The sequence below is a fragment of the Epinephelus lanceolatus genome, chromosome 5 (genome assembly GCF_041903045.1).
Source record: "Epinephelus lanceolatus isolate andai-2023 chromosome 5, ASM4190304v1, whole genome shotgun sequence".
NCBI lineage: Eukaryota > Metazoa > Chordata > Actinopteri > Perciformes > Serranidae > Epinephelus > Epinephelus lanceolatus.
In genome coordinates this window covers 45,655,689-45,727,777 of record NC_135738.1, presented here as the reverse complement: position 1 = coordinate 45,727,777, position 72,089 = coordinate 45,655,689, and positions in this window count along the sequence as shown.

Genomic DNA, 72,089 nt, shown 5'->3' with positions numbered 1-72,089 from the left:
TTGTAGGCTGAAACCAAGATGATCACATTAACCAGTGCGCAATCATCAGACTTGACAATTATCACGGGAAAACAATCTTTGTTATATTGAGATAACGAGATAATTAATTCGTTATCACGAGAAAACAATCTTTGTTATATCGAGATAGCGAAATAATAAGTCGTTAGTGCACAAAAAAAATAAATAAAAAATACATGGCCGTTCTCATATTCTGTACTGGACAGCTGTCTATGTAGGCCTAATAATCGACAGGTTATGCCCAGGTATTGAATCAAATGTGTTTTAAGACATTTTTGCTTAGTTCACCTTATTTTCTATTTGTCTCATCGTGTTTCATGGACACGGCGATGTGAATAGTGCTGTTTCAGATCATTTCTGCTGACTTTTGAGGACCGGGTCTGTTTTCCTCTGCTGAATGAAACCATGGCGACACGAAATGCGGGTACCTTACTGGTGTAGCGCGATCACGTGACGGCCGTGCCACCACTCGCGTACCAAATCTCATTACGCTCAGGCGGAACAGATCATTACGCTCAGATGGAACAAGTGCCGAATTACGACCCCGATCACAGGACTCTTGCGGGGTTATGAGCTATGAACTCCCGCTGATTAGCTGAACATGTATCGATCTTTTTTATGAAGTAAAGATCATGTAGTCCCCAGATGTCGGAACAAGATGAAACGATAACTGCATTCACCTTATGGCCTATATTTGCAGGATGCTGGTTCAGCCAGTGCCCATTCTTCTTCATCTTTTCTCGATGTTTACTGATGGTTTTTTTTCGAAAACCTCAACCTGGCTAGCCAGCAGCTAGCTAGTAGACGTTGGCAGGAGGAGAGTTTACAGACTGCTTAGCTGATTTTCTCATCTTAAAGAGTGACCTGCAGCCACACTCCACCACTGCCCTACACCAACCACAAAAACACCAACAAGCCTTAAGAGCCTATATTTAGCACAAATTAAGCGGAGCTTACAGGAGGTGACTGGAAGCATCTGCACCTACATCACTGATAACATTATTAGATTTTATCCTAAGCAGCTTACAAGGAGTGCAACCTCCGTAACAAGAGCTTTATTTCTTTAAAAGTTTGAAGTGCATGTCCTCCCAACAAAGTAAGGGCCGAATTCACAAAGAATGAACTGCGGCCGCTGATAGCACCTTGAATTGCACTTTTGCACTTGCACCCGCAGTTTGCACCATCTTAACGTCCTATTCACAAAGGATATTGCGCTAATGATATACCAGCGCAAACACGCCCACAAAGTTTGGCAGCTGAGTGCAGTTTGCCCCTGATTTGCCCCTGATTGCAAATAGCCACATGGCAAAGTATAAATGCTGACTTTGCGCCAAGAACACCATGGCAGAACAATGGCAGACTTTGTTTGGCAAAGTACTGAATACTGTATACCCTCATGTAGTGATGTCTGCTGGTGAGTCAGTCTAACAGTGTCGGATGGGTTGAGGCTGTGGATTTGACCAAGTTTGACCACTTTATCACTATTCCCTCTCACTTGCACTGTTGCCAACTCCTAAGAAAAGTAGCTATTGGCTGTCCTAAAAGTCGCTAGAAGACGCTAAATGACGTCATTGCCTAATTTGCATAATTGTCCATATGCATGTAATTGTAATGGCTGCTGTAGGAGAGAGGAATAATGTCGTGGGAGAGACAAAAACTGAGTAAAAAAACACCCTGAATATGTTTAGAACTACAAATGAACCTTCTTTCAGTGATTTATATTAGACAAAGAAAATTTTACATTTACATCCCACCCTGACTGTAAACCAGGTTGGGATCAGCCAGCGGCGGTTCCACGCATGCGCGATTCACTTGCAGTCTGGACGTGGAGGGGTTAACATCTCCTGCTCCGACTGCAGCTGGGAGGGAGGACTGGGCCGTCTGTGAGTGCTTTGGGGCGAGAGAGGAGCCCACGGCAGCATCCGCTGATCGTTGAGAAGAATAAGAATGATACATGCTCTCACAACAGAGTCTCCAGAAGTTTTCACTAACATCAGAAAAAGTCGCTAGATTTGTCGCCAGTCGCTTTTTTGAAAAAGAGTCGCTAGAGGGGTCTGAAGAGTCGCTAAATATAGCGACAAAGTCACTAAGTTGGCAACACTGCTCACTTGTAGCTGTTATTTCGTTATCTTTTGAATTTAATATGAATTATGGAACCGTTTCCTAAAATAAATTATTGAAAGTTGCTTTTGAAGTGCGTGACAGAAGTGCGTTTTGAGAACGACCGCAGACTGTCACCTGTTCAATGCATCAGTATCTTCAGATGCCATTAAAGTAATAATGATTATAATAATAATGTCAAAATATTATTTACAGACTGATTTAACAGACGATCACTGCTGCCACGATCACTGGAAAGTCTGGACGAGAGGCTTCCACAGAGGAGCGCCCACTTTGCACCAGCTTTCTAAAGACGTTATTTACTTCAATCAAACTGCGTGTGGCTATTAGCGCTGGTGTTAGTGAATTAGACCTTGTTTATCAATGAGGCTCATTTGCATAGAAAGGGGCAATTTTTGCGCCAAATATATGCATATTACCTCATTTACCACAGTTAGTGGAGCATTTCACCCTCTGCGCGTGCTTTGTGAATTAGACGGTATCTGTTTGCTCCATTTTTACCGGTTTAGCAGCTGCAAAAGCCACGCAATCCTTTTGTGAATTCGGCCCTAAGAGCGTTAAATGTGATCAAACACTCCAGAAAAGCTACTAAATAGACCTTGAGGTGAGATTTTTTTTGTCTAGAATGAAGGTTCGACCTCAATTTTTAAGCCCACACAGTCGAGATGTCCTGAAAGTGATCTTTCAGGACAAAAACTGGGTTTTGCAACATCAGCTAAATATTAAATAAAATGGTTTACATCATCTTTCACTGTTCACAAACATACCTTATCCAACATCCAATCATTTTCAGTTTAGATAAGTTGACAGAAAGACTTCTGCGTAAATCAAGCAAACCATTCACTACTTGTTACAGCATTCTGTTTGCAACTTGATGATTTTTACAGTGTATCCTGTCTCTCTCTTTCAAAGCCCAATCTTTCTCTATCCTGCAATTAGAGCCCTTAGATCACTTTTTGTCCCGAACCCCCAACCTCTCCTCTTCCTCTTATCCTTTCTCACTCTGACCGCCTGCAAATAGACCTATTTAGTCCTCTCTCTCTCTCTCTGTCTCAGTTTCTGTCTCTCCATCTTGGTCTGTGTTTCTGGTTGGGTGGCTGACAGTGGTGTAAGGTTGATAAAGGGGGTGGAGGTGTTGATGGATGAGCTGAATAACTGTTAGAATAATAACTGTAAAATGGTGGCATTGCCCTTAAATAGTCCCTGGACGGATGGGGTGAATTTAGTGCATTCACGAAGTATTAAGACCCCGTCACTTTTTTTACATTTTGTTATGTTACAGCATTATGCCCAAAATTGGTGAAATTTAAGAGGAATGTAAATTTTTATTTCTCAAAATTTATTAAAAAGAAAAAACTGAAATATTACTTTGACGTATGTATTCAGACTTTAGTTTCTGCACCTTAATTCAAGTCCACCTGTGGTAAATTCAGTTGACTGGACATGACTTGGAGAAGTGCACACCTGTCTCTGTAAGGTCTGGCAGCTCTGTGTCTTGAAATAGCACAGGAACGTACTGTATACTCAGACCATTCTCATGCAGTCATCAAATACCGCTGCTTTGTCAGTGATTCCGCCGACACAAAAAGGCACCTTTTGTGACCCTGGAGGGTGGGTGGGAGTAGGGCTAGATTGAGGATTGATTGTGGATCCAAGAGACTTGGACTTTCACCTGGAAGCCTGCTGTTCACTTCTCATGTGAATGTTGAGCCAAACCATGATGCTTATTCCTAAATCAAACCACATGCTTTTGTTGCACAAGGAAATAAACGTAAATATAGTGGGTCTCATTCATAAAACATGAGCAGAATGAATTTGTGTGTAAACTGTTCTTAAGACATTTACGTGTATTTTGGCATTCATCAATTTGTCAGTAGCTTCGATCTTTTCACAGGTACTAAGAGAATCCACATCTGCTCCTGATTGCTTGTAATGCTTGTGTAAATAAGGATTGCACATAAATATTACTTGTCATTATTAGAAATTACTATTTTAATTCACATTGTGCTCTGTTATGTTCACAATATGCACACTACCTTTGAAACATGTAAGTTAAACATGACAAAAGATTAGAATTTTAAAACATTTAGCTAAGTTATTTGGCAATTAGCAGATTAAAGCTTCAGATTAGGTTTCTTAAAAATGTGAATGGGTTATTTAAATCGACGTTATCAGGGGTGAAAGTAAGCTGGTACGGTCCAGTACTGCGTACCACTTAAAGATTCAGGGGGGTTACGCAGTACCAGGAAGAGGAGAGAGCGGCTGCCTGCTAAAGCCAACATTCAGAACCAGTCACGGCCACACTTTAGGCCAGAAAATAGATATGCTAGCAATATATGCAGTTTTAAACACCACTTTGTCTGTTTATTAATTGCTTTTAACTCGTTCCGAATTGCTTCTGAACTGTCCGTGCTGTGTTTTGGTCCATGCTGGACGGAGCCTTGGCCGGACATCTCCCTCTCTCCCCCAGCCCCAACCCTGGGAAAGAGTCCAGTGGTCTCCTATGAGCCCAGCCTTCGAGACGTGCAACACTCCGTTAAATGTCATTCAGCTCATCAAAACATATTCCAATTAAAATCAGTAGCATGATAAGCAGATATGTTCCCTGTTATTTTGTTTAATTTCAACAACACAGAGAACAGCTTGAACAAGCTGCAGGTGAGCTAACGATCAGGGATTTCAATCTCAGCAGTATGTGACTGCGCATGCGTGTCTACTTCCGAAACACAGTGGTTGGGATGTGTTTGATTTATTGTACTGGGACATTTGATTTTTCCACAACTGGACCACGGACGTCAAAAAACGCCGTTTGCACCAGGACAGGACACAGAGCCACACCTTCTGGCCAACCTGGTAGTCAGGGGCTGGAGAACGTCGCCAGTTGGCTGAGGCGTTGTAGCGCCCCACAGAGCGATGGAGGGCAGAACGAGCTCGGTCCCAGGTTCAACAACAGTGGCAGATGCAGGCTTGGGCAGCCAGACAGGCAACCTCTCTCTCCAAGGTCGCAAAAAGTGGAGACTGGTAACCGCAAGCACACTGGAATGGAGAGAGGGCTGTGGCAGAACTGGTGATGGAGTTGTGGGCATATTCCACCCACAGGAGCTGCAGGGACCAGGAGGATGGGTTCTGGGATGCCAGACAGTGCAAGGCCGTCTCCATTTCTTGGTTCTTGCACTCAGTCTGCCCATTGGACTGGGGGTGGTACCCGGAGGAAAGGCTGACAGTGGCTCCCATCAGGCTGCAGAAGTCTCTCTAGAAGACTGAGGCAAACTGGGGACCGGTCAGACACCACATCCACCGGGAGACCATGCAGACGGAAGACGTGGAGCAAGACTAATTGGGCAGTCTCCTTGGCTGACAGCAGTTTGGGCAGGGGCACGAAGTGGGCCATCTTGCTGAAGGTCGACGACAGTGAGGATGACCGTGTTGCCTTCAGAGGAAGGAGGGCCCGTGACAAAGTCCAGGGAGATGTGGGAAAAGGGTCTATGTGGAATCGGGAGTGGCTGAAGGAGTCTTGCAGGTGCCTGATGGGAGGTCTTGTTCTGGTTGCAGATGGAGCAAGCCTTGACGAAGTCACGGGTGTCGTCCTCCAAGGTGGGCCACCAGAAGCGCTAGAGGAGGAAATCTCATGTGTGTTGGGAACCTGGGTGACAGGTGAACTTGGAGGAGTGGGACCACTGCAGAACTTCCGACCTCAGTGCTTCTGGAACATAGAGGCAGTTGGTTGGACAGGCGCTGGGACCTGGCTGGCCCTCAGTGGCAGTTTTCACCCTTTCCTTGATGTCCCAGGTCAGGGTGGCGACAGCACAAGAAGGGGGAAGAATGGTGTCTCTTGGCGGTGCAGAGATATTCAAGGTTTTTGTGGTCGGTCCAAACCAAGAACGGCTCCTTGGTGCCCTCCAACCAGTGCCGCCACTCCTCCAAAGCCAACTTCACCGCCAGCAGCTCTCTGTTGCCAGTATTATAATTTCTGTCAATCGGAGACAGACGCCGAGAGAAAACGGCGCAGGGGTGGAGCTTCTGATCCACTGCAGACCTTTGGAGGATGCGTGCAGAGGTGAACCTGGACTTGAGGGTCTTGAAGGCCTTGTCGGCAGCAGGGTTTCAATGGAAGGATATCTTGGAGCTGTTGAGGGCGGTGAGAGGAGCGGTCACAGAGCTGTAATTGCGAATAAAATGACGGTAGAAGTTGGCAAACCCCAAGAAATGTTGCAGCTGTTTGCGGGAGTCAGGAACAGACCAGGAGGTAACAGCTGACAGGTCCATCTGGGGGCTGCCCTTGGCCACGATGTACCCCAGAAATGAGACAGACGGGGAGTGGAACTCACACTTCTCAGCTTTGACATACAGGGAGTTCTCGAGGAGACACTGGAGCACAAACCAGACATGGCGAACATGCTCATCCCGGGTCTTGGAGAAGATTAAGATGTCATCGAAGTAGACAAAGACATAGCGGTTGAGCATGTCCCGGAGTACATCATTGACCAGAGCTTGGAAGACGGCAGGAGCATTGGAAAGGCTGAAGGGCATTACCAGGTACTCATAGTGTCCAGATGGTGTGTTGAAGGCCGTCTTCCAATCGTCCCCCTCTCTAATGCAGACCAGATGGTAGGCATTGCGAAGGTCCAGCTTAGTGAAGATGGTGGCCCCCTGGAGCAGCTCAAAGGCAGTAGAGATGAGGGGCAAAGGATCAGTTGTTTATGGTGATGTCGTTCAGGCCGCGGTAGTCGATGCAGGGTCTCGACGTTTTATCCTTCTTCTCCACGAAGAAGAAGCCTGCTCTGGCAGGTGAGGAAGAGGGGAGAATGATTGCTGCTGCCAGGGAGTCGTTGATGTAGGTCTCCATGGTTTTTCTTTCAGGAGCAGACAAGGAGTACAGGCGACCCTTGGGCGGAGAAGTGCCAGGCAGGAGGTAGGTAGGTACTTTATTAATCCCCTTGAGGAAAAATTTCAGTGCCACAGCAGCCAAAAGAAACAATACAAGGTCGATGGCACAGTCATACGGCTGATGAGGGGGGAGGGGTGTGGCTTTGGCCTTACTGAAGACTTGGCGTAGGTAATGGTATTCCGGGGGCACCTCCGGGATGTCAGGCGGAGGACTGGAAGGGGGCGAGTGGAGCGACGGAAGTCTATGGAGTAATCACTCACAGTGCGCTTCCCCTGCCGCAATCCAATGAGTTCCCGAGCAGTCCCGGGTCTGGAGGACCCCAAGCCAAAAACCTTGCGCAGCTCCTCGGCAAACATCTGGAAAAAGGAGCAGGCTGGAGACTGCCTCTCCCACTCTGCAATTCCCCGCAGGTGAGCTCTGCCTGTGAGATGGTTGATGGTGGTGAAGGTACGAGGCTGAAGGGAGAACAGTAAGGAAAAATTTGTCAGAAAGGGGCCACAAGTCTCTGGGTCGCCATCATAGCATTCAGGGGTTCCCACCCGGGGCTCCGGGGCATCGCTAGACTGAGGAGCAGCCAGATCCGGTGCTGGAGAGGCTGACACAGGCGCTTCATTGTGTCATGATGTTGAAGGACACTCTATCTGCTCCAGTCGGCTCAGAGGTGATGGATTGTGTTCTGGGTCCATAATTGGCCAGATTGTACTGTCGCGGATTGAGGCAGGACCCAAGAGCAGCACAAAACACCAGCAGTGTAATTGCAATAATTTTAATTCAAAGTCTTAGCAGATAAGACAGCAGCAAAACATAAACAGTTTGTGCAAAAGTTCTTGCAGTCTTGAAAACCATGTCATAGCTGGGAAGCGAACCCGGGTCTCACACGTGACAGGCAACAATAATTCCATACAACCAACAGGGCAGGCTGGGTGCAAGGCAAGCAAGAGCGGGGTCTTTTAACAGGAAGACAAGCGAGCCAGAAGCACTTAAACAGAGGGGATGTGTTGCAGGCTGGTGGCTTAGACGGTGACAGAAGAGATTTCTCCCAGGAAAGCTGGAGCGGTAATGCCAAACAGCCACAGGCAGACGAGAACCAGGAACACACAGGCTGAACTTGTAGTCAAGGGCAGAAGGCAGTTAGGTTTACCGGGGCAGAGACAAGGAGACAAGCAAGCAGAGTCGAAACCGAGAGATCAAACCGAGGAAGAGTGCTGGAGAGTATTGCGTGCTGTGAAGACAATCTGACAATGAGTGGGAGGAACTGTGCTGCTAAAATACTGGCTGGCTGATGAGTGGTGATGAGCAGCAGCTGAGGAGAGGTGCACAGGTGGAGGAGATTGGCGCTAATGAGGGGGTAAGACAGGAGGTGAGTGAGCCAGGGCAGAGTGTGACATATATACGTAACACTGTTCAGTATTACCAGCTCTGCTTTTCCTATACAGCACATAATAGCAGTGTGTAAGATGCAGGCGGGGGAAGAGCGTACATTGAACACCATAACCAAGTGGCTGGCATAATGTAAAGGAACATCTGCACTGAGTAAAGGGGATATATATATATATATATATATATATATATATATATATATATATATATATAACAAAAAACACACCAGGCACTGCTCATCATTTTATTTTCACTTATTTTATATTTGGCAAATCTTTTCTATATTAAAGGCTCTGTATGCAACATTCAGAGCATTAACATAGCATAGAATTCACACTCGTTCTGTTTGTGTTGTAATCTGAGCTTCTCTGTTGTTTGTTGGGGTAATACGGTACCCCAGCACCTGTATGTTAGTGCATGCGTGTATCCCACTAGCTAGCTCATCACAGCCATTTTGCAGTGTGCTTATATAGCGCTTACCACTTTCATCAGGACAGCGTCGCCGTAGAAGCGTATTTCCCTCCAGATCCCCCCTCCATGTTGAGAACTGTGTCCAGACAACTCATACACTCTGAGTTTCGCATAGAGCCCCTTTAAAGAGATATTTAGCTGATTTTCAAGCAGGTCTGTGTGACCACGGTGTGTGGAGTATATGCAGATGAATGATATTAAGGCGCCCCATGTGTCATCAGCTGCCAGAGCTCCCCGTTCGTACAGCAGTCAAAATCTGCCAATGGTGCTCAACTAGACCATTTAACCCTTTATAGGGCACTTATTGAAATACTTTGAAATTCAAAATTTCAACCCTAGAGTGTTATTGGAGGACATAACAAGACTTTTTTACTTTTTTGACATTTTTCAAAATTTTTCATTTTCAAAATGAAGGTACAAAATCAAGGTCAATGAGGTTACTACATTTGGTTCCTTGCACGTAAGTGGTTAAAAATTCCAAGAAGTGTATGTATAAAAAATAGAAAAATATATATAAGGTAAAATGAACATGTATTTTAGAACAACAGAGCATCACTTTTAGAACATTACAACATAAGTGCTGATACAGGCACCTGTCAACATACACATTATCACTTTAGACAACATTAGGCCACTTCTTAATAGTACCTAATAAAGCAGTTATGCTCACGGTTCATGCAGAGGTGGACCTTGCAGACCACATTTGACCTGAGAATGTTGTCTTTCCTGCTGCAGTACTTGCAGGTCTGACGTTTGGCATGTACAGGGGCATGGAAGAGGGACAGATCAAACCGCACAGCCTCATTTGGGGTGTGGCTGCGGTGTCCCCAGACAGGCTTAGGGACATCAGCACTGGTGGTCAGGCTGTCAACAGATGAAGATGAGCTTCCTCTGGAGCTAGACATGGCTGGCCTCTGGCTGCTGGCACCCCTGAACACCTGGATTCGGAAATCTTTCAGAGACTGGCCATTCACACCAAGGGCCTTGCAGTCCCACCTGTACACAACCCAGGCATTTGTGAGGCTGACATCAATGACGTTCGCAAACAGTCGCAGGTACCACCTCTTGGACTTCATGGGGGTGCGGTAGAGGTGGACCATCATGTCACTCTTATCAATTCCCCCCGTGTTGGCATTATAACTCCTGATGACAGCTGGACAGCTCACAGGCTCCTTCGTCTTGGTCTCACTGCAGTACCTGATGACTGAGGACATCGGCTCCACCCTCATGTCTGTTGACAGCAGAGTGACCGTTTTGTTGTCCTTCCACCTGATGGCCAGTATCCCATCATCACTAGTGACGTAGTCACATGTACCACGAGGGACAGCCTTTTCCTCCATCTCCTTGATGGACTTGAGTGGAGGCTTTCTGATTTTGTTGTCCCTGGCTGTCCCCATGTACCTGCAGTTCTGGTTTCAGAGGTATCGCACTAGCTCCAGGCTGGTGAAAAAGTTGCCAGCAAAGATGGCTGTGGTGGTGGGGGAGGACATGGTACTGGCCAGGACAGAGACAATCTGGCTAGTGGCACCCAAGGCTTTATGTTCAGGTGTCAGGGGGACATCATGGGCCTCCAGGGTAGTCTTGCCCTGGTATAGCACCATGTCCTGGTTGTGGGTGGGTGGACAAAGTCAGTGGGTGTTTCTCAAAGTCAAGGAAGGATCCTCAAACGGCAGAATTTGAAGGACGCTACGTCATTGACCCCTACCGACTAATCCAATGTCAAGGATCCTCGCGAGTTTCACTGAGGACTGAGTCCTTCTTTCAGAGAAATTCCAAGGATGCATGTGTGGATCCTCTGCAAGTAGAAAATCCCCATAATGCTTTGCACATGATTTACTGGAAGTGAGCATGGGGCCTCTTCAATGAAACCTGTGCCAGCAGAAGTCAGCAGGATTTAGATAAATATGTAATTTATTTGGATTAATGTCTTCATGAGTTTTTATCATACAAGCCTGAAAAAAATATTGACAGAAACCTCTTAATTCACACTTTTCAATGCATCCACCGCCAAATAATGAAAATTTAAATAATAACCTGATTTAGATAAAACAAAAGTTTTTGAATTAATCATTCACAGCAGAGATGGAGCGTCAAGTGTCCATCTCCCCCCACTATTCACATAACTGCTTTCATTTCTGCTTTTGTGTATATACTGTAAATGATAATTTCGAACTTTTTTAGCTGTTGCCTTTACTTCATTACTCCACTTAGTCTAAAATATGATCCAGAAATATATTCTCCTTAAAAGTCACGTGATTCTGACAATTCTGATACATTTTTTCCAACCCATCCTCCCAAGGAAGGATCCTTGACTTTGAGAAACTCCCAGGGGCTGCCACATCGTCATCTTCCTCCTCGTCATAATCACTGATGGCAGGGTGGGCTGGCACGACAATAGTTTCCCTCCTCTTGCCATAAAACACCTGAACAGTCACTTGCTAAAAATTAAACACATGCAATAAAACATACAACAACTGTTATAAGGCCATAAACTGACAAAAATCCCTCATATTCATTTATAGCTTGAAAATTTCTAGAAATGGGTTAAAATTCTCTCTGAATCACTGTGTTATACAAACATTTGGCAACATTAAAACATAATGTCCTAAGTTGTATTGCCTTATTTGTAAAGAAAATGCACTAAGTATGGTTTTTTAGATGCACTGGGCATATGTCCAAAAAAGGACATACCATATTAACTTATATTAACTAATTTTTAAGTGTATGATCAAATATGGTGCCCACATTTTTCATGCCGTAATTTCACTCATTTCACCAAGTCCTCCACAAATAACACATATGTCATCACTTAGCACAACTAGTCAACCATAAAATGTGTGAGTTTCATCAACTTACCATGGTTAGTTTTGATGTTTTGACCGTGATTGTAGAGTGAGCTGCATGATCATCTTTTTCTGACTTCAGAGAAAACAAGAAGTTGGATGTGTTCCAGGTCTCTGCTGATTGGTCAAATGCCACAATGAGGTGTGCTGTGACGTAGGGTGATCTTTGCTGATTGGCTGGGTGAAGACCACATGTTTCTTGACCTCACTGAGGCACGGGATGGGTGCCATATGTAATGTGTGGAAATTACCAAATATAGTTCCTCGTGGAGCACGCGCAGTGCGCCTCAGCCAGGTGGGTCTCATAGTCTCTCTGCAATGTCTGGGTGTGTCAGTCCAACTTGGAGAAATTCAATTTAGTAGATTTCAGTCAGACTCACAGTCCAGTTTTAGTTGCATAAAATAAACTAACACAATAAATCTATTTTCTCTAATGTCATGTAAACGTATAATAATTCAAAGCATTGGGCAGCAACAAATAAATGGGAAATTGACATCTTAATTTCCAGCATGGTCTAGTATGGCTGTATCATTTTTCAGGATGCTCCAATCATTAAATCCTTGTTTTGTTAATGTTTTGTCTGACATTTTTTATTGCACTAGTGGGTAGACTGCACTACATATAACACCAGTGACAAACCAAAATAAGACTATACTGTAATCCCATAATCTCTGAGGGGTTCTGACACTGTGCCACCCAACAGCCACTGTGTTAATAAGAAATGATGTCCTAACTAATTGGCTGTAGCAAATAGGTCCTCAGAGACACTCCGACCTTTGTCAACTCATTCTGATGTTATTAGCTTAAAGCTTGTTTAGCTTCTCAGCTTGATGAATGCCCAAGAAAGCAATCAGTGGTCTGCTGGTGAGAGAGAGAGAGACACACATACACACAGAGATGGAGACAGAAAGAGAGAAAGAGCTATTTTAAGTACCTTGTAATGGTTCTTAGAGGACAGGACAGTCTGTTGTAATCTAAACTGTATTTACAGAATGCTAATTAACTACTTAGTTTTCATGCTGCATTGCAGTTAAATTTTAGACTAAATTCAATGCTGTTAAAACTGTACAGAAAGATGTATCAGTGTTAGGATGTTATAACATAAAGCCCTGGATGACCCCCACCCAGCAGCCACACGCTATGTGGTTTAATGACATGTAAGGTCTGACTGTCACAGCAAGGATGAATAGAATCAGATTTAAGAAGTGTTAAACTCTCTGAAGATCATCTTCATTTTGCTCTTAACAGCTCTTTGTCTTTGTTACCACCTCACCGTCAGTGATTCACAGCTCAGCCCCCCCACCCAGTCTTGAACCTTGAACCATTCAGATTGAAGCAGTCCTTGTTTCTGTTTGTGTGTGTGCTTTAGTGCATTAAATGCAGAGATAAAGTGAGAGGAGCTGTCTGAGGCAAATCTGAGAGAGACAGGGGCTATAAAGCTGTCTCTCAGGGGAACATAGAGGAATTATACAAAGAAGTGTAGTAGACACAATGATAGATTGTGAAGGGTATTATTTTGGACAGTTTTTAAAAGTATTTAAATAACTAGTGGGCGGCACGGTGGTATGGTGTGGTGGTTAGCACTGTCGCCTCACAGCAAGAGGGTTGCCGGTTTGATCCCGGGTGTGGGAGCCCTTCTGTGCGGAGTTTGCATGTTCTCCCCGTGTCAGCGGGGCACTCCGGCTTCCTCCCACAGTCCAAAGGCATGCAGACTGGGGACTAGGTTAATTGATAACTCTAAATTGTCTGTCTCTATGTGTCAGCCCTGCGATAGTCTGGCGACCTGTCCAGGGTGTACCCTGCCTCTCGCCCGATGTCAGCTGGGATAGGCTCCAGCCCCCCTCCGCGACCCTCAAGAGGATGAAGCTGTTAGAAGATGAATGAATGAAGGATAAATAACTAGTGCTTCAGGTGAGAAATGGTGTTGGCATTGATCAGCCACTAGAGGGATTTGGTGTCATTCAACAATGTGTCCATCATCAGGCTTTGTTCTGTTCTTATCCTGTCTCTGCTCTGTTGAGAATAAACTGAACCACATGGTAAGGGTCAGTCAAAGTGAGTGTTAGGAGACCACAGTCCCTTTCACTATAGCCAGGCCTCACTCTCTATGAAAGGATCTATAAAAGTATTATCTGCTGCTGATGTGTGGCTGTCTCTGTGTCCTTAAAGCCCAGTAAAGGCTGTGTGATTTTTAGCTGTCCCAAATCAAAGATGACCAACATGAAAGAAACCTGGCAATATCTTGTCATGGCTCTAAAACGATGGTCCTACATCTCACAGTGAGAGAGGTTCAAGGATGGCTGTTGTTACGGACTTGCGATCAAAGACAGCCTGGGATAAAATTCTGACAGTGTCAGAAATTTGGGATAACCATCTCATTGAGTTACTGCTGTTAGGACCTCCATCTACAAAACAACCAATAGAAATGCAACATGAAATGACACACTGATCAGCATGACAAATACCCAAGTTTCTTAGATCCATGTCACACAGTATAGCTTGCACTAAACTTATAGGTTTGCTTAAATCTCACAATCTGTAGGAGGCTTTAGAATCAGAGACAGATGCCAAATTGCTCTCTCAGTTCTACGTGTCTTTATAAACTTAACTTGAAATAATGTTTGCGCCTCCCACACAGCGGCTCTGATAATTCATTTAAAGAAATCTGAAGTGGTTTGGTGCTGCAGGAACATTCTGTGTGCAAAGAGTGCAGGAGGAGAGGAGGAGTGTGGAGTAGCAGCTGCTATACACATCTATTCTCTGGGACTTGTTAATAATATTTAGAGCATATTTAGAGGATAAGTATAAGAATTAGTGGAGTTTTCTCTGATACAAAACTTCACTGTTTACAATTTTTAAGACAGTGGATTGAATGAAAAAAAAAAAAAGAATTTAATTTTATTTATGAACCAACAGGGTTTAAGTGATAGTTAACAAAAAAAAACATGCCCTGCAGTAAGACATGTAGAAAAGATACATGTTTTTAGGAGGCTGAATTGAATATATATAAACCAAACTTCCCCCCAAAGACTCTTTCTGTCTTCTACACTTTGTGGATTTTATATCTAATTAAAGTCCTTTGACATAAAAATTGTCCTCAGTGTGTCTGTGTGTCAAAGCAGCATCAAGACATTTCCACCATATGTTCCATTTCCACAACGGTTTGATGTTTTGATTTACTGGGGTAGGACCTCAATACCTCCCGCTTCTTGTGTCCCCACCAATGTAAATGATGATGAATGACGCCCTTGTCTGCATGACTATAAGGGCACTGAAATAGCCTAAATAAATATAAGTAAAATATGTGCTACTGTATGTAACTTAATGTTTTTATATATAATTATAAGAGGTGTGCCCCTTTTTTTTGCTTGAGCACCAGCCCCCAAAAATGTCTGCTGAGCTCCATGTTGTTGGATTTAGATTAACAAACAGATGCAGACAGAAACCAACATGCTTCAGGGATGAGCGTTATCATTCATTAGACATCACCTGTGCATTCACCCTCTGCACCACCCAACAAAGTCATCCACCTTGAATCTGTATTTCTCCTCCTGTTGTCCACTGATACATCACAATCAGAGAACTTCTGCAGGTGGTGGCTCAGTTAAAGCTGAGGTTACAGGTGTATAGAGTAAATAGGTTACTCATGACAGCTCCTGATACACAGTATGTAAGCTTACTTGCCTTATCATTTCAGGGCCTGAATAATATTCCTATATGGACATAGAACATAATATTTTAAGTTTAGTGACTTTACAGAGAGTTTAGCATACCTTCTGACATGTTATAATGTCCCTTTAATATGAAGTATTCACCCAATATGTTATGATACTGCTGTGACATCAGTGAAGTATTTATACCTTGTGACTTTATTCAACCCTACTATAATTTTAAATTATCATATACTCACAACCAGAGAGTGGAAACAGCATTTTGTTGCCAATACACGGTACCCTTCTTCTGCCTATGTGAGTAGGAAACTGAACAAGTGACAAATTGACATCTTTAAGTTCTGCTGCCTTATTGAGAAAAAAAGAGAAACCCTCACATACATCGGGGGTGTTGGCTTGGGGGTGTACAGAGGGAGGGCTGCCCCATGAATAGAGCAGAATAGAATAGAGAGCAGTGCGTCCTAGCCAGAACTAAGCTGCTTCAGTTCAGGTTAAGCGTGAGTAATCTGTGTTGGCTCACAGGCCCTCAATAGGCCCCAGGCCCCCACTCTCTGACTTGTCCTCTCTGCTTAATCTGCCCCTCACTACCTGCCCCTCTGCCCTGCCCAGCTCTGTCGACCCTCACCTCCCACCACACTATTGTCTCTGTATTATGAGTAACAGTGGCTGCACAGACGAGGCCAACAGGCTCAAAGAACACTTTGATTCTCATTTAATAATGAATAGATTACTGTCTTATTGATAGATAAATCTCTGCAAACATAGTGGATAGAGATGAAATGAAATTGATTGTTTATTGTGTCTGTATATTTTATCTTGCATTGGTGCTGCCGGACTGTATCAAATAAGCTGAATTCTCTAATGATAAACTGGTAAGAGAATGTATGAGGGGATTACTAGTGAGAAGTAGGGGCAGCTGACCTTTAAATCACAATGCTGACTTATTAAGGTTTCAGTACCCTCTGTTTGTCAGGTGCCAAATATGCTGCAGACATTGCAGCTTGATCTTGAAAGTGAAAGTGATACATATTGCCGGTGAAATTGTACACATTTTTTCTATGTCAAAAAATCCCATGTGCAGACACAAACAACACAAAGTACTGCTAATGAATATTTTATACGTATCAAAGCCTGATTTATCTTCCTCGTCTGTGCCACAGATCATCATTGTTGTCCAAAAAAACACATAAAAAACACATCAGTGAGCCACAGTGTGTCACTTGGGGACATGTTACTTCATCACCATATTTGTGCGTGATCTCAATGAGAGTCTACACCGTAGTCTACACAGGTGGCCTATGCCGTTGCAGGCATGGCGTGGTGGTGTATCTGTGTCACTCTGCAAATAGGCCTACATCTTCAAAACACTTGTCAGCAGTGGGGGTTGTGTGAAGTGCTGTAAAGTTTAGTTGGTTCAAAACACACGTGAAACACACCTTAAACATGGCTTAACAGAGACAATTTCAAACACAAGTGCACAAATCAGCTTCACTATAACTTGCAGCATTTATAGACAATGCACTTGTCTTTTGCTGGACATGCTAATGGTATTAGCACAAGCCTATGGCATTTTACATTGTAGAAATCAGCCTAGCAGCTAGCAGCGATTTCCTGCACTCATATAAAGCCAGACAAGAGCAACATTTAACAAAGGTAAGGTTTCAAACTTTGGCTCCATTACAACTCACAAGGTTCTCCGACAAAACAACGGTCTTACACTAAACATGTTTTCCAAACAAATACAACATGCTAACATTAAGGTGCTGGCATGGGCTAGCAACCCATGGCAGCAGTGGTGAGGCCTAGCAGCCTTGCTACAACCAAAATTAGCTTCAGCCAACATAGGGAAAATACCCCAAGAGTCAGCGAGAGCAGGGGTGGAAAATGACTCACAGGTGGATTACACGGTAACAGACACTGGAACACACACAACTATGCATTGGACCTGTGACTCAGTGAAGGATGGGGGCACGGACCTATCCACCAAGCCTAGAATGAGCAGCACTCAGGGCAAGGCGAGCGCATCTGTAGAGGACAAAAGTAGCACAGTCAAGAACAAGATGCTTCAGGTTTGTCCTTGCAGCTGGCAGAAAGTAACTCAAGAACTCATCAGGGAAAGAAGAAGTGTGTGGCAAAGAAAGGGCAGAATAGCCACATTGATCAGTACTTCCTAAGAAGTCAGTCGAGTCAGTCGGATGAAGTCCAGTGACAGGTAGAAAACCACAGTTCGCAGGATATCAGTAACACTGCCACTGAGGAGGAGGAGGAGGAGGAGGAGGTAGTAAGAGGGGATGCAGGTGACAATGAGGTTAGCAGGCCAGTCAGAGAGAGAACTATGGAGAAAAAGGTTTGAGTTAGATGGCCTAGGGCAAATGACAGTAAAGAATGGGAGATAGTTCATAGAGATTTGTCAGTAATCTTAAACAGGCTTAGAGGAAATGTAATAGAAAGGTTAGAAAAGATGGGAGATATAATTTACTCATATGGTGCAGAGAGGTTTGGGATGCATGAGAGAAAGAGGGGTGAGAGGGTACAGTCAGGTAAGTCTAGGCGGCAAAGAGAAATAGAGAAGTATTTTAAGGAAAGGAGACAGTTAATAAAGCAGTAGAAAAAGGCTACAGAAGAAGAAAGGGAGGGAATCAATGTGTTGCAAGAGGAGTTGCGAAGCAGGCCAGCAGCTCTTAGAAGGGCAGAGCTTCTCGAGGGCAGCTAAAGCAGCAAGGCTAGAGGTTGCTGTGGAAGTACATCTACTGATGCCTCTGGACACATCTTCAGTGATGTTCCTGGAATCATCGGGTGTTTCGGGTCTTTCAACATCATACACCCTCCTCCAGGCGACCCAGCTGAGGCTGATCAGACCTCAGCTTGTGTCCAGATGGCTTTTCTTGTTATTCTGACCCCATGGATCTCCTCTCTTGAGCCATAGCCATCTTGAGGCTTTCTCTGCCGCTTCAGTGGTATTGCGGATGGCTCTCCCCTTTCACTCCATTGATGCCCAACAAACTGAAGGCTCTGGACAGGGATCGGGCTGCAAAGCCCCTGCATCCAACCTCTGTTGAGAGACACCTCACTCTCCAACCGGCTTGTCGACACTTGCTTACCAGCTCCTTCCAAGAAAGTTGAAGTTGTGGTATTTGCAGTTTGGGCTGTATCCAAGGTTAATGTGGCCACTGTCAATTTATGAAATTCCAATATCCACTGTAGAGAGAATTGAAAGGTTGGTTAGCCCCTATATTAGGAAGTGGTTGGGCGCTCCTAGGTGTCTAAGTAGTGTTGCACTGTATGGAAAAGGGATACTTCAGCTGCCAGTATCTAGTTTAACAGAGGAATTTAAATGTAGCACGGTCAGGACAGAGATGTTGTTATCTGGGAGTAAGGACATGGTAGTTAGGAGTGTGGTTCCAAATCCAAACAAGGGGAGGAAATGGAGCCCAAGATCAGCAGTTCAGGAGGCAGAGGCAGCTCTAAGGCATGCAGAGACTGTAGGTAATGTTCAGTTTGGCCGAGGAGACGTGCGGCTTGGCTCAGGCAAACCGGTATGGAATAAAGCAGGTCTCAAAGATAAAAAAAAAAGCTGGTCGTGGAACAGATACGTAGACAGGAGGAGATATTAAGGGGTGCAAAGGTAGTGGCCCAGGCTAAACAGGGACAGTGGTTGAATTGGGAAAGTGTAGAGAAGAGGAAGCTTACTTGGAGGGAAATCGTATTAGATTCCTGGTAGGGGCTACATACGATGTGTTACCAACCCCCCAGAACCTAAAACTGTGGGTAAATGGGAACCCATCATGCCCATTGTGTTCAGGTACCGCATCCTTAAAGCATATTTTGTCAGGCTGTAAAGTTAGCTTGTCACAAGGCTGGTATACATGGCAACATAACCAGGTGTTTAAAAGTTTAGCTCCAGGCATCGAAGGGAAATGAAGACAGATGAATTCAGAGGGTTTTAAGAATAGGAGTTTAGCAATTCAGTTTGTCTGTGAGGGAGAGAAATACAGAAGGGATAAGTTAGTAAGGAGGCAAGGGTGTGGTCACCTAGAAGGTGCTTGGGAATGAGAAATGCAAGTAGATTTAGGGGGAAAGCTTGTTGTTCCCCAGGAAATAGTTTGTACCAATCAGAGGCCTGACATAGTGTTGTGGTCAGTGAGTCAACAGATAGTTTATTTCATTGAGCTGACAGTTCCTTGGGAAGACTCAGTGGAAAAGCCTATGAAAGAAAAAAGCTTAGGTATGCAGACTTAGGAGCAGAAGCTGAGCAGCGAGGATGGAAAACTACAGTTTGTCCAGTGGAAGTGGGGTGTAGGGGATTCATAGCAAGATCAGCTGTCTCGCTCCTGGGGGAACTCGGAGTGCGGGGACAGAATTTGAGGAAGACAGTGAAGCAAATGTCAGATGAAGCAGCTAGATCTAGTTAGTGGATTTGGATGAGGAGGAATAATGCCAGTTGGGGGCCAGCAGGGGGACCTGCTAAGCAGAGTACGTAACTCCTCGAGATCAGGTGGAGAGATCCACCAATCAGTCCTCTCAGTGGGGAGTGGCCTATTTGAATCCTTTTTGTTTGAGACCATGCTGCAAGGTGAGTGTGTTTGCTGATCCTGATACTGAGTTTATCTTCTCTATCTACTTTAACGTTAGCTTATATTGGAGTTATGCTATGTAGTGTGTGAATGTGCTAGGAAAGGTAGTATCGGCACGGTCACTACCTAGAGCTCGCATAAACAGAGCCTGGGTTCGTTGAAGGTGGCAGTGCTGTTTGGGCTGAGAAAGCCATGTGTAAGTAAGGTAAAGGAGGTTGTTGGGTTGGTGCGGGGAGCAGTGAGAGCTGGCATTAGGGGAGTATCTCTGGGATGCCAGAGATCACTGTCTAGCCTCCTAGAGGTGTCGTGGGACCAACTAGATGAAACACTGGTGAAAGGAGGTTCCCACCTGATGACCCCAAAGATGCGTTAGTTATCACTGCTCACTGGTCTGTATAGTTAAGCCTTGCTATAATAGCTTATCTTAGGGCTTAGGAGGTTATTCACTGAGCGCTGATCCTTTCTCTAGAGCACAATGAACAATTACCACAAGCCCTTTATATTGTATAAATTAGCCTTGCAACTAGCAGAGATTTCATCTACTCATATGAAGCCAGGATAAATCACACACAAGACTTAAAATGATAATTTGTGGGGGGTTTATTGTCTTGTCTGACTACTACGAAGGTTATGGTGTGGGCTCTGCCTGCACACACTGTATGCTTTATTCCTGGGCTGGCTGGCCATCTTTTATCTTTCGTAGGCTCAGTCACTGGTATTTATTCATTTATAAAACCATACTGGGTAAACTCCCTTTGTAAATTTGTACTTTGATTGAAAAGAGATCGGACTGTAGCTACAGTCTGAGATCTCAAGACTCATTTTTGTGAGCTTTTTGAAAGCTTTATGTGCTCTGCTCCTCTCACTTGGAATAACCTTCAGAAATATTTGAAGCTACTTGAATTTGTCTCTCTGCCAGATTTTAAAACTTTGAGAAGTACAAGGATGAATTAATTGGTTAGTTCTTGTCATTCTGTGTAAGTCTTTTAATATTTATGTTTTTATTAATATTTTATTAAACTTTTTGCTTTTTTCTAACATAAACAGCGTCACTGAGTGTTAATAAATCAAATGTATGTACATACACAAGAGGAAAAAAACACAATTACTACATAAAATAATATGAAAATGCATAAATAATTCTTAAGAAACAAAAAGAGAGATAGAAAAAATATCTACATAAATATGCATCACAATCTTCTCTGATCTATAGGCAACAGATGAGCTTTCAGACACTCAAAAAATATATGATTCACATCAAGATACATCCCATATGATTTTGCCAGTTCTGTGAACCACTCCTTAAAAGAGGGCTCACCTGGTTTCCTCCAGTTTCTCATTATAATTTGCTTTCCCATCATTATACTGGTCTGAATTAAGTCCCTGGCTCCACAGTGAGATGTCATTTTTGGGTCACTGAGAACATACATCCTGGGGCAGAACTGAAAGTTGGTCTGTGTAATGTTTTTATTTGCATTTATCTTTATCCTATAGCTCTGAATCATGAGACATTCCCAGAGTAGGTGAAGAAGCGTCCCTTCAAGACTGCAGCACTTCCAATAATTAACATTGTTCCTGAGCGTAAGCTTAAACAATCTGGAGGAGGTTCAATAAAAACGATTAAGTGTCGTAAATTGGAGTAATCTAATTTTGATGTCTCTTGATATCCTTAGAATAGTTCCTCATTATAATCCCCTTCTTTTTCTGTAACATCAATGTTCAGATCTGCTTTCCAAGTTAACATAGGAGCATCAGATACAGATACAGTCTGCTGAAAAATCATTGCCTAATAAATAGATACCTCATGTCCCAGCCTCATTATTTTTATAATCCTTTTCCGGTTGGAAAATGCCACTCATTTCCTGTGTCTTGAGGGAGATATCTGATATCTTCGATATCCCAAATCAGCCGTTTCTTTTTCAGTGCTGCATCCAATGACATTTTGTCAATCTTTGTCACACAAAGAATGGGCCACAGATCAGGCATTAGTCTTGTCCCGAGCTGCCTGACGTGTGCCAATCCTGTGAGCACGGCCCATTTCAATTCCATCAAGGGGAGGATCAATACCCAGGGATTTTAAGATAAATTTGTTTAGGAACGCAGTATTGTGGTTTTTCTCTGCCCTTTCTGGTATCCCAACAAATCTGAGGTAATTGCGTCTGCATCGGTCTTCAGCTGCAGCCAGCCTGTCCATCAATAGTATGTCAGCCTTTAGCTGCAGGATTAGCACTCTTGCTAGCTTGCTCATCCTTCAGTCTACGAACTCGTTCCTCCACCTCCATAATGCAAGAGTTGAGGGAGGTTATCTTTGTATCAACGGAACACAATAACCACTGTATTTCTTTTAAAGTTTGCAGTTCCTGCCAGTATTTTACTCAGCATCCCGTGAATCTGAACCATATCTATGTTATGCTCTGATGGTTTTCTAGCTGCAGGATCTTTGCTAGCAGCTATGGCCTCATTTTTATTAGCGGTAGTAGACACGTGAAGTTGTGTCTGTGTGGCCGAGCGAAGTTTTCTTTTCTTATAGTGTTACAGGCAGATGAACCATTTAAATCTTCAGACATATTTTGGTTTCCATTAACCTTTGCCCATAAAAATACTGCTATCTGAGCATGGTTGAGGATGAAAAAGAGAATATTAACCTCAAAGTAGGGGAAAGCACAAGTTCAGGCTACCATTGCTTATCGCTTCGCTGTGTCACGTGACCCCAATATTTCTACATGTCACTGTGTATCATGTTTTTTATTGTGTTGCTGTTTGGCTGTAACTTTACTTGTATGCTGCTGTCCTGGCCAGGTCTCCCTTGAAAAAGAGATTGTTGATCTCACCAGAACTAAAAAATGAGTTTAAATAAAATTACAAATATGGCATCAATTTGATGCAGAAGTATGAGTCCAGCTTTAATCCCAAATACACCATCCTGTTGCCACAAATAGGGGAGGTTTGTTGGCACACTTGCTACTCTCTAGCATAATTTATGTTAGAATATTCTTACCAGCAACAAATGAAAGGTTAAAGAGGCAACAGATAAGATTCAGGTTTATTTAGCTTGGCGCCACCTAGCGTCAGTGTTGTTGCGTCACACTGTCGCAATGACCAAATTGACCATGGGGATCAGAGATAATCAATAAAATGTAGGCTGTAAAGCCACCGATATACCTTTATGTATATGTAGAATGAGAGCGTGTGCGGATACTCTACTAAATAAATGAGTAAAGAGACCGAGCAACAATTATCAGATTTATCTGAAGAAAAAACAAATAGTAATGCAAATAATTATACCAGAATGCACAGTACCAGTACAAACAACTCACAGTAAATTATACCAATATGTACAGTATCAGTACAAACAACAGTAGACACAGTGGAATTATACCAATACGCACATGTAAACACTCCCGATTCTAGAATAAACGGTACCGTATGGAAACGATGCGGTCGGTTGGAGCTCAAATTGAATGGAAAACAAAGTCCAGTGTTCACTTAGCTGGGCATAACTTAGCTGGGCGATGTCCGTCGATAGCTCCCTCCGTGAGAAGAGAACAGAAGGAAGGGAGGGGGGTATCACTATCCGAGGGCTGCCGTGGAATGGCAACGAGGATGTCAGCCGACCAACACTTGCTACTCGGTCCCTGGTTGTGGCGATTTGCAATGCTGGCCAGCTAGAAAATGAACTAGCTGCCAGTACAGTACAGTCCTCTCTCGTCTAGCTAACATTTAGCCGTGTTACTTACTGATCCATTAGAAAGAAAGCTAGCTAGATATCGGTTTTGAAGCCTCTTTGGTCACGGAGCTCCCTCCATCTCTTGAACGTCTGGCTGAGGTTTACTCTTGTTTTTCCTCTTCTTTTATCACTCTCCTTTTTGCTCTTCTTTGCCTCCTCAGACAGAGGAGCTTGTTTTCTTTTGCTAGGCCGTTTTTCACTCATCTCCAAACTTTTTCCGTCTGCCATTGTGCTCATGACTGATCTATCTCATGCCCAACTCCTCGTAAGGACCAGCTCCAGTCCCTGATTGGCTGACCGACCAATTTTGCAATACATGACGCGTTTCCGTAAAGCAGATTTTTTCCGCGAAATTTCGGCACTGGTGGCAGAAGCTTATTGCAAAGCCACTAAGTAACCTACGTAAATGCTGATAGTCTGATTTTACTGTGACCACTACCCTGTGTAACCCACATTATTTTCATAATGATATATTTAGGAAAAGATGCTATCTGTTGCCTCTTCAAGGTCTATGCTGTAAGGACACAAGTGTTTTTGAAAAAGTAGGTGATTTGTGATTTAAATCATGTTGTGCCAACCAGCCCCAACACAAGGTTGGTTGGCTCAGTGTTCAAACAAGTACCAGAAAACATTACCATCATATAATATTTAATATTTAATAGAATATTTCCCTGTTTTTCAAACAGCACTGTAAACAGGGCTGGATTGGCCACAGGGCATACCCAGCAATGCCCGGTGGGCCATTGGCATATTTTGGACCGGCACAATCGTAATTTACTTAAAGCAGCTGTGGGGAACTTTTTACCATTAATAAAACTGCCCCTAGTTCGTATCACCCCCCCTTGAACATCTGCATATTTATTTGAACCCAACAGCGACAAAAAAAGCCTTTCTCTATATGGCTATTTAGCGAAGCCTCGCTCGGGTCGGACACACAGCGGAAGTCAGCAAACCAGAATACGGCACCCGAGGCGGAAGTGATTCTGCTCGCCCGCAGCCAAGGCTATTCAAGAGAAGGCTGAGACACGGGGTCAAACATGGGGGGATTGCACATACGTAGTGTAACTTGAGCTGCGATGCTGGAGGGTGACAGCAGGGACACTAGATAAAAGCGCAGGATCCGCTCAGGCGATCAAGGAGTGCGCTTGGTGCAGTCTGCTTGGACTTTTGGACGGCGGCTGCCTGAAGTTGTCGGAATTGCATCTCTGTCATTCTCACCCACAACGCAGGCCACCAGTGACAGTCCACTGAGCCTGAGACTGAGCCTTTGAGGAAGTGCAGACCAGATTTTACTGCGCATGTGCAATCCCCCCATGTTTGACCCCGTGTCTCAGCTTTCTCTTGAATAGCCTTGCCCGCAGCAGCCCGCAGCAATTAAACCACAGAAGAAGAAGGAGCCATGTTTACAGTGTTCTTCGAGTAAGCAGTACGCAACGAGCATTGCTGAACACATAACACCTAACAGTTTTACCAGAGATGTTTCTATGAGGACTTGGTTGTACTTTTGATGTCATGGCGGATAACGAAGGAGCATCATCTAAAATTATCTGTGACTGTGACCATGAATACAAATATACAGCAGGCAGTTGTCCTCAGTTTATAAGAAATTCAGAGCTACACCAGAACATTTATGAACAGGTCTTACTTTACTACTAATTTGTGTGTAACGTTAACATGTTTCCACTAATTACTTGGACTGACCTAACGATAGTAGCGTTAGCTTTGCAAGCGAAGGCTGGAGGTAACGTTAACAGCTATGCTGTGTTAGGATTATGTTATGTCTTCACTGTGTATCTTCACATAAAAGAATACTCCGACAATTTGGGAGTTATGCCCTTTCTCTATCATTTTCATATTGAGACAATATGATCGATATCTTTTTTGTGTCTGTACGTCCAGTGGCTGGGTCTCAGCGGTTAGCATTGCACTTACAGGGGGTCAGTACGTCCTGCGCTGTGATCCGCGGAGGGATACACCGGTGAGCAGGCACAGACATAGCTTGTAAACAAAACTCAGCTGTTTATTTAGCCTAGCGATATCTCTGGACTATAGTAGCTGCAATGGACGACTTTGAACTCCCATGTGTTGGCTGCTGAGCAGGCGAGAAGAGAGGCTGAATCCTCCGCTCCCATTTTGCTGCACAGAATGGGATTCGGTGCTACCATCGTTGGGGAGATATATCATCGGGAGGAAAAGCGCCGCAGAGAGTGCATCACAAGGAATGAAAACTTTGCAGCAATCACTAATCCTGGTGTGATTGAAACTTTTTTTCATGTTCCTAAGATGAACTGGAAAAAACATTCCAGGCCTGCAGGAGCTGATGAACAGCTTTCAGTCGGGTGAGTAATATCGTCCATGTCGTCTCTTTGTTTGCTTTTACCGAGTGATCTAGCGTACTTGTCCCAGAGCCAGCTGCAGCTGTTGCTCACCCGTGTCTCCATGCAAGATGTACTGACCCCCTACAAGCGCCAAGATCCATCATGTTGTCTCAATATGAAAATGATAGAGAAAGGGCATAATTCCCAAATTGTCGGAGTATAATAATGCGGACTCAGCAGATGACTTGTTAACTGTTTATTCCTCTTTACACCGAACGTACACGGCTGCTTCTCATTGTTTCCAGTAGCACAACAACGGTTACTACATTACCCAGAATAACTTGAGGCTCACACTACTACGGTAGCCTTAGTAGCTCAAAATACACAACAGATTAGATTAGATCAGAACAGAAACATGACAGGGGAATTTACCGAGTAATTTTGCTGTTTCCACTAATTACTTGGACTGACCTGACGTTAGTTAATCCTCTCGCTCTCCAAAACAAATGCATGAGGTAATTGCCGGCTGCAGTCAGAATTTTACGACACCAGGCTGTGGGTGTCATACCGCTTCAACCAAAGGGGCGCTATAATCAACGAAAACGAGAAGTTCCGCATAGCTGCTTTAATGTAATTATGTAGATATTTTTTAACGGCCGCACCAACCTTTAAAGCACGGAAAATGGCCCACTGGTTATTTTTCTACACTGCCCAATGATATCTCTCAGCCCTTCCTCCTCAGCCCGCCCCCTCCCCACTCATTATCTGAGTTCTCCTGAGCTCAAGTAGTTGGCTATTGGCCTTGTGCATGATGGTGGAGTGCGTAGCCTACTAACGTACACTGATGGATAAACCACCAAAGCGCAAGGGAGGTGCAGAGAAGCTACGGGAGAAAAGGCACAAGAATCTCCGGGCAGATGCAGCCAAATGTGCGAAAATATCTGACATATTTGCTGTAAGATCTGGTACAGCAGGGCCATCCGCACCGAGTCCAGTACATCCCGTTGCACCAAACATAAATGTGGACCTGCAAGAGAGTAGTTCAGCAGAAGAGGTGGCTGCTGTTGGAGATGATTCAGAGGAGGAGGAGGAGGAGGGACAGAAAGGTATGGCCCAGGGACAAATTGAGGAGAACAGAGTAGCCACCGCCGGCCCGGTAAGGAGTAATATCAGCAGAATGAATGAGAGACTCTTTCATGTAGACTCTTTCAAGGCGCCATTTTGAGAAAGTCTTTATTTTACATGATGGTATGGTCTTGCTGATTTATGTATCTTATTTGCACTTGCACACATTTTATTAAAAAATGAAATGATAAATATTGTAGAGTTTCTTTGGCAAGTGCTTTCACCAAAGTACAGGCATTGTGTACTCTGTGGCCATCTACTACCACCAGGATGTATATGAGTAGTGAATGAGCACATTTTCTAGCCTTGGTACTCTCTTCCAGAGCACATAGGGTACTACCGAGATTTATTTTACTTTTGGTAACAGTGTAGTGTGTGCGTATGGCATTTCACCAATCATAGTGGGCCGCCATAGCCAAAAATGTCAGGGCCATTTTTTTGTCCCAGTCCAGCCCTGACTGTAAGCAATTCAGTAGCAGGAATGTCTTTTGCCATTGAACATTCAAATTAATGAACAATATAAACATTTTAAAGCTTTCGACATAGTTCAACACTGTATCCTGGATGTGAGTGTCAGACTATCGCATTACATCAGACACTCTCTGTCCGCACTGGATCCGTTAAATATGGAATTCTGTCACGTCATGTAAACAAACCACTTACCCACAACAATACTATCACAGGAAACTTAAAAATATCACTGTTGTAGCCCCATACTATATCATCCCCATTTCCACTTTTAAAACAAGCTGGCTTGCTAGCATCCCACACAATTCTTTCTTCTTCAACCAGAAACGTTCATCTTCCTGGTGATCTCCCTCCAGCCAGATGCCAACTCATTTAGGGCTCATACACATACTGCATCTTTAACCACCTGGAAAAAGTGAGGTCAGGTGCTGGGCACTAGCCTACTCTGTGCCAACTTTCAAGGGTTCAGTGGCCAGTTGCATCTGAGGTTGCTAAGAAACCATATCAAACTCTGTATCATAGCCCACAGAAATCCTGAGTGCAGACTTAATCATATTCCAGGTGTTGTTTTGTAGTGTGTATTAAGCCAAAAATGTTGTCCGTGGGACAGATGTAAAGCTCAGGGTAGCCCTGCACTAAAATGATTAACTTCTCCTCCATATTTACCACAGAGTGAATTTTTTGAAAGAAGAACAAAGAAAGATATTTGCCGGCTGTTGTTGGTTGTTCCTCATCACATGACATGCAGTGCGCACTACTGCGTTCCAAAGTTGAACTTTGTTAATCTTAGGGCGCAGCTGTCGCGCCCTGTAAAATAGACACTCAGGAATGTGTGTGCACCACGTGTCTCCATTAAAAACAGTGAATTTGAGGGCACAAAAAATGCAGCATGTGTACAGCATTTTAGGGTTTTGTAGTAAATCGAGGAGGCAATTCCTTATTTTAACCATATCAGCTGTTCCTCTACCATTGTGGTGCTCCCAGTGTGAGCGTGGCACACTGTGCTGCATCTCGTTGCATCGCTCATGGGCAGTTAGGACAGTCCAACAGAAAACAGTGCAATTTAAACTGATTTAATCACTGAAGCTTGCTTGCATCACATCCAGTTAGGACACAGTGTAATCTCTTGAAATACAATTCGAGTTTCAGCTCTTACTTTTGATATTGGTTGAACCATTTGCAAACCAAACCTGCTCACATTTGACCCAACTTTGCAATGAAGTTATGTTAGCCAGCCAGAATTACTTAAAACAGACTCTCAAATCTTGTATCAAAATGTAGCTGATTCCTTTGTCTGTTAGCTAGAGGTAACACCTTCCAAATATCTCTACCTTACACAGTTTTATAATGCATTTAGTCAACAGTTCCCTGTTTTTTTACTTTCAATACTATAAAACTGAAATGTTACCCTCACAAATAAGGTTAGTGACTATCAGATTTAAAATAGTAGAAGGATGCAGGTCAAAGAGCAAACATTTTGATGTTACATCTTTTTTCTGTGACCTTCAAAGGACCTGGTCTCACTTCAGCGTCGTCGAAAACCGCTGCTTAGTCCGTGACTTCCAGCATCAGACACCGGAGAGAAAAGCCATTCTTTCACATCAGCATGATACACTGCCGGTCACCATTAGTGTTTAAAGGGAAATTTCGGTTTATTTCAACTTGTCTCCTATGGTCCTAAATTTGTTTCAAGTGACTAGTGACATAAAAACAATAGTTAGCATGTTAGCCGTTAGCCTAGATACAGCCAGGGTGCATAGTAGCGTCAGACCTGTTAAAACGTAAGTGAACGGGCATACTTCAAGTGCAAAGTTAGTCCACCAAACAAGCTTTTTTTCCACAAAGACCACCTCATATCATTAGGATAAATGTCAGAGAACATATAGAAAACAACAAGTAAACGTGTTGTCTTACCTTACCGGTGTGGTGCCATGTTTGTTTACCATCTAGCTCTGCTTTCCAAAGCGTGGCTGAAATATCGCGAGAACAAGCAGCGATCTCATACTGTGCCTGAAATCTCGCGAGAACAAGTAGCAACAGCTGGAAGGCAGAACCGGACAGTAGCCTGAAAAGTTCATTCATTTATTTTATGAAAGATTTACAGAATAATGGCTGACTTTTTGCCAGACTTCGACTTTGTGGAGGAGGAATTTGATTTTGCAGAGTTTGATGGCCGCTCTTATTTATTTGAGCCAGAATACACTGACGAAGAGCTTTGTGAAATTGAAGAATGGAGGAGGAGAGAAAGAGGCGCAACAGGTAGAGGACGAGAGAGGAGGAATGGCTGCTGCAAGGCTGCGTAGCTCTGGAGATTGGTGGTGTACCTGTGAATGCTGTGCCCCAGTGCCCACAGAAGAGGAATGCCTCTGTTGCAAGGAATGGGACTGGTTGCAGCCTTATTTTCAAGGTCTGGATGTGACCGAGGATGAGACACCTCCACCTGGAGTAGTATCCAGCTGGGCTTTATCTAGAGCTTGCGAGATATATTTCGGCCGCGCTTTGGAAAGCAGAGCTAGATGGTAAACAAACATAGCACCACACCGGTAAGGTAAGACAACACGTTTACATGTCATTTTCTATATGTTCTCTGACATTTATCCTAACGATATGAGGCGGTCTTTGTGGAAAAAAAGCTTGTTTAGTGGACTAACTTTGCACTTGAAGTATGCCCGAGACAGGTTGAAATAAACCGAAATTTCCCTTTAAGGACACCGGGCAGCGTCAGGTGAAAATGCAGCAGGACAACAACGAAAGTAAAGGCAGCGTAAGTCCAAGTAGGGTAGGTGGGATAGGTGGTGGATGGGTCCAACAGTCATCGACTTTTATATGGGAGGTTAGTGTTTGCTAAGTCAATGGTAAGTCAAACCCTGGAAGGTGAAATGAAGTAATGCCTGTCAGTACACTGCTGGGTGTGCTCACAAGTGTTCTCTGTCAGATTTGATTAGAGGCCTCATGTTTAGAAGCCCAAATGCCACACTACCTCCCTCCTCTGTTACATGGGATCTCACAGGCACACTACGTCATCAAACCATGTGATGTTTGGTATCACCAGATTCAGGAAGCTCTCGGCTTCCTGAATGGCATCATTTTTCTTTTATTCCTTATGGATTTCGCACCAGAGCAGCCTAAATACACAAAGTCCAAAATCGCGATGAGTGGTGACAAGTCATGTCATGCCGTTTTTCGAGGGGAAAAGTTAAAGGATTACTCGCGATCTCATGCCGAGCCGTGAGTGGACACGTAGCTGGTTTATAAAAGGTAAGAGTGTCACTCCTACCACTATTTTTGGCTGAGATATACCGCCTAGAAAGTAGGATCACAACTTTCACGTTTCATATGGCTTTATTTGGTGATATTTTATGGTGTTTCTGTCATAAACAACATCAGCTATCATTATCATGCCTGATTTCAATAAGGTACGATGTTTGAAGATGGCTGAGTGTTTGATCACTGATAGTACTTGTGGCGAGTTGGGGGGGGGGGGGTTTAAATATCAGTATCAAGATCCAGGTGTCCGACAACGCCACCTGGGGAATTGCACCCCAGGAAATACTAGACTAAGATTTTAACTAGATCAGGTCACACAGATTCGTAAACCACTGGGGCGAGACGGTTTGTAATTTTAAAAACAAACAAACTTTATTAAACTAAATTATACAAAAGAAAAGAAGCAATATGTCACACACCACGCATAATATAAAATAGGCACTTGGACAGGGGAGGGGAATAAGGTCAGGGCTGAGGCTTACCATGCGGCAGAAACCAAAAAGGGAGAAGGGATCCTCAAAATAAACCACCCGTGACACTGCACACACACACACAACAAAAAAGGGAGGGGGTTTGTGAAGAATGCACCACCACCAGGGGTCAAACTGCCGCCGTCAGCCACCAGCACCTGAACAAAAAAAAAAAAAAGAAAACAAGGATTAATAAAACATGCCCAAGGACTAAACAAAAATTGGTGTGGACTAACTAATAAAAATTACAAAAGAACCATAATTTAATGAACCTAATTTAACCCAACTGAAATCCAATACAAGAAAATATGAATAATTAAATCAATTTATCACAATTAATAACCCAAAAAGATAAAGAGAAAATTATTGAGTTAATTGAAAAGAACCACCAAAGAAACACGAATGAAACAAATTAACACCAGGTTTAAAATAAAGAGATCATGGTTGGTGGCAGGGCCCCATGTAGGCCCCAGCACAGCCCTTAAATCAATGGGACCTCAGTCAGTAGGTCCAAGCGGCAACCAGCCGCGTCGGGCCAAAGCGTAGTCCGCCCCACAGCAAACCAATACAAAAAAACCAAACAAATTTTAAACAGGAAACCAAACACCAAAATGAAGAGAAAAGAAAAGAAAGAAAAGAACCAAAACCAGAAAAGCCAAAACAGAATAACCAAAACAGAATTAGAACATGAAAACCAAAACAGCAACGCAGCTCCAGGAATGATGGTCAGTGATGGCCAAAGTTACAGGCCACAGGGGTGCCAGGCATACACAGCGAACATAAACAACCAGCGAATGCGAGCCTCACAGGACGCAGCTTTAAACACACACGGCCAGAGCGGACCAGTAGCTGAACACAGCGAGGCTCCAGCGAGCCACTCCCGCCTCCCCCGGACCAGGCAGTCAGCGGGGTAGAGAAGATTTGTGTGCCTCGACGGCGGTCACAAACACGGGACGGCTGCACCAAACAAACGCTGCACGCCAAACAACGCTGACACGCCACGCCACAGCCACCACGGGAGCAAGCGAGGAGCGGAAGAGAGGACGGGGCGCGGCCTCACGCCTGAATATAACGGTGCGCATGGCCCCACCCCGCAATCACGGTGGTTGGAAAGCAAACACAGTGCCGAATAGTGGCAAGGAGGGAGACAACCTCCGGCTACATCCTGTTTTCAGGCGGAGTGAGTGCTCTGTCATTTGGAGCTCCGCCTGGATCTTTGCATGGAAAAAAAACTGTAGAATGGTCATACTTTGAGCAATTTTCTTCAAACTTGAAACAAATGTTCATTGATAGTGTGCCTACAGCCCCAGTCATTTACCTGCTCAGATGAAGCCACAGACAGTTATTCATCCTGAAATTTATTTTTTATTTTATTTTAGGAAAAATCTTCAACGTTTTTACTGATTTCAGAGGCCCATTACTCTGTCTCTGTATCACCTAGAGTGTTTCTGACACTTTCACAAGAAACTTAAGAGAGTTTGCTTTCTGGCAAGACCCCATGCATGCATGTAGTCAGAGCGGTTCAGAGGCTACAGTCATTTTAATTTTGGTATGTCATTTTAGGCATTTTTGCACTACAAAATAGGGGTGGAGTGCAAGAGGTTAAGTGATGGATCTATGTAACAGATTGCTCATCTGAAAGTTAAAAACATGCAAAAACAACAATATAGTCCTCACACATGTCTATTTAATTTCCTCCTGAGGGCTGTACAGTGTGAAAAGAGGAGAAAGAAGACAGAGAGGAGAGTAGGTGTATGGACAACTGGAGGCCTCACTTCAGTCAGGGCAGACAGACCAACCAAACAGAAAAGCTTTGACAGGAGCAACTTGTCAGATGTGATCTGATGACTTAGAGTGTCTGTTCTGTCATTAGTTGCTCTTCTGCATGTGCTGTCATAATAAAGTGAAGCACAGGAGGACAGGACCTGTCAGCTGCTGCTCCTCCATCTCTACAGGCCTTGAGAGGAGATGAAAAGAGCAGTGAAGGATCTGTCAGAGGAAAGATGTCTTCATCTATTTCTTCATCTTTATTTTTTATACTCCTTCACTCAGTTTGTTGTTATTTTATTGCTTTTAAAACTATGTCTTATTATTCATTAAATGTTTATTGTTAAGAATGATTTTGGTTACTTTGTCACACTTTGTCTGGTAAATAAATCTCTAAAAAAACGGTGTAATAAGGAATATGAATATATTTTATATACTTAAATGGTATGCTTGACCATCAAATAGAAAATGTTAAGAAATAAGAAATATTATTTGAACAATTATTTTGTCATTTTATAAACCCAGAAAAAGGGCCTCTCTGTTATTTAGTACTATTTGCTATGTAGTTATGTTGTTGCGGTGTTATGTAATATTTCCAAATAATAGTAGTAGTAATAGTATGAGTAAAAATAGCACCCTTAGCAGCTGCCTCCACTGCCTATGCCACGGACCGGTACTGATCAGGGGGAATGTATTTGATAACTGATTTTACAAGCAATTATTGAAATAAAATGAATAATTCCTGCATATGATTATTTCCCCCAAATGCTGCATGCAATGCAAGCTGTTGATTGCAAGCACTGCTGAGGAGCATCACTGCAAATTTCATCCAGATCTGACCACCTCTATTCAGAATACCTTTGACCAGAGCATCTCAGAAGATGAGAAGAACGCTGAGGATGGAGATCTAAGATCCAGTTGCTCTGCACCATATTCTGTTTGAAAAACTCATCTCTCTGACGGACATGACAGAAGCAGAGAGAAATGGGTTAAACTACTTCTGCCTCCGTCTGTTAACAGTGTGATGTAAATGTGAGGTACATGTGTGGATTCTCTAATTGTTTCACTTCTCCTCCTGTTTCAGCCCCTTCACACGTGTCTCTTGTCATCAGTTGTTTGATGAATCAAACACTCTACAATTACAAGCAGAATCAGAGCAACGGCTCCATTGTGCCGACTCCACTGGGCTGTGCAAATGTGCAGGAGTGGTCGACACAAAGACACTGTTTACACTGCCTTTATTTGGTGACTCTCTGCTCAGTGGCTCAGCTTAATCACTTGTTGTGGAAATTACTCAACACTTCACTTCCATGTATTGTATGGGTGTGTGTGTGTGTATGTGTGTGTGTGTGTGTGTGTGTGTGTCTACAATGACTGACTACGTAGTCTGAAGTGAGAGATAACTGCTGCTTTACTGACTGCACACTGTGCTTTTTTCATTTGCATTGTTTAAACCTCTTTATACCTGATGAAGAGAAGCAGACTATCTTAAAGTACAGGTAAGTACTAGTGGTTCCTTGGGGCCCCCAAACAAACTGAAAATGTGAAAACAATACAAACAAGTACAAAATAATGTTAACTCTAAATGGAGAAAAACATAGTCTGAACAGGCTGACAATACCAAACCCCTCTTTAAAATTTAGTAGATGATGATCTGATCTTAAAAAGGCATGAAGTTAAAGATGAAACATGCTTTTTAAATTTAAGCAAGATCGGTGTACTTTTGTTTTGTACAATTTTAGAGTGAAAAAAAAGGAAAGGAGTACCATCCAAAAGTCTGGGAACCCAAAGACACGTGAGCTCTTAGGCAACTTTTACCAGGGTCTCAGACCTTGATTAGCTTGTTAGGACTCTGGCTTGTTTATAATCATTGTTAGGAAAGGTCAGGTGATGGAAGATGGAAGTTTTATAAACACTAAACTGAAGACACCAGTGCTCCAGTTGTCCAGTGAGTGAAATTCTATTATCATTTTATGTTATATGTTAGCGCTAATAAGCATGTATTGTTGTTTGTCTGGCTTGTTAACTTAGCTTGTTATCTCGCTGACTAGCTGCCAACTGGCAAGGCCTGAAGTCCAAATATAATACAGAAGTGCTAGAATTTATGGTGATAATACTTTCAATGAAGAGCGTCTGTGTAGGTTGGAAAATAAAACTCCACCACATTAACGTTAGTTAGCTAAAGTTATGCTATGTAAGCAATACACTTGCCACACGGGCAATGTAACGTGAAGGTAATGTTAATGCTAGACTTCGTTAGGTAACAGTTAAAATGTTGCAGACTATGTACAATTACAATAAGCTGTATGTGTGTAACTTAACCTTTTCATGTCAAATTTCAGCATGGTTCTATAACTTAATTCTTGCTAGATTTTGTGGGGGGGGGGTTTTCACAGTTTTGCAGGTTTTTTTGTTTTACTGTTACTGTTTCTGGTAATACTGAACAGTGTTATGGCCACAAGTATTAAATTGAAAAATTAAAGAATAACAAAAATAATACACACACACACACACACACACACACATATACATATATATATATATATATATATATATATATATATATATTAAGCAATATCACATGAGAGGGAGTGATGTTGTACGTGATATCGTCACAGCTGTGATTCGGTCATAGGCACAAGGCCGCGTTGATATACAGTACAGTGCTGGGGGACCTCCTATAATACACCCTGTCCTTGGCCTTTGTCATACGGATTACTGTTTTTTTATTTATTATTTTTTATCATGTTGATCTGTTCTGTATGACATTTATTGCACGTCTGTCAGTCCTGGAAGAGGGATGCCTCTTCAATTGTTCTTCCTGAGGTTTCTACCGTTTTTTCCCCATTAAAGGGAGTGTTTCCTTATCCGCTGTGAGGGTCCAAAGGACAGAGGGATGTCGTATGCTGTAAAGACCTCTGAGGCAAATTGTTATTTGTGATATTTAGAAATAAAATTGATTGAAAAATTTATTAATTTTGTGTCTTATTGGGGTTATTTTATGTCTATTTGGGGTCATTTGGTGTCTTATGGCAGTCATTTTTAGTCTCCTTGAGGTCATTTTGTTTCTTTTTGTGGTCATTTGGTGTCTCTGTGGTCATTCTGTGTCTTTTTGCAGTTATTTTGAGTCTCTTTGTGGTCAGTTTGTGTCTTTTAGAAGTCATTTTTAGTCCCCTTGGGATAATTTTTTTCTTTTTGCAGTCATTTTGTGTCCCTGTTGTCATTTTGTGTCTCTTTGTGGTCATTTTGAGTCTCTTTGGGGTCATTCTGTGTCCCTGTGGTCATTTTGTGTCTCTTTGGGATCATTTTGTTTCATTTTGTTTTGTAGTCATTCTGTGTCTCTGTTGTCATTTTGTTTCTCTTTGTGGTCATTTTGTGTCTTTTTGGGAACATTTTGTGTCTTTTTGGGGTCATTTTGTGTCTCTGTGGTTGCTTTATGTAGTTTTGGGGTCATTTTGTTTGTTTTTGTAGTCATTCTGTGTCTCTGTTGTCATTTTGTTTCTCTTTGTGGTCATTTTGTGTCTCTGTTGTCATTTTGTGTCTATGCTGTCATTTTGTGGTCATTTCTAGTCTCTTTGGGGTCATTTTAAGGTCTCCTCTGGTTCATACTGTGTCTTTGAGGGGTCACTTTGAGTTTCTCAGTGGTCAGTACATCTTAATTTGGCATTTGACATTTTGCAAGTGAAGGCCAGAAGGCCTCCTAACACTTTGGGCCCCCAGTAGGCCCATTCAGTAATCCATCCATGCTCCTCATTGGGTCCAGCGCACTAACCTAAAACGCTTAAAACAGCAAACAAGCCTTTACACTACATACAGAAATTGTACATTTACAATATGGCCATCACACCCAACAAAGATTACATCCAAACTATCTCAGTGGAAGTGTATTTTGAAGTGTATTTTGAAAAAAAACAAAAAAACAATGCATGTAACAAGAGTAATTGACATGGCATCCTGGAACATCAAGACGCACCCAGGATATCTACTGCGTAAGATGTAGACATGACAGTCCACTTAACAAGCGACAATATGAGATCGGTTGGGAGCTCAAACCACACTGACGCATGTTCAGCTCAGTTCAAACTACATAGACTCCACATGCATCTGTTCACATTCACTATAGTGTTTTTGTGGACCTGGCTAAATAATCAACTTTTTGTGCTTTACTGTTTTTTTCCAAAAGGTATTCAGCAGTGTAGCTCACTCTCAGGGTAATGGCTAGCATGATATTTGTTGAAAAACCTAGAGTGTTCATGCTCCCATTAATGGTGATAATAATAAAATTCAGTAAGAAAAAGTGTCAAAACTTGATTCAACCTGTGGAGAGCTTTTAATTAATATTTTAAGGACAACGGGAATCCAAGCTGCAGGTGAAATTTTCTGCTGAAGAGAACCTATTACCAATGTGTCACTTTGTATCCTCGTGATAAAACTCAGCTGAAGATCTTTTTATTATTTCCCCCTCCTCAGTAAGATATAGTCAAGCCATTACCATTGACAAGATAATGATAATGATGATCATCACTGTGTGTGTGTGTGTGTGTGTGTGTGTGCGTGCATTTGTGTGTGTGTGTATGTGTGTGTGTGTGTGTGTGTGTGTGCCCCTCAGGGAATAGGTGTCTTGTCAGACACCCCCACCCTAGGGTTTCTATAGCAACAGGCATGTCATAACAGTTCCCTCCAGTAGCGTCACCAAGCTACACACTCACACACAAATACACACAGATTTGTTTTCCATTGTGTGAATGTGTGTGTGTGTGTGTGTGTGTGTGTGTGTGTTCGGCAGGCTGAAACATGGTCGAGCCTCTGGAGTTTTCTTTGTGTGTCAGTTTGGTCCCCAGGGGCCCGCAGGAAAACAACTGTACTCACCAGCTAAATGATGACAAATGCTGTCTCGGAGACTGATTGTGTGTGTGCATGCGTGTTTGTGTGTTCTTGATAATAGGTGAGACAAAGATTTCAGCAGCTGGACTCTTGCTAGTCCTCCCCATTAGTTATCAGTGTTTTACCCCAGGGGAGCCAATTTTCAAAGGTTCTGAAAACCCTAAACAGATTTGATCAGCTACTACAAGTGATCCCAGGTCATCTGATTATATTGTCATATTTTAAATGTTACTGTAGGGAGTCAATAATATTACTGACATTAAACTCACAATGGAAGTAAAGTTTCTTGTTATAATAGAGCAGTCAATCAATCAATCAATCAATTTTATTTATAAAGCCCAATATCACAAATCACAATTTGCCTCACAGGGCTTTACAGCATACGACATCCCTCTGTCCTTTGGACCCTCACAGCGGATAAGGAAAAACTCCCCCAAAAAACCCCTTTAACGGGGAAAAAAACGGTAGAAACCTCAGGAAGAGCAACTGAGGAGGGATCCCTCTTCCAGGATGGACAGTCCTCTTGTCTTTGTATGAAAGTACATTGATGCGTGTGGAAATGAGCTCACTGGCAGCAGCAGTAGTAAAATCAGGGAAGTCGACAAATAAAATAGAAGCTATTGAAAAGCTTGGGCCATTTGGAACATTAATTTTCTTAAATTTTTAGAAAACATGTTAGTGCAAGAATTTGTAAATTAGACCCTCATATGTCTATGTGAATTGTTGGTTTCTATTAAATATGTTTGTGTTCTGCTACTTGGCTTTGCTAAATACATTATGGAGGGAATAACTCTTTTGCCATGTTAGCAGCATGGCATTAAGGATGACATGACTGTCTGTCAATCGGTCCGCCACACTGGTCCACGCTGAAATATCTCAACTACTGGGAGGATTTAAGTGACATTTTGTGCAGACATTCATACTGTAGTCTCCAGAGAATGAATCCTACTGACAATGGTGATTCCATGACTTTTTTCTAGTGCCACCTGCAAATTAATACTTTATTTTTTTGCTGAAATATCTCAACACATCTCTCAGAGGAGGAAGCCTAGCAACTTTGGCAATGTCCTCAATTTTCCTGTAGTGCCACCAGCAGATCTGAGTTTTCACTCATCCTGTAAAATATCTCCACATCTACTGGAGGGACTGGAACAAAATTTTGGACTGACATTGATGGTCACCAGAGGATGAATCCTAATGACTTTAGTGAACCCCTGACTTTGCTCTAGTGCCACCAAAAGATTGACATTCATGGTTTTGAGTGAAATGTCTCAACAACTATCAGATAGAGTCCCCCTAAATTTAAGACATTGCCCTCAGGATGATTTGTTTTCACTTTGGTATTCTCAAAATTTCAAAGCATGCATAGCTGTACTTTCTTATGATACATGAGAAAGTATGATTTTATTTTGTTTTAGTGGGCTTGGGGGGGACTACTAGTAGCACCACTACTACTGCCACTGCTACTGCTGCTGCTACTAATACTAATACTAATACTAATATTGCTACTGCTACAACTACTACTACTAGTAGTAGTGTTACTTCTACTACTATAGGTACTGCTAGTACTAGTTGACTAGAACTACTACTACTACTATTACTACTACTACAGCTACTACTACTAAAAGTACTACTACTGTTACTACTACTACTACTATTACGACTGCTATTAGACCTTCTTACTAGTTTTTCTACTTCTTGGAACACTAATGCTGCTACTATTACTACTAGGAATACTAGTCATACTACTTCTACTACTACTATTACTACTACAACTGCTACTACTTGTACTACTACTAGTATCAGGGGCGGAAATCCCGGGGGGACGGGGGGACATGACTCCCCCTTCAATAAAGCTGTACCCTCCTAGAATAATTTGAGACACAATTAATAATTTTTGAACAATGCAGTAGTATTTATTAAAAGCACAATGTAAGCGGTGCTCATTATAAAAGCGCAATAATATGCTATTTAAATCTTAAAAGATTTAGTCCCCCCATCCCATTCCCTGCTCCAGACACACTCAGCACCTTGGACAGCACGGTGCACCTGACTGTTGTCGTTGTGTACATGTTAATTTGATTTCAATCATTTTGTTTTAAATCTGGACATGTGCAGGTGGACTCAGCCAGTGCTAAGAAAGGTCCTATGCCTGCCTGTTGGAGAGATAGAGAAAAGATTAAAGCATCAAATTGTGGTAAAAGATGTTGTATAAAAGACAGGCTACAACTTTTTTTCCTTGTCCCCCCTGGAATTATTCTCTAAAATTTTACTGTTTATTGTCCCCCCCAACTATGAAATGGGATTTTCGCCCCTGACTAGTACTATTCAATTCAATTCAATTTTATTTATAAAGCCCAATATCACAAATCACAATTTGCCTCACAGGGCTTTACAGCATATGACATCCCTCTGTCCTTAAGACCCTCACAGCGGATAAGGAAAAACTCCCCCAAAAAAAACGGTAGAAACCTCAGGAAGAGCAACTGAGGAGGGATCCCTCTTCCAGGACGGACAGACGTGCAATAGATGTCGTACAGAACAGATCAGCATAATAAATTAACAGTAATCCATATGACACAATGAGGCAGAGAGAGAGAGAGAGAAAGAGAGAGAGAGAGAGAGAGAGAGAGAGAGAGAGAGAGAGAGAGAGAGAGAGAGATGCAGGTAATGACAGTAGCTTACAACAACATTAATGAAAGTAATAATATTATGGTTATAGTTCTGGCTACTGTGGTACAATATGTTGAAAGTATGTATTAATATCTGACAGTATACTTGTGTGACAATAGTCATATGTGTATAATAACAGTAGAAGTATGACTAATGACTAATGATGGCAGCAGCAGCAGGAGGCATCTGGCAGGACCACGGCAGCAGCACAACCACACACGTCACGCTGTCCAGGCACCGCTGCGGTATGAGTTAATCTGAGAGACAGTGGAGCACAAAGGCTCCGGAGAAGAAGCCGAGTTAGTGACATCCAGAATGGCCGAGTTAGCAAGATGCAGTAATAGGATGAGAGAGAGAGAGAGAGAGAGAGAGAGAGAGAGAGAGGGGGAGCCCGGTGTATTATAGGGGGTCCTCCGACAGACTAGGCCTAAGTCAGCCTAACTAGGGGCTGGTACAGGGCAAGCCTGAGCCAGCCCTAACTATAAGCTTTATCAAAGAGGAAAGTCTTAAGTCTAGTCTTAAATGTGGAGACGGTGTCTGCCTCCCGGACCGTAACAGGAAGATGATTCCACAGGAGAGGAGCCTGATAGCTGAAGGCTCTGGCTCCTGATCTGCTTTTGGAGACTTTAGGGACCACGAGTAACCCTGCGTTCTCAGAGCGCAGTGTTCTGGTGGGATAATATGGCACTATGAGCTCTCTAAAATATGACGGAGCTTGACCATTTAGAGCTTTATAAGTTAACAGTAGGATTTTAAATTCAATTCTGGATTTTACAGGGAGCCAGTGCAGAGAAGCTAAAACAGGAGAAATATGATCGCGTTTCTTAGTTCCTGTTAGTACACATGCTGCTGCATTCTGAATTAGCTGGAGAGTTTTTAAGGACTTACTAGAGCTACCTGATAATAGAGAGTTACAGTAATCCAGCCTTGAGGTAACAAAAGCGTGGACCAATTTTTCTGCATCTTTTCGGGTCAGGATAGGCCTAATTTTCGCAATATTACGCAGATGAAAAAATGCAGTCCGTGAGGTTTGCTTTAAATGAGAATTAAAAGACAAATCTTGATCAAATATTACTCCGAGGTTTCTTACGGTAGTGGTAGAGGCCAGAGCAATGCCATCTAGAGAAACTATGTCATCAGGTTAAGAGTCTCTGAGTTGTTTGGGGCCAAGAACAATAACTTCAGTTTTGTCTGAATTTAACATCAGGAAATTGGTGCTCATCCAATTTTTTATGTCTTTAAGGCAGTTATGGAGTTTAGTTAATTGATTACTTTCTTCTGGCTTCATCGATAAATACAACTGTGTATCATCCACATAACAATGGAAATTTATAGAGTGATTTCTAATGATGTTACCTAACCTAGCATATATAGAGTAAATAGGATTGGTCCGAGCACAGAACCTTGCGGAACTCCAAAACAAACTTTGGTACGTAAGGATGATTCATTACGAACGTCAACAAATTGAAAACGATCAGATAAATAAGATTTAAACCAGCTTAGTGCTGAACCTTTTAGGCCAATTAAGTGATCCAGTCTCTGCAGTAAAATTTGATGGTCAATTGTGTCAAACGCCGCACTAAGATCTAATAAAACAAGAACAGAGACGAGTCCTTTGTCTGAAGCAATCAGAAGGTCATTTGTAATTTTAACTAGAGCTGTCTCAGTGCTATGATGCACTCTAAATCCTGACTGAAATTCCTCAAATAAATTATTATCCTGGAGAAAATCACACAGCTGGTCTGCGACTACTTTCTCAAGGATCTTTGACATAAAGGGAAGATTAGATATTGGTCTATAGTTGGCTAACACCTCTGGATCCAGGGTGGGCTTTTTTAGGAGAGGTTTAATTACAGCTACCTTAAAAGACTGTGGTACATAGCCTGTTAATAAGGATATATTGATCATATCTAATATATGAGTGTTAACTAAAGGAAAGACCTCCTTAAGTAGCCTAGTTGGGATGGGGTCTAAGAGACACGTTGATGATTTAGATGAAGAAATCACTGCGGTCAATTCTTGAAGAGAAATTGGGGAGAAGCAATCTAAATATATATTAGGTTCTACAGCTGTGTTTGAGGTTAGATAGGTAGGCCTACCATCTGAGGGCAGGAGGTCATGAATTTTGCCTCTAATAGTTAGAATTTTGTCATTAAAAAAGCTCATAAAATCATTACTGCTAAGGGCTAAAGGAATACAAGGCTCAATAGAGCTTTGACTCTCAGTCAGCCTGGCTACAGTGCTGAAAAGAAACCTGGGGTTGTTCTTGTTTTCTTTTATTAATGCTGAGTAATAGTTTGCTACTACTACTACTTCTAGTAAAACTGCTGCTGTTAATAGATGCTACTACTAGACCTACTTCTACTTCCTACTTCTACTTATTGGTACTTCTGGTACAAATTCTACTGCGATTATTACCACTACTTCTACTACCAATGCTACTGGCCTACTAGTTATGTAGTACATAACTAGTAGGCCAGTAGTACTGGCCTACTAGTTATGTACTAGTAGGCTAGTAGGCCAGTAGTACTGGTAGTATTATTACTTTTGCTACTACTATTGCTACTGTTAGTAGTAGTACTACTACTACAACTGCCTCTACTATTACTACTACTCCTGCTAGTAGTACTACTACTGCTACTGCAACTACTACTATTAGTTGTAGTAATACGTCTTCTTTACATTTTTTTGATTGATTACCACTTGTGCATACCAAGAGCTACAGAAACCATCTAAATGTTAAAACGTTAAAAGTCCACTGTTAAAAGGACATTTATGTTTGTATTCATTTTTTTTTCTTTTTATGTGTTTTAAAGTATGAAGCATTTCTTTTCAGTTAATTGAACTTTCACCTTTGACACTATTGCAGTTTAGCTTCCAGGTTTTCTGGTAATGTATCTCAGTTCATAGCTTCTCTAGGTAATGCAATTCAGCCTCAATTTCTGACAGGCAGGTTGTTTCATATTTCTGCATTTTGAGCCATGGTTTTGAATTTATCTCAGCTTTAAGCATCCACATGCATTTTCTGCAGGAAATACATTTTCTAATTAAATATAATATAATTAAATAATGAATTAATTCTCCACTTTAAAAACAAGTTAGGATTGAACGTCCCCCTGAGAGTCCTGCCAGATTCCCAGGGCACTGAGACCAGGGACAACCTCAGTAATGATTAACAATGACGCAAGGTCCTTAGGTCATCCTGGTCCTGTATAAGAAGGCTTTATTGAGACACTTGCTGCAGCCTTTTGTTGAAGGTCAGTCTTTTAAGTATGGGTGGGCTGGACGTCTTCATCACCTCTCTGTATCTAGCTGTCTATTGTCCTGAGGTCTTGTATTCAGTGAAAGCCTCTTACAGGACCTCCCTCCCTCATTTTAGCCAGTTAAGGTTAGCCACAGTCAGGACAACAGTTGTATTGGACTATCCATGCTCTCTACAGTTGTTTAGTGTTTAGCTTCCATACAGCTTGCAAGCAGCCAAAGCCTCTTATGCTGCCAAAGGAGCCTGTGAGTACAAGCACCTAATGGGTGACTGCCCTCTCTTCACATGGCTCTCACATGAGTAAAGCCTCCAATTAGAGCTCCTCTTGAGCTTCAGCTCAAACTGCGCACAGTAATTGATACTTAAAATCTCAAAACACTGCTCATTTGGCAACAATATATGTTAAAAAAAGATGAACAATCTTGTAATGTGGTTGCAGGGGTATGGAGGGCATAAGCTTTTGATTTATTGTGAATTATGTGTTCTCTTTTGGAAAAGTTCAAATAATTACTCATTTTTGTTTAACATTTTTATCTCATGTTATTTGTATTTCTTCTGTAATAAATCTGTTGATATGGCCAACTGATGCAATGTCAAGCTTATTTGTACAACATCCAGAGACAAGAAATTCCAAGTGCATCATGAAGAGTAAATATATTAATTAACAATTAAAACAAAAATCAAAGAAACAGGTTGATTTTTTTTTTTTTTTTTTTTTGAGAATTTTGGAATTATCAGTGTACTCCATGTGCAGAGCCAAACCATCCATGTGTTAGTCCAGCCCATTCACTTTCTGAAGTAATCAAATAGTGCCACTTTGCCAGTGATTTTGGCATCTGACATTGATGCCAAAAGCCATCTGTCACAGCAGTATGATATGCCATCGGTTGGCAGGATGTCACCTGTCGCAACAGTATGATATGCCACTGCAGCATCAGTTTGAAGCCGGTAATGATGTAATATAAATAGCTGAAGAAGTCCAAGAAACCCCAGACTTTCACCTGTGAGCCCAGACGCAACCTGCTGCCGCAATCTTGAAAGCTGGCACAGAAAAGGCACAAGAGTAGCACCCAGTGCCTGACCATGCATTTTCCAGGCAGTTAAAGACACGGCAAGTGTGCGGCCCCCAAAGAATGCCTTACATACAAAAACAAATTTATAGTTTCATCTGTCTTCTAATCCATTCAGTGCTGCAGACAAACATTATCACTGCATCATTAATGTGAAGCAATTTATTTCATTCTCCTGTCGCCCCTCGTTTCAGTGGGAAAACAATTACCTTAATACTATAATAGCAGCGAGCCTCAGTTTTTGAGTTCATTGGGTGTCATCAAAGTAAGCATATTAATCAGGCACATTATGCCCTCTGTTTTACAATGTATTCGCTCATTTCAAGAAAAGCAAGTTCTCCTCCTCATCTTCATTCATAAAAATAGATAAATCCTTGTGCGCATCAGGCCTTATCATTTCAAATTAAAAGCTCCTCAGCGATTTCTTTGGTGGGGTTTTATAGGTGACCGCTATACAATATACTATTATCTAACACAAACACTTAAAAACACAGTCATTTATAGTACTTATAATATCAACTCACTTTGCTTTACTTTTAGGAAACACAGTGTAGCTTGCATGCGTGTTAATGCATGTGCTCTCACATCAGCTGTTCATCAGGTGGCAGTTCTTTAAATCTGCTAATATTTTATATCTTACATTCGCTGAGTTATAGCATACATTTAGTCTCTATGAATAAGTAATTAAATTAATATTTTAAATGGATATATATATATATATATATATATATATATAAAGAATATTGAATATGAAATAAGAATTAAAGATAAATATATAAATAAATAATATAACTTGGGCAATAATTGATAACACATGTATCGTTGAAGCAGAATGAACAGAATTCACATTCAAGTAAGTAAAGGACAGAAGTATGTATTCATAGATCATCTTCTAATTGAATCAACATTACTAATTGTTCAGCCCTTCCAGGATTGCTCTGTGATCAGGCTACAATTAACTTGTCTGTCTAATCTGTAAAACACTTTGGGTTGCCTTTGGGTTTTAAATGTGCTATAAATAAATTTGCCACGAAATAAATAACTAAACAACAACATCAACAACAATAAACAATTTTTAAAAAACGGACACATTTTCCTTTCATTTCGTGTCTTCTTATTTCGCTGGAATTCCACTAGATGCGTGTCCGTTGCGGAACGGCTGCACTGGTTATCCGCTGCGTGCTCCGCCGTCCGTCAACACACCCACCGGCTGCGTTTATTGTGCGGAGCGGTGCAGCTTGAGGACCCACAAGATCTCGAGAATTCACGCATAATCGCGTGATATATCAAGATGTAGTTTCTATAAACAGAACCACAACACCAGAAGAGTAGTAGGAAGACATATCGGTGCACCTCCATGATTAACATCTCCTTGTCCATGGTGTCAAACGGGTGAAATGCCATCTGAAAACCTCTGACCTGTTGACTTCAGGCCTGCCTCTGCCCATTATGTAGTTTTCAAGGTGTAGTGCAGGGAAATATGATCCGCCGTGAACACTGTGTATTTTATTTTGAAAATTAACCGGATGTTTTATTTTGTTTCTGTGCACAACTTCCTGCCCCGCACAATCTGCTCTGTGCTGAATTGCTGCGTTGTGCTCTGGCGTCCGGCAAAAATAGAAGTCCTGCGTATCTGTTGTGGAGGGCTCTGGAGCGCCGCAGCTGTGACGGAGCCAAAATGCAGCACAGCCACAGCCGTTGGAAACACACACATTGAGTGGAATTGAAACGTATCGGCTCCGCTGCTGTTCCGGAGCGGAGACCCAACCAACACGCATCTGGTGGAAATTGGGGGTAAAGGCCCATTTATGCTCAACGTTAAATACGGATCCGGATACAGACGGAGTTAGTTAGACAGTTAGTTACTCTTTGCTTGACTTCATATTACCCAAGGATAAGTCTCGTGACCTCTACTGCAGTGTCATCTTACCTCCATCTGCCTGCTGCATTATGCACAGTAATACAGAGGCAGCCATTGGCACGTCTTGGGCTCCCTCCATAATGATTGATTAGCATGCACATTAAGAAATAGGCGATCATGTAAACAATAATGAAAGAAATTCTAACTTTAATGGTAAAAAAAGGAAAATAAATATTATATAACTCATACATACTTCAAATCAGTCAGCCCCGTTCATGAATAAACCGTATGCAAACAGGAACGTACTAAATGTACGCACTACCAGTAATATCTTTAAAAATGCATACGTAATAAAAAGGTAAAGTCTTAATATTTTGGTCAGCGTCAAGCAATAAATTCAAGAATTCAACAGTCCATGACCTGCAGATGAAGCCGTCCTTAGTGGTGTGGGACCGGATGCAGGCACATCGCAGTCATGACGGCAGGGGCTCAATCATCCTACTTGCTCTCTTCTATGCCACTGACTGAAGAGGTCCTTGCAATGGCAGCTCCGTCCTGGCAGTGCTCTGGGCCATTTTCTCAACTCTCGTGCTCAGTGGTGGTGTATAGAGGAGAAAAGTTAGGACGATTCCAAGGGCCCCTGACTGACAGGGGCCCCAGAAATAGGTAAAAATTAATATAAAATTATTAAATGATCATCATTAAGAATATATTGTTTTTCAAATATAGTAATAAAATTAATGATCTCTTTGTTTTTATTTATTTATTTATTTATTAGGATCCCCATTAGCTGATGCAGGACATCAGCTACTCTTCCTGGGGTCCACACATAGCAAACAAACATGACAGTATACATTTATAATGACAGTGTGATCCATACTAATATTCCCATTGTTTAAGTAAATTTAAAAGACAAAGAAAAATAATATAAACAACAATAAAAAAAATCATAATAATAATAAAATGACTTAAATACACATAATTATAGGTGTGTGTGCATGTGTGTGATAATATTCTATATGTGTATGTCTACATGTACAGAATGTGTTTACAGGTGTAGAGCTATTAGGTGTTGCTTAGGTTTTCCTTTAAAGCTTGCTTTTGTTTGTTCTTTAATGATCTGTTCTGGAAGAGAGTTCCATCCTAACATGGCTCGATACATAACTGTTCTTTGCATTGATTGTGTCCTAGCTTTAGGAAATGTATAGCAACCTCTGGTGGCATGCCTTGTGTGGTATGTACATGTACAGCTACATGTCAGCTGCTTATATAAACAATTCGGACATTTCAACACATTAAAATTTCTAAAAAAAACAAGGAGTGATGCTGTCAGCCTCTCCGTGATTTTCATCCAGGAGAGCTTGACATGCATTTTATTTACATTAGACCTTAGTGTGCCTTGAAGTGCCAGATGAGCAGCTCTGTTCTGAGCTAGCTGCAGCTTTCCTATCTCCTTCTTGTTCGCACCTGACCAAATCACTGAGCAATAGTCTAAGTTTGGCAATACTAAAGTTTGAAGGACTTGCTTGGTCAATTGTGGTGTCAGAAAAGCAGATGGAAAATCATTGGTGAAAATAGAGAACAGCAATGGACCAAGCGAACTTCCTTGTGGAATTCCACTTTCAACCTGTCTAGCCTCAGAGAAGCTACCATTAAAGAATACTCTTTGAGTTCTATTCGATAGATAACTTTCTATCCATGATAAAGCTGTTTGAGTAAAGCCATAATACCTCAGTTTATTTAATAATATTTTGTGGTCCACCACATCAAATGCAGCACTAAAATCTAACAATAATGAACCACAATGTTATTTTTTTTTTATCAATTTCTTTCAACCAATCACCTGTCATTTGTGTTAGTGCTGTGGCTGTTGAGTGACCCACTCTGTAAGCATGCTGGTAGTCACTTGTCAGATTGTTAACAGAGAAACAATATTGTATTTGTTCAAAAACAATTTTTTCCAGGAGTTTATTGAGAACAGGTGACAGGCTTACTGGTCGGCTGTTAGAGCCCGTAAAGGCATTTCTTGTATTCTTTGGTAATGGAATGACTTTGGCCTCTTTCCAGGTTAGGGGGCAGACATTACATTCAAGGCTCAAATTGAAGATGTGGCAAATAGGAGCAGCAATATAGCTGGCAATACACTTCAATAGCTTTCCATCTAAATTATCTATACCAGGTGGTTTCTCATTATTGATGGACAGCAATAACTTTTCCACCTCTTCTATACTTACTTACTTCTTACAGGGGCGAAAATCCCATTTCATAGTTGGGGGGACAATAAACAGTAAAGTTCTAGAGAATAATTCCAGGGGGGGACAAGGGAAAAAAAGTTGTAGCCTGTTGTTTATACAGCATCTTTTCCCGCAATTTGACGCTTTAATCTTCTCTCTATCTCTCCAACAGACAGAGTGAATGTCTATACTTATGAGAAATGGCTTAACAACCAAACATTTCCTGCAATTAAACTGGTAAACTGGTTTATAAACAGTGTGCTGTGAGATCTGCCACTGCGCACCTCACAACCGTGCGTAATAGTTGTGCATAATGACCGCTCCTCGTCGGTTAAACTGCACGTCTTTCATGTTTGTCTCACTGACAGGTGGAGAGCCTACAGACAGGTACCCATTAGCTACGAGCCGCTCCGCCACTAACTGCTCTTGTCCTGTTCTCTCTGACTATCACTAAACTCTGAGCTTAATCATTAGCCTTTAGCTTAGCAGCACTTGTAATTGAGTAGGCTTTTGAACAATGCAGGAGAAATGTTGCAGACAGTTTATATTATCAGCCTGGGCCTGGGGCTTGTTGTAACAGTAAATGGGATGTGTTGTAACTTGTGTAAGTTAAACTGTGTCTGTGTCAGTGTACATCTTACCCCTCGATGCGTGATGTGGGCAGCCGGGTCCAGCCACACGCTGCTACTGCTGCCAAGTAGCCCCGCCCGTTGGAAAGAATGTGGGATATACCACTACTAGGAATGGGAGGGGGGCCTAAATCTTTTAAGATTTAAATAGGACATTATTGCGCGAATATAATGAGCACTGCTTAAATTGTGCTTTCAATAAATACTACTGCATTGTTCAAATATTATTAATTCTGTCTCAAATTATTCTAGGGGGTGACAGCTTTACTGAAGGGGGAGTCATGTCCCTCCTGTCCCCCCCGGGATTTCCGCCCCTGAGTTCTTATCCTTCATTATTTGTTCTTTTATACATTGATAGGATGACTCACAGCTGGATTTTGGCATTTCCTGCCTTAATTTACTCACTTTGTCCATAAAGTAATTATTAAAATAATTAGCAATGTCAACAGGTTTAGTAATAACCTTCTGATTCAATGAAGGATGGTGCTGAATTGCTCTTTTTGCCCATGATATTGTTCAGTGTAGCCCGGAGCTTTTTTTTATCATGCTTTATATTATACATCTTACTTTCATAATACATTTTCTTCTTTTTTCTGTTCAGTTTGATCACCTTGTTTCTAATTTTACAGTATGTCTGCCATTCTAATGGATTGCGAGACCTAATTGCCGCCACCTTTGCCCCATCTCTCTCGTCCATACATTTCTTTAACTCCTCATCAATCCACTGTGCACTAACAGCCCTGACAGTTAGCTTCCTGACAGGTGCATGTTAATCAACCACAGGACACAACAATTTCATAAAAACATCAAGTGCAGCATCTGGATCCCTCTCTTTACACACATCAGTCCAACAAATATTCCTCCATAGGTATCCCTGTCCCTTCTATAGATGTTATATCCATTTACTGACACTGAACCATCATTAAATGAGTCATCTAGATGAGTTTCTGATATGGTCAGAATATGAATATTGTTTGATGTCAGCAAATTCTTGATGTCCTGAACCTTGTTTCTAAGACTGCATACATTAATGTGGGCTATTTTTAGGCCTTTTTTGGGAAGGTTTTCAGATACAGACATAATACAGTGATGAATCAACAACAGCAACAACAACAACAACAACACCAACAACAAAAATGTGTGTGTGCATGCATGTGTGTGTGTGTGTGTGTGTGTGTGTGTGCCCACCAAGTTACACCAAATTACGAACCCGTATTGGCTTGCTGCTCTATTCTCTCAGGCTTTTGGGAGGGGGGGGGGGGTGGACAATAAGTCTGTCATATCTAATGAAAGCAATGTTCTCTTTGCTCCTCTCGGCCTTCATGGCAGGGATGAGTTCTTTCCTTTTTTGGCGTACTGTTTCAGTGTAGTCCTCGTTGAGGAAGATGTTAGTCCCTTTCAGTTTATTGCGTCTTCCCAGCACTGCCATTTCGTCCTTGAACCAGAGGAATTTCACCACAATCTATCTGGGTCTGTCCCCTATGTTGGTTCCCGTCCTGTGGGCCCACTCCAGCTCAATCCTCTTCTCATCCATCTGGAGCTTCACAGCGAGCATCTTCTGGACCTTGACCTCTGATTCCTCCCAGGTCTCCCGTGGGGACTCGGGAATGCCATCAGTGATGATATTGTTCCGTTTGGACTGACCCTCGAGGTAGTCCGCTTTGCCATTCGTTGTTAGGACTGATTCACACACTGTAATGATGTCTGTACGTGCTTCTTTGTTCTTATTAGTCAGCTCTTTTCCCATTTCTTTTAGTTCATCCACTTCCTTTTGGGAGAACTGCAGACTGGTTTTCAGGTCTTGGACCTCTTTAATCATCTCATCCATTCTCTTGTTAGTGGAGTCAACCAGGATTTGCACAAAGCTCTTAAAGTTGTTTTCTTGTTGCTTTAGTAGCTACTCGTATGCCTCTCTTTGTTGTTTCAGCAGATCACACACCTGTGACAAGGTGACATAGTCCTCTCCTTTCGGAGCCAGGGCAGGTGAGGCCCAAGCTGTAGGCCACAGCAGGTGGAGGCAGCAGGCTGAGGCACAATTCCCCTCAGTCACAATCTCACTTTTGTGTGTTGTAAAAATCACTTAACAACCACTGGTGAAACTCTGGTGTTTGAAATACTAAGGATTGAGCATTAACTTGTTTTTGGCATTAAAACTTGAGTATCCCCATTAACTAAAAAGTGAACATTCATATTGCTAGCTACAGACCAGTGTTAGCCTACATTTCACTCCTTTTAAATCTACATTTAACCAGTGCAGGTAAATGTTAAGCAAGATATTCATATTAAATCAGTTGTCCCTGCCCCTTTTACCAGACTCAACAACAGATGAGTCAGAAGCAGCAGTCCTGTCTGCCCATAACTTTACCCCTCCCTGTCCGAATGAAGAAGGTGAGCAACATTGTGTTGAATGACATGCTAGTTAGCATCATTGCAGGGAGTCTGTGGGAATTTCTCTCTTTCAAAAATTCAAACTAATTATTTTTCCACATAATGATTATTATGAAACAAAAACAGCCTACAGCTGTCTGTACTGGATGCTGGACAGTTGGAAACATTAAGTAGCCTAACTCAGCACCTCCACAAGGCCTTTTAATATCATTTTCCATTTCAACTTTATTTTCTTGTTGGCATATATGTGCAGCTAATTTAAAAAAAAAATCTGCTGTTTTCATTATTTTGAGACGATGATCTTAATTTATTTTGATTGAAACGTTAATGTATATGTAAGTTATTTTTTTTAAGTCTTTCATTAATGTTAAGAGAATTTTCCATTTTGGGATTTTACAATAAAAATTACATTTAGACTGTAAAAGATGGCCTTTAGTACATTTTTTATGACGGCTTTTAATCTTAGATCAAATAGTGAATTGCATACTCTATGCTGACTATTGCATGTATAACTCACTAGCAGTAAATATTGTACTGGTAGTATTGAACTACAAGAAGCAAGACAGTTGCAAGCCTTCAAAGTTAGAGTTATGTAAAGCTTTTAATGGGTCAGTTAGGTCCTAGAGATGTGGTGACAACAGCTGCGCAGGTGGGGCCCAGTGTGATTTTTTTTCATGGGGTCCAAACTTCCTGGCGGCACCCCTGCTCACGCTGTTTCATAATTGTCACGTTAATGACACACCGCTCGGTTCTGGTAATCACAGTTCCCAGTCGTAATCAGTTTAAACGGGCACTGTGTAGGAATTTCTCCCATCTAGTGTTGAGATCGTATATTGCATTCAAATGGATAGCACACTCTAGCGCCTCACTGTTTCAAACATGTATTGCAACAAAGGTAGCTGCTGTGTACCAAAAAGCTATGATAACATTGATGAAACCATGTCATCTGATACTTCACGGAGTATTCATTCAGGCTCCTACATAGACACACACGATGCGAATTGACAAACCCCCTCCTCACCATGCTGGCTGTGTTTACAATGTAGGACTGTTGGGGTGGGTGTAAATTGAAACAAACCAATCACGTCTTGTCTTATGACAACTGACAAATGGCTCAACCTCACACAGCTCATCCCTCTCCTCGCAACACTGCGTCGCTAACAGCTGTTAGCGACCAGCCCCTCTAACAGCGGCTAACAGCTGTTACCGACCAGCACCGCTAACAGCTGTTAGCTGTGATTCTCCTTCAGCAGCTCTTCCACCTGGGAAAGGCTACCCCAATGTTGACCCTCGTTTCTTGAAATCGCCGGTCACGTTGCCTTTTGCTTTTTCTCAAATGCACCGGCACTTGTGACTAGCCTGCTTACTGCTGATTTTATCACTCTACCTGCAGGCAGAAACCGGAAACCGACAAGTGAAAACGCAAAAGGCGATTCCGTATTTCTCAAGTATGTTCCTGTACGTACCTGTATTTTCAAGATGGCGCACGTACATGATGAGACACTGGTCGCAATGTATGTATAAATGAGAATTTTGGAGCTTATGGACATACTTAGATATGCTGATGGAGGTAAATACACATGTGCCAGGACACACTTTTGACTGCAAAATTTGTTTGTCTCAAAGAACAACTGAAATTGTTACACATAGTGCCTTTAATGTAATTTTGAGCTGTCTTTCATCCATCTCAGATTCACTAATTCTACAATGTCATCTATGACGCAGTGCCCGGAATGTGCCTTAGTCCATGTCATGTGGAGTAGACCGTAGGGGAGCCTCTAATCAGCCTGACCATTTCCTGATTTCTTGCCCATTAAAGGGGCAATCAACGAAATTCATCATTTCTAGATTGAAGGAATTACAAAATTGCTATGTGAAGAACTAGAGGTGTCCTCAAAGTGCTTCTTCCACTGCCGGACGATGTCCCCAGTTTGGGTCAGTAGTTCTCCCTCTCTGCTGAGCACAGCCTGATACAAGCCTTGTTTTCCCTTCCTGAGTCGGCTAACAGTCTGCCAGAACAGAAAACAGTATACAAGGATATACAAAGAATAACACAAAACAGCTCAATAACTTGTATTTCTCCAGTATCTTACAGTGACGGTGATATATTGGCTTTTTGTCCAGAGTTTTTAAAGTTTGTTTGTATAAAGAGTTGAGAGGTCTTAGAGTAGAATCACCAGCCTGCCCCCAGAAGGTGATACAATAAGACATGTGGGACAGAATCATGGCATGCATAAATGTCTTGGCAGCATCTAGAGGGAGACAGTTTCTAATATGTCTAAAATTTGCTAGGTTGTATTTTATGGATTTAACCATTTTTTGGACATGTTTCTTTAAGTTCAAAGTTGGATCCAGAATCACGCCAAGATATTTAAAATCAGTAACTATGTAAATTTGTTCCCCTTTAATGAGAATATCAACATTAGGTAGTTTTACCATGGTTTTAGAAAAATTACAAACATTTTGTCTTACCTACATTTAAATTCAGACATGATTGATCGAGCCAAAGCGTGATCCTATCCAGCACAGTTGTTAACTGGCAGCTGCTAAGTTGGCTGTTTTAGCATGTACATATACAACAATGTCATCTGCATACATCTGTAGATCTACATCAGCACACTGTTCAGCAAGATCGTTAATGTAAAGACTAAATAATAAAGGACCTAATACTGATCCTTGTGGAACACCCACAGTGCACTTCATATAACTGGACTATGCATCACAAACTTTAACACACTACCTCCTGTTTGATAAATATGAAGACATCCAAGCCAGCACTTTAGGAGAAAAATTAAATTTAGAAAGTTTCGATATTAAGACACTGTGGTTGACTGTATCGAATGCTTTACACAGGTCTAAAAAATACAGCACCGACTGCTCCTCCTTTGTCGAGCTGTGATTTAATTTGCTCTATTAAATGCTCTATGCTCTAAAACCAAATTGCATACAATGTAGACCAAAATTGCTAGTGTTAAGAAATGTAGTCAGTTGTTCGATGACAACCTTCTCAGCAACTTTTGAGATTACTGGCAGTATGCTTATAGGTCTGTAGTTACTAGCTTCAAGGCGGTTTCCAGATTTAAAAACAGGTGTGACAATGGCACATTTCCAGTCCTCAGGAAAAAGTTTAAAAGACAAATTAATCAAATGAGTAATAGGACAAGATAAAATATGTTTGTGTGACTTAACAAACTTGGTGTCAAGATGAGAGCCCCATCCTCTTCTTGCTCTACATGCTGCCATTAGGGTTGATTTTTAAGAAACACAATATACCTTTTCACTGTTTTGCAGATGATGTACAGATCTATCTGCCCCTTAAATCCATTAGGAAGGATTCTGTACAGCCACTGCTAGAATGTTTAAAAGATGTCAAATCCTGGATGGACACTAACTTTTTAAATCTCAATGAGGATAAAACAGAGATCATTATGTTTGGATGTGACCCCTCCGATTACTCCGCTGATTCTCTGGGCCCCTTCACTCCTAACATCCGTTCCTCTATTAAAAATCTCGGTGTGACCTTTGACAGTGCTTTTAAATTTGATAAACAAGTTAGATCAGTAATACAAACCAGCTTTTATCAACTCAGGCTCTTAGCTAAAGTAAAGGGCTATCTCTCCCCCCAAAATCTAGAGAGGGTAATCCATGCTTTTATAACCTCACGTCTGGACTACTGTAACTCGCTTTATGTCGGTATTGACCAGTCACTGCTACACCGTCTACAGCTTGTCCAGAACGCAGCAGCCCGCCTCCTCACTGGAAAGCGTAAACACGAACACATCACACCAACCTTGGCCTCGCTCCACTGGCTTCCAGCGCGTTTTAGAATTGATTTTAAGACTTTATTGATTGTTTTTAAAGCCCTAAATGGGCTGGCACCCCCTTATTTAACCGAACTCCTGCACTTTCATGCTCCCTCCAGAGCCCTGAGATCAGCCAGTCAGCTATTACTGGCTACTCCTAGGACTAGGCTGAAGACCAGAGGTGACAGAGCCTTTGGGGCGGCTGACCCTAGGCTCTGGAATAGCCTGCCCCTGCACATTAGGTCTGCCCAGACCCTAGAGGTTTTTAAGTCTTTTCTTAAAACCCACTTCTTCTCTCAGGCTTTTAACTCAGGTTGAGCTGGACACCCAAACATTTTATCTTATTTTGATCTTATTTTATAACTCTTGTATTTTATTTTATTGTATTGTATTTTATGTATCTTATGGTTATTATTGTGGTGTACTATTGGGTACCTCATTGTATTTGCTTGTTTATTTCTATTGACCTGTTCAGCACTTTGGTCAACCTTGGTTGTTTTAAATGTGCTTTATAAATAAAGTTTGAGTTGAGTTGAGTTGAGTTGAGAAGCATCTCTACTTTTGGAGCTTTTTAAAGAGCTGATGATTTTTTGTACTTGTGACACATTTGTTTCTACCAGTTCAAAAACCTGGTCTGTTGTATCTAGTGGAGCAATATCCAGTTTCCTTGTTGACAATTTTTTTCCCGAGTTCACATACAGATTCAAGAAAAAAATTATTTAAAGCAGAACAGCATAATTATCTTCAATTAACTCTCTCTGCACTTTTAATATGAGATCTCCTAAAGATTTTGGGTTCCTCCTTGTGAGATCATCTATGTTTTCCCAGATCAATTTGTTGCCTTTTGCCTCATTCAATATATTGACATAAAAACGAAATTTAGCTAACCTTAGCTCTTGGATAATTTTGTTCCTTAGACGTTTATAAAGCAGCATGTCAGTGTCTCTTCTTTTTTTAATGCAGCATCTCTAGTTTTCATCAGCTTCCACAAATTTACATTAAACCAAGGTAAATTGTTTTTGTTTTTAGATTTTATCTCAACACTCACATTAAATCTATCCCTCACAGAATTCATTTTGTTGGTGAAAGTGTTTCACCCAAAGTCCAGATCATCAGAGGATAGTACATCATCCCAATTCAAACTGTTAATTTCACTTGCAAATTCTTCTTGGTTAGCTCTGGCTATGCACTGACAGATTTTTGTCAATTTTCAAGTTAAATTATGATCAGATAAGCCAGTAATTTAATTACAACTTTTAGTTATTTTATCTGGTTTATTAGTAAATATCAGATCAATTTGTGCATTGAAGCATTTTGCAATCCTAGTTGGGCCTTTTACTAGTTGTTCTAAGTGGAATTTCTCTATGATAATTTAATTTTTTCCTCTTGGATTTATCCTCCCAATTCACTTTAAAATCACCCATGAGCAATAATTCTTTGTTGTAATTGCACTCTTTCAAAACTTCCGTGAGTTGATCATAAAAAGTGTCACCTGCAGAGGGAGGCCTATAGACAATTATGATGTTAAAAGACATTTGCTGAGACAAAATAATTTTTATCCAAACATATTCCGAGGTGTTACCCACTTTATAAACCACACATTCACATTTAATGTCTTCTCTCACATAAAAAAGCACCCCTCCTCCCCTTCCATCAGATCTGTCTCATCTAAAAACATTGATACCCAGGCACCGTGAATACACTTGTGGGAGTAGACTGTTTCAACCATGTTTCAGTCAGACAGAGAAAGTCCATGTCTGAGTCAGACAGAAGATGAATTAACTGGTTGCTTTTTGGAGTTATGCTTCTGATGTTAAATTGTCCGCAGAATAGTCCCCTCAGTTTCAGCTTGGGGTCCCATAAAACTGTCAACAGTTTGAAGTTTTGAATAACCTCTGCCTCCTCACTGCTGGGTTACAACGCATGACGGGGTCAGCAGCAGATTTAGCGGGAGAGACAGTGGACCTATCAAGGTCTACACAGTCCTGGAGTGAAAAGTTATTCATTAAGTCATCTTGCCCGATGTTAAAAGAGTTTAATTTATAAGCCTGTTGCCTGCTGGTAAGGTAAAGATCTCATGTCAAATGGTTGGTTGTCCCTCTCCCTTCTTACTCTTCTTTTTGGGGGGTTCCCTATTCGACTATGGATTCATCACCTTCCTTAGATCATACCATCTCTATGGGGTCTAATCGGCAAAGACTTTCCATGTTTTTATTCTTATGCGCACATGTTAATAAATATTCTTTTACTATTAAAAAAATGAGTATCTCCTAATTAAGTGCTTGTTAGTCGATACATTTATTGGTTTGGATTTGCAGAAAGAAAATTTTAGACGAAAGAATTTTGACACATGTTGGGGAAGTTTCAGTGAAGTTTCACAGTATTTGTCATTAAATACACAAGAATTAATAACTAAGAATTAATAATACTCAAAATACCATAATTTTAAAAACTACACATTGTCATAATCTAAATTTACTGTTGTTCTGGAGGCTCACCTCTGAGTCATTATCCTCATATTCTGAGTGAATTACAGTTATGGCTGTTCAAGTTAAGGGAATCAAAACCACTTTGTTAATATTAGGGAAGGATAATAGTCATGGCTTGAATGTATTGATTATTATTATAATTGGAGTTATTAGAGTAATATAACGTTCATGGTACTGGTACAAAATAGGTAGCTACATTGTAGGGTTTTGTTTTTTTTTTTTTTCTAACAGCATTTTAAGTAAATCTTCAAATAAAGCTGAATGCTGACCTTGCCTGGTGGACGAGGACAGTATATTACATCATATTAAATATGTGGTTGATCAGTGAAGGTTCTGTATTTGACATTAAAAAAAGAAAACTATATATATTGACTATTTGTATGATTGGCCATATCCCACCTTCCAATCCATCTCTGCTGAAAGTTCCCTCACTAGACATTCTCTGTGTAGCCGGGTATGCATTTTGTTCATCTTCCTTTTGCCTGTCTTTTTCTCCTCCTGTATGTGTAACATATAGTTCCTGCAGCTCCAAAAATTTCCAAGGATTTGGTTTTTAATCTTTATTGCAGCTCCTCTCCTCCTCAGTAAATCCCTCCATTTTGTTAATGAAGTCTCCATCATAGTAATGAAGCCTTCAGTGTAAATTGTGACACATCTGAGTCTGCGTGCGTGCGTGCGTGCGTGTTGATGGGCTTCAGATCTGTGTGTCTATCCAGGTGAGAATGTAACAAAGTCAATAAGTTACTGTTTGCTTTTTTGTGTAAATAAAAACCTTTTCCCCCAGCCAGTGTCATGTCATTGAAAAGCGCTGTGTCATTGTTAAAATGTAAACAAATAATGTGTTTTAATATTTATCTCACGTGTTGAGGCTATGTCGCATCTGCTAAATGACAGTGCGAATTAGGGATGCACCGAAATGAAAATTTGTGGCTGAAGCCGAATAAAATTAAACACTTTGCCAAATACCGAGTGCCAAATACCGTTGTTTAGTTTTTCATTAGTTTTTGCAGATGAGCCCCCTCCAGATTAGTGTTGTCACAGTACCAAAACTGGGACCCACCGTACGATACCAGTGAAAGTATCATGGTTCTGAGTTTTATCACGATACCACAGCGAAAATGAGGCAGATGTACATTTTGTCATTTATAAAAAGATAAATCACTTTTCTATAATACATCAATGATATTTCAAAGGAATAAATTACTTACTGACTTATTCATACTTCAAAAACAGCATCAATAAGTGATTAACATAGGGGGGATCAAAATAAAATAAATAAATGAAATAATAATCAACCAGCCACCCTCCTCCTCTATCAAGTCCCTTCATAAGTAAAGAACAGTCCCTAAAGTGCGGTGAGGAAATGTGAATGGCTCGTTTCTCCTCTGACACGTCACATACCTGTATGCCGCCATGGCTCGGTTGTCCAGGTACTTTTGGGCAGTCATGACGTCAAGAAGAGGACATTATATTGCTGTATTTGACAGGTGACCCCAGTTCAACCCACAACCGGCGGGATTCGCCTTTCGTTTCTGCTGCTGGTTGAAATCTGTATTCACACAGCGTGCTGAATGATTTATTTTGCTTGCGCAAAACTATTTTTAGTCGCAAATGCGAGTGCGGTGATGGACGGAGTAAAATATCGCCACACTGCCGACATTTTACATTTTACACTGCACGCTGTTTGATTATGTTATCAAAACACGCCGCTATTATTCGGCCTTGCTTTTAACTTATTCCACCAAATACCGAATGTGTGTTTTTTTGCAATATTCGGCCGAATATATTCGGTTACCGAATATTGGGTGCATCCCTAGTGGGAATACTTCAAACATGTAGGTGTATTTAGGCTGACATCACCCTAATGTGTCAATATTGGGACTAGACAAAAATAAGGAGCAACACACTGACTACATCCTAATGTCATCCACGCCATTCCCCACTGATTCAGACAGGGCAAACGAAATCACTGCAGCAATTGCTAACTTTACATTTATAGCCACTGATATGAGACCCTACTCTGTAGAGACTGTATGAACATGCTAAATGTATTCAAGTCCCAATAAAGTGTTCCTTCATGAACCCATTTTAGCAAGACCAGAAGTGCTAGTTCTTATACATTCACTAACAAAGACCACACCAATAAGATAAAGATTTTGAATGGTTTATTGCACGCAATGATTGGAGGAAAGCGTGAAGGGATGAGGATCGAGGGATTAGAGAATGAAGGGATAAGAATGGAGGGATGGAGGGATGATAGGATGTATGATGAATGAGTTGGCAATTGAGGATGCTCAGATTGATGAATTGGTTTGCGTCTGAGGCCAGGGTGAGCGCCTGCATGAATTGCATGATATTTAGTAAATGCAACCGTGCCCCACAAAAGAATGGCTGTTACAGAGACTGGGTATGTGTTGCAGGTTGCAGACAGAGGGGTGGGGGTGGCTGCATGTTTTCATTTGGAATATGTTGCATGTCGCATATTTCAAAAATGTATAATTTATCAACTCAAAAGAATTTTGAACAAAAATACATAAATAATTGGAATAAAATGCAATGATTCACAAATCCGTTTCAACATATATTCAGTTGAATACAGTCCAAAGACAGAAGCTCTGAAAGACATTGACCACAGAAAGTCTGCTGGTCCAGACAATCTGGATCCTTATCTCTTAAAGGTGACAGCAGATATTATTGCTGAGTACATTACTCAAATTTTTTATTTGAGTTTTCTCTCCAATGGTCTCATTTAATGATTTAATGGTAAATAAACCTCATTTCCATGAAATTATACCAAATTTTAGAGTAAAAACGAGCATAAATTCTGAATTATTTGATCTATCGATAAGCTTAGAGTGACATATGTTGATGGATTATCAGAGACTGGTACACGTCAAAGATTTGTCAGAAATTTGTTTTGAAACCATTTTTATTTTTTGAAAGGCAGCCAATAATGACACCTGCTGGTCAAATTGACCAGCTTGATTTGGCTGTTTGTAAAGCATAATGAGTTAATCATTGTCCAATTAGTTGTTTCATTTTTTGCATGTGTGCATATGTGGTGTGTGTGAGTTGTGTTTTCCTATCCTGATGGGGCCCATGACCTGACATATCACTCACCCCATGGGGTCCAATTTTGCCTGTGGGGTCCAAAACCTGGTCCTCAGAGGCACGAGCATTGCAATCAATACAAAATGGCCTCCTGATATGCTTAGTGTGATTTTCTTGGAAAAAAAAACAGAAGGACCCCATGAGATCGCTTTTCATGACAGTGTGTTTTGGACAGCGTCCCCAGTGGTCATAGTTGGGTACTGCAGTGTGTAAATTTTTTTTGACTTTTTTTCTGGAGAAAGTGTGTGAGCGTGTATCTGGCAAAAAAAAAAAAAAACAAAAAAAAAAAACACTTCTATTAAAGATGAATACATTTTCAAGTGGTAACAGTTTAATATTTAATTATTTGCTACTGACCTGACCTGACATAGTTATTGTTATGGACAGTGAGTAAATGGCCATCAAATGTTTGCGTAACTGTGCTTGGATGTCGTTTTATAAGGCTCAGGTGTCTTTCAGTTGTCCCTTTGTCTTTAACGTTACACAACTTGTCTTTCTCTCACATGCATTCTTCCTACTTTTCTCTGTGCTGTCTCAAGTGCTGATATAGATTGGTAGTGTTGCTGTGGGACGTGGCGACTTTAACTTTTAAACTTTTACACAGCATGTCTTTCTGTTCAACGTCGTCGTAGCTGAATCCAAAGTATCGCCATTTAATAGATGTTGCGTTTTTTTCACCACCAACTCCGCCTGTTCATGGTTGTGCTCATGCTCTTCTTCAGAGTCTGTGTTGGTCACTGCTGCATGCCGGCTGGTCACCTCACCATACGTGCTGCACACACCAGGATAGCTTGTGAGCGTGATGTCAACAAACTCCACACACTACAAGAGAGGTAGTCACGTCCACAGGCACACACATTAACATTTATTTACATTAAATCGCAAATCACAGCCTTTTATGCGGTTATGTAATCGCACAGCCTGACATCATGAGTGCGATTAGATTAATCATGCAGCACTACACCTAACTCTTACAGTGCAAAACAAAGTTAACATTTTAAATTAGTCCCCCAGTGAATAAAATAATCAGTGGACTTACCTTCTGTGGTCCTTCATTCTTTTTGTTTGTTTGTTTGTGTTTTTGTTTTAACTCCGACAGTGCATAGCTAACTCTATCCCTTTATAACACACTGGGTTCATTGTCAAGGTTTTAAGAGTCTAGGTTTTAAGAGTGTGATATGGATTTAAGATATTCAAATCTAATTAACAGGATCATTGAGCACTAGGAAAAGATTTCAACCTGAGTCTGACAGTGATGAGCCTCTAACAGGTATCTCTCATAGACCAAACAGTTGTCTGTTGTACTGTCTGTACAAAAGAGAATACCATACCATGTGACTACCAACTGCTTTTGAATGGAATAAAGTAAGTCCTTTTTTGATTACTGAATAAAATTAAATTAAAAATCTGTGCATGGAGCCAGTCGAGCTGGGCTCTACTTCACATGGCTAGAGCCTCAGCTACATGGTAGAGCTAGCTGAACTACTACATATCTGCTTCCTGCTAATCTGAGATCTGACCGTATGTGTGGTCATTGTGTCTGACCATAGTGGCCTGGACTTTATGTTTACCAGCTGCCACATGTGCAGCACTTGAGATACAGTCATGAGTATAGGATCATGTGAACCTTTCTTTCTTTCTTTCTTTCTTTTTTTTTTTTTTTTTTTAACAATTTTTCATGTTTTTGTGTTTGCATAAATGAAGATGGCAACATTCACTTCTAAAGCTTTTCCACAACCATTATCAGGAATTTTTAATAAAGCATGTTAACCCAGTGGTACAAATCAGTAGTATGTTCCTTTCTACTGGAAAATGATAGAGGAGCACCAGGCTGAGTTATTTCATTCCTTCAGGATTTGCTTCTTCAAGCAGCAGCTCTGTTAACTATTCCAGAAAGTCCAGCTAAGAGAGGTAGAACCCAGCTACCTGGCTCCACTCAGATGTTTAATTGACAGCCTGATTTACACACTGAGACTGGGTTGTAATAGAACAGGTGGGGCATTTGAAGAACATTCATTATAATATACTTAACATGTGCAATGATGCAATTAGCATCTCTTGTGTTATATTTTCTCATCTTTGTTTGTCCTGATATTTCACAGTTTTGTTCCATACACTCTTTATTCTTTTGACAGGAGGACAGGAAAACTCAGATGCGCCTGGCACTGATGAACATGCCACTAAAGGTAACCCAAAGACTAAGTTATGCCACTTAGTTAACACATGCTATATAAGTTATTGTCTTGTATTAATATATGTGTTATTCCTTTAACAGGATCCTCGAGCACTAGGAAAAGATCTCAACCTGAGTCTGAAGTGATGAGCCTCTAACAGGTATCTCTCACAGTAAATGCATTGAATTACACTGGTACTGACTATCATTCAGGCTGTGGAGGTTTGTTGTCAGGTAGCTGTTTTTTTTGTATTGATAGTAACAATAAACATCATTCCTTATTTTAACAGGGTCCTTGAGATCTGGAAGATCTGGAGGAAAAAGGAGACCTGTTGATGATGGCTCTAAGAGAGGTATTTCAAACACTGCATGTATAACTACTGTATTACTCACTTATTTCTTAAACAGGGCAGAGAAATCCAGTTACTAAATAGTTGAAAGTAACTTCAGGGAATTTGGAGATTCTTAGTGAGAGGCTCCAGTCTCTGTCAGTCAGCACAGACAGCACAACACTTCCTGCTTCAATTTGTAATCCTTCTGATTCCCAGTTTATTCTACAATATAAGATGCATAACTGTGACTGAGTCATTGCAAGTGATGATGGAGAGAAATTGGTTACAAATGTTGTGTTATTTCTAAGGCTTTGTCATGATATAAAAAAAATCACATTTTAAGTGAATTTAAATCAAATTTTATTAATATGGCATCAAAATATTCCAAACAACAAAGCAGTTGCAAAGAAAAAAATATTGCTAGTCTAATTACCTGTCTCCTCCCCTGATTTTCTTTTTCCCCATCTTTTCTTTCATAGAAACCTCAAAGAAGAGGAGCTGGTCTATGAATGAAATTCGTGTGGTGGAAAAAACTCTGAAATCCTTTATAGACTCCGGTAAAGTACCAGGAAAATCCAACTGCACTGCCTGTATCAAGGCTTCACCACAAGCCCTCAAAAATAGAAGCTGGACAGCTGTGAAGTTTTCTGTAAAAAATCGGATCACTGTCATTCAGCGTTAAAGTTCTTGAATGTGCTGATGCACTTTAGTCTTCTACGTGCACGTTTCCATATTTTGTTATATGCTGATTTAATGTATAATGTTACAGTACTGAGCTTTTGGTACAAAACCGTCTAGTGTGGTAAAGTCCAGTTCAGCTGTCATTGTAAAATGGCTGGGTATTTGTATGTTATCACCATGGTTACTGGTGGACAGCACTTTATTCTTGAATGTGCTGATGCACTTTAGTCTTCTACGTGCACGTTTTCATATTTTGTTATATGATGATTTACTGTATAATGTTACAGTACTGAGCTTTTTTTGCAGCAATACAGTCTTTGTAGATTGATTTTTAAAAGTCTGTCTTTTGTCCAGTAACACTTCCTTACAGAGAGGAATGATCCCTCTTAACAGCCACATGAGATGCTGTTCTCTCTTGTTGCTGTTGATCACTGGAGATCTGAGGAACTGCTTCTCTCTGCTTCTTTGAGACTATTAGACATAACATGGCTTGATGGGTAGAGGGGGGTTACTAGTCCCCATGGGGGGCTAAAAGTCTGACCGAGGTGACAGGTCCCCAGTGGAAGAAAACTTCAGGTGTAAAATTTATGTGAGAGTGTATGATGTTTTAAGTGATTTTCATCCTCACAGGAATTTTTAAAAAATGTATGAGTTAAAATGGTGTCTCTAGACCATTCAGAAACGGTGGATCCCACGAGGACCCTCCTGGTCAGTGGACCTCACAGGGTGAGAAAAACAAGTATGTGTGTGCGTGTTTGGAATATCTGATTCATTATGTAAGCAAACTTTGTTTTTGAAATTTAGTATCATATTTGTAGTGTAAAGTCATGCTTTGAAGTGTGTGTGGTAGCTGTGATTCATTTTGTAGGCAAACATTGTTTTTGATTTTTTGTTTTTAGTTTACACACCTGTAGTTTGAAGTTGCGCATTGACGTGTGTGTGTGTGTGTGTGTGTGTGTCCATCTGCTGGAAAGCACAATGGTGTGACCCATTTTACAACCGGGTCAAATTGACCCGGGAAAGGCACTTGAGTAGAACACCCACAATTCATTTAAAAGTTGTGAAATAAATTTTATTTGCAAAAGGCATGATAGGGTACCACCCATGTAATTTTGGTGCATGTAGATGAAAAAACACAATTTTTATGATAAAGCAACTGTAGAACTCGGGTTAAATGGACCCGGGTTAAATGGACCTGAGTATAACAGAAGGGATAGTGGGATTTCTGAGAGAGTGTGATAAAATACCTTATTAGACATTTCCAACTAAACTCCCTTCATTTCTGTGAACTGGTACACTTCCATTGATACCTCCATATTGTTGTCCATTCTTCATCTGATATGTTTATATAGCCTTCCTTCTCCCATTTCATTTTGACATAATCAGTTGAGCAAGCTTTTAGATTTGACAGACCCTTGTACAAACGTGAGATAATTCCACCACCAGTATCTGAATTATAGACTTTTCTAAACATTTCTATAAAACATGTACTGGCCTCGATAGTCTCTAGATACAGACTCTACATTCAGTGAATGTAGAGTCTGTAGGCAAACCACGGAGATCTTGCCTCCGGAAGAAGAGCGGATGAGCCCTGGTTTCTGGTTGTCCATTTTTTTACCTTGACATTAAAATAATGCTGCATCCGTAGATATCAAAATAAGTCCTGTTTCTCTTATTATGGCTTCTCTCTAAGTATTTCCAAACTGGATAGTGTTTCTTCTTTTATTACAGTGCACAGAGCCGTTATTCCCTTAGCTGTCCAATCCTTAAATCTGTTATCCAAATATATTAGGTTCGAAATCTGAGACATATATGCACCATTTAAGAATTGCAATGTGTCCCTCTAACTTGTATTCTTTAACAACAGTTTTATATGATGGATTGCCCCAAGATATCACAGCTCTCATCTGTGCCGCAAAATAATAATCCCTAAGAGAAGGTATGCCCTAGTTTTGCCACCAGACAATCAGAGATCTCTGCCTTCTGATAGTCTGGGGACACTCCTTTCTAAAGTGTGTTTAACACACCGGAGAAAATAGCCGGCAACAAAGCAACGCCTCTTGCATTTTTGAAAAGGACACACCCGCCCGGAAATGTGCGCTTCCCCTTTTCTCGTCCGCAAGGAAACAAACACACAGAGAGCGTGAAAATGGATGCCGAGAGATTGAACTCTGTTTTATCGAACGTGTGCTCAGTCCACAAGATTGTGGAAATGAAGGACTTACAGCGACTTTGTTTAAAACTTTTAACACAGTCAGACTATGTTTATGAGCACAAGAGTTCAGTGAGCCACCGAAGGACCGCCCTGTGGATTTACTATTGGTTCTGCAACGTAGGGAGTTTTTTTAAACTCTGAAATTGTATCTGCCCATCTAAACACAAAATCAGGGAGAAAGACATCAGTCTTTAGTTAAGTAAAGCATCTAAAGACTGACTTGTGAGTCTAGGTATGCCCCATCTCCCCTTTTCTTTGGCCAATTGTAAAGTTTTGAGATGGACCCTTGGTCTTTTACCTTGCCATATATACCTTGATATGATTATGTCCCATTCATTGAACTGGTTCTGGTTAACCTCTAGTGGTAGGGTCTGAAATAGATATAACAGTCTAGGCAGTATATTAATTTTGATTGATTCAATCCTTGAGCTGAGACTGAAGAAAGGAATTAGATTCCATATTGTTATGTCTTCCTTGATTTTTTTTTTTATGTATAGGTAGATAGTTATATTCCGATATCTTACTAGTATCATTTGGAATATTGATACCTAGGTATTTGAATGACTCTGTCTGCCATGATAAGGGATACCTGTTCCTAAGTTCTTCTTGTGGGCTATAGTTATATTAAAGTAATTGAGTTTTGCTTATATTTATCTTGTATGCTGATAGTTGACCATATTGTTCAAGTGACTGCGTCAGTTTTTGTAAGGTATTCGTTGGTTGTCCTAGATAGATTAAAATATGATCCGCATAACAGGCCAATTTATGCTCTGTCCCTTTAATGGTAATTCCCCTGATTTCTCTATTTTGTCTGATATACTGAGCTAATGGCTCCATATACAATGCAAAGAGTAACGGTGACCATGCACAGCCCTGTCTTGAACCTCTCTCAAGAATAAAACTATTTGATAAATATCCATTAACCTTAATCCGAGCAGTGGGATTGTCATATAAGCTTTGTATAGTTTTAATAATTGTGTCATGTAACCCAAATCTGTGTAGAACTCCAGCTGACTGAATCAAAAAGCTTTTTCAGCATCTACACTCATTACTATTGCTTTGATGTTATTTTTTTGTATATGATCCATGATGTGTAGTGTCTTTTGTATGTTGTCTTGTGTTTGGCATTGTTGTATAAAGCCTGTCTGGTCATTATGTATCAGTGTAGGTAGAAATCGTTTAGCAATGATGGAAGTATGTAAGCTATGATCTATATTGAGAACGGATATTGGTCTATATGACCCACATTGCATTTTATCCTTGCCTTCTTTTAATATAGCTGAAATTATCGCCTCCTTCTCTCTTAGAGAGCCCAATTCTTTTAGAGCCTCTTTTAGAGCCCAATTCAGAGTGGGGAGTAGAATAGGAATTAACTTCTTTTTAAATTCCTTATAACCATCTGATCAAAGTGACTTACTTAATTTAGGCCTACTAATTGCAGCTTTTAATTCCTCCTCATTTATATCAGCAGTCATCATTCTATCTTGTTCTTCATTAAGAGTGGGTAAATCCAGAGAATTCAGGTAGGTGTCAATTTGAGTTTTATTTGCTCCTGGAACTTTGGAATACAAAGTTCCAGGAGCTAGTATTTTCCAGCAGCATCCAGGCTAGTATTTTCATAGATTTAGATCCACTTTCATAATGTCTCTGTTTCAGAAACATTAGATTTTTCATAATGTCTTGTGTGGCCAAATCATTAATTTCATTCCTATGTTTTTTTAATTTCCTATAGTGTATCCTGGGCTAAACTCAATTTATGTTTTCTTTCTAGTTCCTTCAGCTTGTTTTGTAATTCCTGTAGTTTTCTAATCCTAGTTTTCTTCTTATATGCAGATATTGCTATGATTTTCCCTCTCAGGACAGCCTTCAGAGTATCCCACAAAATGGGAAGTGATACTTCTCCATTATTATTAAACTCTAAATAGAGGCTAATTTCTTTTTTAATTTGTTCTTTAAAACTAGGATCATTTAGTAGACTTGAGTTTAGTTTCCATGTGTTATTCTTTGGTCACAGATTAAGATCAATGGATAGATATACTGTATAGGTGCATGGTCACTGAAATCTATGGTCCCAGTTCCACAAGTGTGTATTTTGTCTTTATCCTTTCCAAACATTACAAAATAATCTATTCTCGTATAAAGAGAGTGGGGTGCAGAATAGTGAGTGTAGTCTCTTCTGTTAGGAAAGAGGTCTCTCCATATGTCAATTAGACCAACCTCCTCAAAAAATGCGTTAACTTTCTTGTATAAAGAACCATAGGTTTTTCCACTGGAGGAATTTTGGCTGCAAATGTATATTTAGGTCTCCGCCACAAACCAAAAGATCTTCTGTTTCTGTTACCATGATATTAGTGATTTTCTGGAAGAAGCTGATATCACTTCCTGGGGGTGCATATATATTCAACAAAGTAACCAAGTTCCCATCTATAATCCCTATATTTATAGTAAAATAAATCTGCCCGCCTTATCTCCCATTTCATATACTTTTTCAAGATGTGATTTACTTGAAATGAGGATAGCAACTCCTCCTCCTATGACCGGACTTATATGAGGAAAAAAACAGATTAGTGAAACCCATTCTCTTTAGTTTTCCATGCTCATTATCATATAAGTGAGTTTCTTGTAGCTGTACTACATGGGCTTGTTCTTTTTTCATTTTAGATAGAATTTCATTGCGTTTGATCGGATTCAATAGCCCATTCACATTACACGAAATTAAATTTACCTTGTCACTGGCCATGTGTATTTGATTGTTACTGTATCCTTGAGATTGGCAAAAGATAACATTACAGATCTACTCCCTGAGCAAACAAGAACATGAACAAACAAATAAGAAAAAAGTAAACAAAAAGATGTGATTCAAAGGTAGAGGTCTCTAACAAATGACCCTTGGTTGAGCTAGAAGGAACATCTAGCTGTGGGGGAAAGGCTCTCCTACCCATGGGTAGAGGGCCCTCACTGTGGTACACCGAAATGTAAAAACAGAAATCTCTGTCCATATATAAAACAGTTCTTATAAATTCCTCTCTTGTATATGGGGATATATCTTGTATATATATATATATATATATATATATATATATATATATATATTGTATATGTATATTTCCCCATTTATATGGGGAAAAGGGGGTAAGTGTATAAAAAAAGAAATTATGTTAACAAATGCATTCCCCCAAATAAAAAAAGCACCGTCTACTTTAAATTTCGTTTAGCTTACCAACACTAGAGTTCATCAGAATTTATAACTCTTCTGAAGGGGATGTGGGCTGTCATCTGAATGCTCTCAATCTCTCTCTGATGCTCTTGTCCCGCTCCTCTCCTGTTCCCCGCTGTGTCAGTCCTCCCACCGTGTCCCAGGCAGTACGGGACAGCTGCTCCACTAGGCTCTCCCTCGATGTGATCGCTTTGACGGGAAGACCTCTGTCCTTCATATCTGTAGTCGCCTCCTCCACCATCTGATTCAGCCGCATTCCATCCTCATAAAACACAAGTTAGCAGGGAATGGTATCTGGAAGTGGATCTTGCTCTGCTTCAATCCATGCTTCACTTCAGAAAACTCCTTGCGTTTCTGTAGGACTGCTGGGGGATAGTCCTGGTCAAAATATATTGGTCTCCCATTCCAAGACACTGACTTTCCCCATGCCTTGTGCAGTACCTCTTCTTTGGTTTTGTAGCGGAGAAATTTGATTATTATTGAGCGTGGCTTGTCTCCTCCATCCCCAAGGGCGCGTGGGGCGAGTGCCCGGTGTGCTCTCTCAATGTCGATTTCCATGATCAGGGGAATCTCCAGCATGTCTCGTAGCAGCTTCTCAACAAACTCCACCATAGATGGATAATGTTCCCTCCGCTCCTTCAGGAACATTATTTTTCTTAAATTGTCCCGTTGAGATCTCCCTTCTTGGTCGAGTATTTTATCTTTTTTTTGGCTAATCACTTTTAGCATCTTAGTTAGCACTTGTTCCATGTTTTGGGCACGGTCTTCCACCTTTTCAATTTGTGTCTCTGCCTGCTCTATTCTTTGGTCAACTTTGGTACTGTAAGCTCAGATTTGATATCGTTTAGCTGCTCTTTCGTGTCTTTGCGAAAGTCCCGTATCTCCTCCAAAACTTTGCTAAACTTGCAGCCTCATGCAGCAGGTGAGGAGGTGATCGTCGTCATCCTGTGTCGGCCTGTTCTCTGCATTTTTGGGCTCTTCAGCGTTGCTCTTTTTCTGTCTTCCCCATTCTTGCCCCGCGTATTAATTAAAATATTGTTGTAATAAGTCTGTATTTTATTGTTTAGCGGGGCAAAATCTGTATTTTCCGGAGGAGCCCCTACCTTAGGCTGCCATTCAGTGCTATGACGTCACTGGAAGTCTGTCATGTTGGTTTTTAAAGCAGTGCAGCCTGAGGGGTCAAGGGTCATGTGCATTCAGTGTTGGTTTACAGCCTTGCCCCTTGCATGCAGAGATTTTTTCAGATTATCTGAAATGATATTATGGATTGTAGATGGTGAAATCACAAAATTTCTTTGATTAAAAATTGAAAAAATTCTTAAACGACTGTAAACTGTTCACTTTTCACAAAGTGACCATCCTTGCTTGTGAACACCTAGTTGTTTTAAGGATGCCCCCTTTCATATCTATTTTTGATACCTAATCTTTTATCAATTTACCTGTGTAATGTTCCAAACCGGTGTTTTTTTAACATTCCACAACTTCCCCAGTCTTTTGTGTGTGTGTGTTTGGGTATTAATATCAGTTTGTTTTTTTATTGTGTGCCATTGCATGGTATTTGTGGTGGGGTTTTTTTTATGATCTTTTCTTTCTTCTTCAAATGCAAAGCACATTGGGTTTCTTTGTAATGAAATGTGCTCTATAAATAAAGTTGCCTTGCCTTTGTTGCCTCTGTTCCAATGTTTTTGTAATGTATGGCAGGCATCAAACTCAGCCTTAGCGTAGATTGACAAAAAATAATACATTTTATCAGTTTCCACATTAAATTAAGGGTTGTAAACTGAATATGCGCTTGAGAGTATATATGGCATATTAAAATAGTAGACAACTTCAAACAGCATAATAGAGGTCAAAAACAGAATCCAGAAATGGATCATTTTCTATTAGATATAAATGTGCTGTGTCCTATTTATTAGGTTTTATTTTAACCCCATTCCTTTTTTTATTTCTTTTTCATA